At 35.2% G+C, this 72,089-nt stretch overlaps 1 pseudogene; it reads left to right on the forward strand.

The window, feature by feature from the left end:
* Positions 1-5,657: 5,657 nt before the first annotated feature.
* Positions 5,658-44,582, forward strand: LOC132488722 (DNA-directed RNA polymerase III subunit RPC4-like; annotated as a pseudogene).
* Positions 44,583-72,089: the final 27,507 nt, after the last annotated feature.

Here is a 72,089-nt window from a genome sequence, read left to right on the forward strand (position 1 = left end):
AAAAAATGTCTTGCTGAATTTGCTATGTAACAAAATATTGCCACAGTATTCCCATGAGCTATAGAGAGAGACTTTCTCTGTCAAATTCACATCTGAAAGTATGAAAGAGAAAGAGAGAATGAACATATATTAATTATTAATTAAGAAGAGCATGTGATTTTGGGGTGGATAGACAATAGTCAGTTAATGGTTGCATATTGACAAAATTTTTGACTGGCGGTCTCTAAAGTAGGAACTATTTAACCCCATCGGCTGAAGAAGAAGATTCTAGAGGTTCTGCTTGCATTTACATATTTAGTGTTATAGCTATTTACTGTAGAATTTAAAATAATTAATAAACTTTATCTACATTTATCATCTGATTATTTTAAAATGAGCTTATAGTAAATCAAGTTTAGAACAGAATAAAAATACATGTTAAGTATGCAAACATGTACAGTGTGAAGATATTCTATTAGTTTTATCTTATGTAGCCCTTACAAAAATAAAACAACTGGTAATATATTACAAGATGATTCTTAGGTTCTATTTTTCTTGATTTATGATAAAGGAGTAATATACCATTTAGCTGGAACAAAGTCAAAGGGAATAATAGAAATGAAATAATTTCTTAAGACTCAAACTATGTGTTTGCATCACTCTCAGTTATATACTACCATGATGTATATAGAATTTAAATCAGCTTAGGGAAAAAAAGAATGACTTAAATTGTGATTTGAGGGGTGGAATAAAAAAGAAAATAAGAATTCTTAAAACAATGAATTCTTTGCTACACATGAACTACAGCAAACTAGTGAAACTGTCATCAACAATATGCTCTAGAGATAACCTTTAATCATTTCTCAGGGTCTCATGAACTTTGAAAATGTCAAGGAACAAGTACTATAGCCTTTTCAGAATGGAATTTGGGTGCCTGTAGTCATCCCAGGAAGAGTTTTTAGGAAATCATTGCTGTGTTTCTCAACAAATGCAGTTAGAATATGAAATTGCTTTTCTTTTTCTTTTGGATAGCTATGCAATTGAAAGACTTTTGTAGCCAGTCTATTAAACTTTCTATCTGTCCTATGAAATGTTAGAAAGTATAGTATTATAGTATTGTGCATAATATAACCAGGAATTTTAATTATCTTGAAAAAACGATGCTACAGTGAAAAGTAATTTTAAATTAATTCTCAGTTGTAACCTGGTTGATTCAAGGAGAAAAAGAGATCCCACTCTTCTGAACATATCTTTATATAAAAAATGGCTATTTCCATACTACATTTTCATCTTCTTTTTCAAATATTTATAACCAAACACAAATAAAACTTGGAATGAATTTTTGATAATATCTCTTTTGCTTGATTTAACTCTTGCCTTAAATTCCAAGTAAATGAAAGATTAGTAGGAGGAGGAAGAGGAGGAGGAGGAAGAGGAGGAGGAGCAGGAGGAATGGAAACTGCTTTGTGTCTTTGAGTGATGACACCAAGAAAAAAAAATACAGTGTATTATTACTTCATCAATTGTCTTAGTAGAGTTATGTCTTAGAGTAGTTACCATATATGTCTTAGAGTAGTTGAGAGTATTGTGTGCTCTCAAATTATTTATAACAATAGCCTAATCATTAGGGTCTACCATACCCCACATATATAGTTTTTAAGATACAATCCAATTGTAAATGTATTATAATGCATATAGCTGCATGATGATTATAAAACAACATTTGACATATTTACAATGGGTTTGAACTAATGATTTCAGAAATATAAAATGACACGTAATTCTATAATGATGTTTATCATTCCTGGTATCTTCACACAAAGGTTGCTATGGTTTGAATATTTTGGGCCCCCCAAATTCTTATGTTGAAATCCTAATGCCCAATGTGATATTATTAGGAGGTGGACCTTCTGGGAGGTGCTTAGGTTATGAGGGTGAAGCCCTCATAAATGGGGTTATTTCTCCTTTAAAAGAGACTCCACAGAATTCACTTGCCCCTTTCATAAAGTGAGGAGAAAGTGAGAAGTCTACACCCCAAAAAAGTATCTTCACCGGAACCTAACCATATTGGTACCCTGACATTGGACTTCCTGCTTCCACAATTGTGAGCAATAAATTTCTGTTGTTTATAATTTTTCCTATCTATAGAATTCTGTTATAGAAGCTGGAACAGACTAAGACAAGTGTGTTCCTATGTTGTAAGCTCATCTAAGATAGAATCTAGTGACTACATCCAATTTAAGCACCTGGCATTCTCAAGGTAGACAAGTTTATTTTCCATAGGTTCTTATTTATTTATTCAACCAGTATTTACTAAGCATGTTTAGAAACAAAAGATGCATGTTATGTTGCATACAAAATAATCTTTCATATGTGTATAGATAATAGTGGGACACAAATAATTGAATAATACAGTGATAATGTAACTGTTAATAGAAATAATAGAAGCTGGTATTTAGGGAAGGGGTTTACTATGACCTCAATCTAACTTTCTGGTAAGAATCTTTTAGATCAGTGATTTCCAATGTCAAATTTTTGAGTGACAATTTTTGTTTCCAAATTACTTGATTGCAGAGGAATTAGGAAGAGGTTCTGGTATGCTAAGAGGCCAGTGTCTATCTCAGAGAGAGAAGACTGCCAATTGTTAAGTGACTACCAGCGCCCAAGATCTTTTTCAATTTTGTGAAATTTTGCTGGTCACATTCCCTCATCAATATCTAAGGAAGGGACTTCCCTGGTGGTGCTGTGGTTAAGAATCCACCTGCCAATGCAGGGGACACAGGTTCCAACCCTGGTCCGGGAAGATCCCACATGCTGCAGAACAACTAAGTCCGAGCGCCACAACTACTGAGCCTGCGCTCTAGAGCCCACAAGCCACAACTACTGAAGCCCACATGCCACAGCTACTGAAGCCCATGTGCTTAGAAACCATGCTCCACAACAAGAGAAGCCACTGCAATGAGAAACCTGCACACCACAGAAAAGAGTAGCTCCACTCTCACCGCAACTAGATAAAGCCCGTGCACAACAATGAAGACCCAACACAGACAAAAAACATATTAAAAAAAATATATATCTAAGGGAGATGGAGATAGAAGTTGACCTTATTTCTAAAGAAAAACACCCTACAAGTTGTATCAGGACTGGCACTTTGGAGATTCTGCTTGAGGCAAAAAGCTTTGGAAAGGAATATCTCTGTTAACTCTATTTTCCTGAGTTTTGTTATACATAACACAGACAAGTGACACAACAGAAAGCACGAACTAACAGATCATACTTGTGGAATGGAAGGGTGCTTTATGAAATAATTTATACAATCAAAATGTATTAAAAAGAACTTTTTTAAAAACCTGATGTAGCCAACAGCCAACATTAGAATTCACAAATTACAAATATATTTGAAGTCTTATATGTCCCTTTCCTGAACAAATTCTCCTGTCTACCAAGAACTAACCATTACCCTTATTCCAATGCATTTTCATGCATATCTTTGTATTTTACTACATTTAAATTCATCCCTAATGAATGTAATATATTCTTGATTAGTATGTACTGTTTGCATTTTTATAATCTAAATTCATGGTATCTTTATTTTAAACTTGCTTTCTTCACTCTTAACTTGTTATATTTACTTATGTTGATATGACAGCTATACTTTGTTTTTATTTTGACTTCAGTCTACTATTTTGCTGCATAAATATTCTACAGTATATTTACCTGTTCTACTGGTGTGAGCTTAGTCCCCCTTCCCTCACTTTTTCACTCTTGTAACTTTTTATTACAAGCCTTCATATTTCTCTGGGATTACAGAACTACATAACCTATAACTGGGTTATAGGATATGCATATCTTTACCTTTACTGAATATTTTAGTAATATACTCTGTTAACATTCCAGTGAGTACTACAGGGAGGAGTCTTACAGTTGATGGGTGTTCTATTAAATATTTAAGGCATAGATTAGGGCATTATTTTTGGAAATAGACATATAAATCTATAAATAAACTGGATGTAAATAAACTTCTTAAAATATGCTGCCTTTAATTGCATTTATCTTTCAAAGTAATTGTTCACCAGCATCCAGAGAATATGTTTGATTCAAATCAGGTAGCCTTTATTTCCATCACCAATGTACTTGCTGATCCACTAATATTGTTAACTTGGTCAAATCTAAATCATATTAGCAACAACTACATTTGCATTTATTAGTTTCATTTTATGCATTTTTGAATATTTAATTATCTAAATTTTGGGAAGAATTTTAATCAGGTCTGAACAGAAACCTTAAATTTTTAAAATTACTAGTGGCAGAGGAAACATTTTCAATACAAATTTTCACTATTTCCTACACATTTGTGATTGCATTTACATTTAAAAATATTTCCACTACCCTAACCCCATTGGACATAATTAATCAAATGCATCCAGTTTTGGAAAATTATTGTGTCTTTAAAAAAGATTGAGAATATACTTCTAGGCATTTAACTTGTAAATTTGTACCTCTTGAAAAATGTTATTAAAATTATATGGAGGGCTTCCCTGGTGGTACAGTGGTTGAGAGTCCACCTGCCGATGCAGGGGGCACGGGTTTGTGCCCCGGTCTGGGACGATCCCACATGCTGTGGAGCGGCTGGTCCCGTGAGCCATGGCCACTGAGCCTGAGCGGCCGGAGCCTGTGCTCTGCAACAGGAGAGGCCATAACAGTGAGAGGCCCATGTACCGCAAAAAAAAAAAAAAAAAAAAATATATATATATATATATATATATATATATATATATATATATATGTATATGGAAAATGTAGCACTAAGCACTTTTTTTCTGTACATGTCATGACAAATATTAGTATTGTGTACTTTCATCATAAAAGGAGTTGACAAATTGTCAGAAGCCATAAATGCATAGAGTTAAAGAAGTTTCTTGAAATTTAGTCCCATCCTTTCTTGTAAAGGTTTTTCTTCTTGAATTACTAACAAATGCAGGTAGAATTGAGGTGTTAACAGTAAAGATTAACAAAAAGAATGTTGATCAGATATTTCTATTTTTTTTTTTGTTTTCAAGACCATCACTAATTTGATTGTCTTCATGGTTTCATCATTTAGTCAAATATCTTAGGGTAATTATACACTAACAAATCAAAGAATTACAAATAAAATGAGGTCAGACTTTCATTTAAGTCAATATGTCTGCAGTAATATCAATTATTGTACAAAGAAAGGAACAATCATATTTCCCTAATTTCCATGCAATTAAACTCTCCTGAGGAATTCAAAATCTGACTTCTTGAAAAAAATGTGCCTCACTGTGAATTTAAAATGTATTTTCATTGTATCTCAACACTGGAGAGTGTATTTTAAGTTCTTAAAATACAAAAGGTAAATTTCAAACAGTCTTTCAGCATGTGAATATTATCCAATAGTATATAGAATAATAGTCTCCAAAGATGTCCAAAAATTTGTCCCCAAAAATTGTCCCCAAATTGTCTTGGAACATGTGAATATGTGAGGTTATGTGACAAAGGGAAGTAACTTAAGGTTGTGTATGGAATTAATGTCACTAATCATCTGACCTTAAAACTGGAAGATTATTCTGTATTATTAGAGTAGAACCAGTGTAACCCCAAATGATACTTAAAAGTAGAAGAGGTACGAAGAAGAGGAAAACCAGAGAGATTGCCGCATGAGCAGACTTGACCCAACATTGCTGGCGTTGAAAATAGAGGAAGAAGTTGGGCCATTAGCCAAGGAATGTGGGCAGCCTCAAGAAAACTGAAAAGACAAGGAAATGGATTTTATCCTAAGCCCCAGAAGGGACATAGATCCACACCTTGATTTTATAATAATCTAGAGATACTTTATGAACCTCTGACCTCTAGAATTTAAGATAATAAATTTGTATTGTGTAAGCCACTAACTTTATGGCAATTTTTTACATCAGCAATAGGAAACTAACAGTGCCCCAGAGGATATTTATGTTTTTTGTGTGTGTGGCATTTATGATATTTCAAGAATATAATGTCAATCTACAAATATTTCATATGCTGGAATGTATATGTGAGTCAGGAAATTTACCCCACGTTCAGACAAAATTCAGACATAATATTTTACTCAGAAGCTTGGATTACCAAACAACTACAGAAATTAGAGACAGGCAGCACATTAATTCTGGGTAAATTTGTTTTCTGTTCTTAACTCTTCATTGTTAATGCTTCTTTTAGGTGGATAGAGCTCACTTGTTGCTCTGATATTCTCCATTTCTTTTTCTTTGTGTGCCACTTTGATATAACTTTCCTTAAATTATCCCTACCACTTAGCTTTAAAAATTTCTATACACTTATTATTTCTATACACTTATTTCAGATTGTCAAGCTTGTGTTTCATTTACTCAAGGATCACTTTTTTGGTACTAATCATCTAATACAAGATAAGGCAATAAAAAAGCAAATCCTTTGCTTCATGAGTAGATAAGAACACTGTTTCTTAACTCTATTGACTGACTTCAGTGCTAGGAAATTCGCATAAGTTATTCAAATTCAGCCATTACTAGTTCCTGTATGAACAGCTCATTCCTGAAGAGATATCCTGGCACCAGCCAGTGGCAGTGTTTCAGTACACTTCCCAAAATAATGTACCAAGTGGTGTTGGATGTATCTCCAAGACTGGGAAATGCAAGCTAAGGAATATTTTTAGGGAAAATAAGCAGTAAAACATCCTCTAGCAAAAAATATGTAATCATAGTAAAATGAACGTTTAAACCAAACAAATGAAATTCTAGATTACAATTAAATGGATTATTTCTTTAAACAAAGACAATAGAGTGTTCGTGAGTTCCATGACTTCAAAGGAATTGTTTAGTCTCTTAAACAGAAACTTCGCATTAAATCTGTTGGAAAAAAGCACACTAATCAAAGATGGTGGGCAGGAAAGACTCAACTCAGCAGACCTGGGTTGCTAAAACCCAACACATTCCAAAGAAAGACCTGTCTTCAGAACTAGCCCTTGGCTGGCTCTGAAAATAACCTCTGATCTCTTAGGATACTCTGCTTGATAAGATTTTTTTTTTTTTTTTTATGCCTGAGGCCTTGGGCCATGCTCTACCAATTTGACCATATAAGTTTATCATAATGATGTGATTTGTGGTGAATGTCTGTTTTTGCTTTGAGATGAAGTGTGACTGGAGTCTGAGAAGCTGAAATCAGTCACATGGCAGTACTTCACACATTATCATGCACTGTTGCTGGGAGAATTAAGCATATGCCTATATGACTCCACTGGCTGGGCACAACTGAAAGCTTGCATCTGGTTTCTCTGGCCTTCACCCCATGAGCCTTTTTACTTTACTGACTTTGAACTGTGTCCTATGTTATGTGATAAACTGTTACTGTGGTAATAACAGATGTATTATGACTAGTAGGGCCTTCTAGCAAATTATAGAACCTGAGGTTGGTCTTGGGACCCCAACATAGATGAGAAAAAGAATATTATAGTATAATAATGTTTATTTTCTTTTACTTACAAATAAACTGCATCTTGTTTAACCAAAGTCCTAAACCCCAGTTACTGTTTCTATGAAAGCTTTAACACCATTCAGTCAAAATAAAATTAAAACAAACAAAAAATTTAGGGCAGTGAATTTTCCTAGTTCTGTATGTTATATAAATAGCAAAGATAATCATATTTACTCAAAAATAAAAGCCCCCTTATAGTATAAAATTTAAAAGGATTTTTTCTGTTCCTCACAGGAACTCATCTTTAATCATATGATGTAAGTAAATGAAACCAGGGTCTCATATGCCTAATTTCAATTTATAGTAAACTTTACAGAAGGATGGTTAGAGAAATGACAGATATGTAATTTGTATGGATGCCTGAGATCCATTTGAATTTCCTTTTAGCATGCATTCATATGTGCTAGGAGATGCTAGGAGAGCTAAAAATCTAAAACTGTTTCTCAGATGCCTTTGCAGCTAATTTTCTGAATGCACTATGTTTATTCACATGACATAAACTCAGATTTGAATTAAAGGGACAGGGAGGTGGGAGCTGAGGTGTCCCTTGTGCTGACCCAGATCAGGAAAGAAACAATTCAGTTAGGTCATCTCTGCTTTCTGATTCTAAGTTTTTTGACTGTTTGTTTTTTCTACAATGGAGCCTATGATAATGGTACAGGCAGTTTTATTTGGAAGGTGAAATCATTTCTGGAAGTGTGGCCAGAACATTTGCTTTAATATACTTCCAATAATTTTGTATCCACCTAATACTGGGTAATAAATCCCTTTTGATTTAAATTTGCCAGAAAATTTTCAATTGCCTGAAAGCAAAATCAAGGATTCAATATTTGGAGGAAGAGAGTCACCTTTAATTTATGCTGCTTCACAGCTTTACTTGAAATTTTCCAAAAAAAGGAAAAAAAATAAATATTTCACAGAATTTTCATGTTTTCTTCAATAGAACACAACCAGTTGCAGTACAAATTTACCTAATGAATTCCCAACCTACCAAAGTGAGCTCTACTCACATAAAAGGCACAGTCAAAACCTATGCACAGCTTTGTTCCAAAAAAGCTCTTTATACTTTAGTTCAACAATGCAGGAAACTCAAGATAAAAATTATATTATTTAAAAAATTGATATTATTAACTGGATATAGAGAGTTCTCTGTTAAAACCATAAAACGGTTATGCCAACATGAGAGTCACTTTAATGTACTCACCTCAAACCATTTACTTCTTCACCTTTGTCAGAATCTCTGCAGAGCATCAACATCGGTACATAACAGATGCATCCTATTTTCTGTAGCTGACAACAAAGAAACAGCCGGGAACCCATCCTAAACCACAGGCCAAAAAAACTCGTGTTTTTCACTAAAACTCTTCCATTCCTTAGGCGCCTCCTAACCTAGAATTCCGAGTGAAGGACAACCATAGCTCACAATTTTGCCTCAGGTATCTCAAAGAATTTAAGAGTTCGTAGACATCTAAGTAAAGTTAGATTGAATCCCAGTCTCCGGAAATTCTTCTGTTTGCAAAGTTATTTACATTTCTGTGCCTGTGACCTGTAAATAAAGCTGAAGAGTGCTAGAATGAAAACATGTCTTTGGGAAACTGTTTTACAAAATAGGCATAAGAGAGGCCTGAAGGGTCCTTACCACCTAATCTTTTAATCTGTTTTCTAATCTTTGCTTCAAAGGAAGAACATGTTTCTTTGTATTCTGTCCTTTACTTATACAAGAATTATTGTTAAAATTCCATTCTGCAAATAATAAACACAAGGCTTTAACCATTTATATATATTTAATTTCATTGAAAAATGAGAAAACACAAATATTTAGGAAGCAAAGGCAGTTTTAGTTACCAAATAGTGAAAAATGGGAATTGTACCAAAAACTATAATCAAAAGCAGTGGTAGCAAATATAACTGTAATCTTCTAAAACAACCCAGGTAATATATGTGTGCAAGTTGAAAAAAATAGTGGTGACAAAATATTTTGAAATACTGTTTGAACATTTAAGTTTGTGTCTCTAAATAATAGGAAATGTAAGAAAAACAATATTTGCACATCTTCCCTTCTCTAAGAATAAAGTGTATATGTGGTCATTCTTAGTGCTCACTTACCATATCACACTTTAAAAACCTCTCACCCTCATTTAAGTCCCATTTTAAGTGAAGAGAAAAATCATTCAGGTACCTTTAATTTGTATCTCCCTGCAGAACATAAGGAATGATATAGAGTTGACTATTGAGCCATGCGGAGGTTAGGGGCGCTGACGCCCCAAGCAGTAGAAAGTCCATATATAACTTAGAGTGGACTCTGTGTATAGGATTCCTCCATATCCTTGATTTAATATCCAAGAATTTGATTAACTTTGGATTATTTAGTCCTACAGTAGTTATTGAAAAAAATCCACATATAACTGCAACCACAATGTTCAGATCCTTGTTTCTCAAGAGTCAGCTGTATTTAAGAGAAGAAATAAAGGACTGATTACAGATAAAGAAATACAAGTCAAAGAAGAGATCATAAAATCTAAAATTATGATAACATTAAGCTTATGTTTATAAAACAAAGGCAGTTTGTCTTTATCTTACAGTATAGGCTTGACAAATAGGTTGATAAAGCATTTTGTTGGTTGTAGCATGGAGGGACATTGGATTTGTTGGAGGCAGTTTTAGTTACCATATTCAATACATATTGAATATGGAGAGACATTGGAGGGTGGAATCTTTTCCTTTTCTGACAGTTGGCACACTTAATTCAGGTACCATCAGGTCTTACCCGAGTTACTTTAGTAACATCGCATCTAGGACAATTGCCTCTGATTTATGCACACATCCCATGGAAAAAAACAAAAACAAGCAAACAAACAAAAAAAAACCATTTATCTGTCTCTATTAGTGTTCTCCTTTTTAAAGTAAACAGCAATCATAAATGATTACACCAACTGAAGTTGATTAAAATCTATGTATGGTACCCAAAATTGTGGAGAATATAGTGCCATCACTTTATTACATGAGACATTATCTTTTAATCCCATCTCTTTCTGGAATATCTCCCCATAGGTAAAGTTAAACCCTAAAGTTCCTACAGCAGATAATGCTTCCTTGAATTATAGAATATAAGGAATGTGTGCCATATTTTATATGTCTGCCATCTTATGATCAGTGTCTCTTTTTATTTGCACCCCCTGAGCTTAGTATAAAGAAACATTGTTAAAAAGTAATAGATGGATAAATTAAAATCACCCTCTCTTATATAGATTTCTCCTCTACCACATTTTGTGTTCTCCTATCACATAACAGACATATCCCAATATTCCTATCTAGAACAACAATAATCACTAACAAAGACTCTCCACTTGACCAAACTTTAGTCAGGCTCCTCTGAGCATTTTTCAGACTAGACATCATCTTTGGGCTTCCATGTCCATCCTTGAAGAGTCTACTTTTGGCAAGAATCCTACTAAAGCAATTTGTAGAGAATCTCCTACCTCTGTTTTCTGATCATCCTCAATATCTGATCAAATTCCTCTCTCCCACATCATTTCCCAGGTGATATCTGATCACCCTGGCCTACCTTCAAGCAAGAATTCTGTCACGTTAGTTTAGAAAGAATCCCCCTACCCTTTATGCCTCTTCTCAGTAATTTTCCATCTAGTCACCCCCTTCCCCCAACTGCTCCTTGACTATCAATCCCCATTTTCCTCTTTTGTATATATTTAGAGTTGAGCCTGATCTCTCTCCCCTGCTGTGATACTCTTGACACCTGTGATGATAGTTCTTACTTTTTAACAAGCATCAAAATAACTTATTCTTTAACACCACCATCAAAATGAAAAAAACTAAAAAAAAAAAGGCCATTGTTAACCCTTTTCCCCAATAACTGCAGCACTATTTCTTTGTTTCTTACTTCAGCAAAGTTCCTCACAGAATTGTTTATATTTGACCTCAAATTCTTCTCTACCAATTCTCTTTTAAACCCACTTTAATCAGGATTTCACAGCTACTATTCCACCAAAACCGTCCTTGTCAAGATCACCGAGATGGAGATATTTGATCCAAGTCTTGAAGGAGGCAACGGAGAACATTATTCAAAACTACTTCCTTAGAGAAAACAAGGGAGACAGTAAGACTCCATGTAGTAGAAGACATGTTCAGAATGGAAAAGGTGTCAGATGGAGGAAGCATTTTATGTTATGAAGATATTGTCAACTCTACCCTGCCCTTAGAGAATTTGGAACAGAGCAGTGATATGGTAAGGAGATTAACTTGGCTATGGTACTGGTACTGACAACAGACAGAAGCGGAGATGGCTGGAGGCAAGGAAACCAGTTGGGAGGCCATGGAATAACAAGGAACTAGATAACATTTCCTTTGGTCCCAGTGGTTTGGGGTGGATGCAGGTAGTAAATCGTTGAGGGAAATTGGATGTATTTTCAAGGTTGAGGCAAAAGGATTTGCTGAAGAAATTGGCATAAAGTGTGAGAAAATGAATCAAGGACAATTCAAAGATTTCCTTGTTATCAATGGTGAATATGGTATTTCCATTTCAGTCCTACAGGGGATTGGATTTATGGGGAGACTTCAGTGTGGGAAATGTGAAGACAAGTACAATATGAAGTGGGAGGTAACTTTTCCTTAGGAGAAATTGAAGCATTTTTCATGCTGAGGATAGGATCCAGTTAAAAAGGAAAAAAAAAAAATGGATCAGAAGAGAGGCAGGAAAATTGCCTGATAAATATCCCTGTGGAGGAAAGTACAGATGGGATATAATGTATAAGTGTGGATTTTGGACTTGAAGAAGCACATGGAAACTCAGCACGGAGATGTGTTTTCACCTTAATTGCTCTTTCAGGAGCACCTTTCTTGAAACATCCTTATTGAAATATCTTCCTAATGCTTTTCATTGTTGAGGTATATGTTACATACTTTGAAACGAACAGATATTAAATATAAGTACTACAGGTTTTGACTAATGCATACATCCATGTAAAGTGTGCTTTTATTAAAATATAGACATAACTCCCTTTGTCTCAGTTTCCAATCAACAACATCCCCATTCTCACCAAATCCCTGGGAGCAACTTCTCTTCTGCTTTCTTTCACCAGAAAACAGCTTTGTCAGTTTTAAACTTGATAAATGAAATGATAAAATATGAACAGTTCTGCTTGTGGTGTCTTTTGTGAAACTTAATGCCTTGGGATTTATACAAGTTAAATGAATCAGTAATTTGTCCTTTTTATTCCAGAGTTGTAGTACATTGTATGAACATACACATTTTATTTATCTACACCTGATGAGAGATATTTGGGTTGACTTCTGTTTTTTGGTGAATATGAATGAATTTGCTGGAAACATTACTGTAAAATTCTTTATATTGACATATAATTTCATTTCTCTGGATTAAATGCTTAGTCGTAGAAAGGTTGAATTATAGGAAAGGTATATTTTTAGCTGTATAATAAATTACCATATTGTTTGCTAAAATGATTGTTTTGCACTCTCCCTAGCAATGTAGAGTTCTGGTTGTTACATTCCTCACCATCCCTCAGTTGGATGTGTTGCTCTATCTTGTTATAGATTTAATTGCATTTCACTGAAGACGTTGAATACTTTTTCATATGCTTGTTTAACTGTTTGCCATTTTCCTCTGTGAAGTGTTTCTTCAGGTCATTTTAATTGTTGTTGTTCATTTCCTGCTTTGTCTCTAACACTGGAGGTTTTTTTTTATATGCATAATACATATTTCGGGATTCAGACATATGTATTATAAACATTTCTTCCAGTCTATTGCTTCCCTATTCATTTTTTAAATGTGTTTTTCAAAATGCAGATTTTTGAATTTTGATAAAGTCTGATTTTGCTCCTCTAAGATGATAATGTAATCTTCTATGACTATGGCTGAGAGAGGAGGAAGGAATGTCACTGGGGCTGTTTTGCATGGGAGGTTCAGGAACTGTGACCACCTCCTGCTATCATATCATGGTCAGAGCAATCTGGCAGAGGGATGAACTTGAGGTGTTGGCAACATTTCGGGAAAGCTTCAACAAGGTGTTTTCCTGTGGAAGAAGGCTCCAGTTGCAGTTCTAAAAAACCAAAGGTCCAATGCCCCTCCCCCATCCCCAGCTCCCACAGACTAAGGTGCCTGCCCCTAGGTGCCTGGCTGTTCTCTTCCTCAACCTCAGAGATTCAGTTCCTTGTGCCTGGACCGTTCTTTTGTTCAATCTCCTTTTCAGTGACCCCAAACTTAACCTCAAACATCATTTACTCCAGAAAACTTTGCCTTGACCTGCCCCCACTCCCCAAGACCTCCCCCCAACTTCCACCACCATCCCTTAATCCTCTTTAACACTTGACACTTCTCATTATCTTTTTTAAAAAAATAATATCTCGGGGCTTCCCTGGTGGTGCAGTGGTTGAGAGTCCACCTGCCGATGCAGGGGACACAGGTTCGTGCCCCGGTCCGGGAAGATCCCACATGCCATGGAGAGGCTGGGCCCGTGAGCCATGGCCACTGAGCCTGTGCCTCCGGAGCCTGTGCTCCGCAATGGGAGAGGCCACAACAGTGAGAGGCCCACGTACTGCAAAAAAAAAAAAAAAAAAAAAAATCTCTACTCTCTCTATTCTGTTTCAGAATCATGTCAATTTGTTTTTCACTGTACTCCCAAACTGAAGCAGCATTCCAAGTTCATTCTTTTCTAACTTTCATTCTCGTTAAAAAATCAACTCTTTTCAAAGTCCATTTGCATAAATGTGTTTTAGAGATACTTCCTTTTAACTGAAAATATGGTATAGGAAACTACGTGACTTCAACAAATAAAGAGTCCTGAACCACGAAAAGCCACAACAGAACAGGTAAATAACTTATTTCTACCTTTTAGCAATTTAAATGGAAATGAGGGAAAATTCAGTTATTATTTTATTAGACGTATTTATGAATTTTTAGTCATATGTCAAAATACACAAACATATTAGTAGCTTTGTAAAATGTCTTATCATAGATTTCATTTTTCTTAAGTTAACTTTATAATTATGTTATTTAAAAAGAAGTACAAACAAACACTCATACCCGTACACACACACACACACACACACACACATTTTGCACAATATTTTCTCCAAACAGACACTTTTCTGATTCCAAAAAGCAGCGTTCATTGAATTAATTCAAATTAAATCTGAGGTAAATCAAATAGCATCATTAGATTTAGTAACTAAAACAATGAGAAACATGTTCAATTATCCCAAAGTTCCATTCACTCTAAAATGTAGAAGATGCAATGTGACACAAAATTATCATTGTAAATGAAGAATCTGTACAGAATGGTAATATGTTACTTCTACCTACAAAGCTACCAAACTCCAGTCTGTCATGTACAGAGCCTGGAAGTTATCACCCATCCTCACAACAACAACAACAAAATGCTGAACAAACTGAAAATCAACAACTCTCCTTGGACTCATCAGAGAACTGAGGCTCCAGGGCAAACTTATGCCATAAAAACTGGAGAGATAAACAGGCACATACAGAGAATCAAAGCTTATGGGAGGAGTAACCCAGATGCAGGAGCCCAAAGCTGGAGCCAATATCAGTAGGAACATTTTAAACTCTAAGTAATAAATTGCTGGAGGCTTAGTACAGACTAGCTTGTGACTTAAAGACTTTGAAGGAGCCCAGTCTTAGGGATGCCCCCACAACTTTGTAAGGAGGGCTACCAGATTCTCACTTTCAACACTTGAAATAAATCTCCTCCTGGTTCCAGCAGAGAGAAGGGGAAAGCAGTCACCATTTTGAAGTAGTATTATGCTCTCTGTTTTTCTTAACAAGGTCTGCCCTTTAAGGAAAGTATTTTACAAGAGCTTGATCAACTGAGATTTTACCACAGTCTACCCAACCTGTGGGAATAGAAAAATCCAACTCCAGCCTTTGATATGGAAGAAGGAAAATACCCAACTCAGGTTCAATGAAAGACACATGCCTAATCATAGAACTGTAGAGCACTTCCCCTGTCCTAACACTTTACCACCATATCAGTAAGGATCCTATATAACAACAGGGGATTACAGATTAAAAAATAAAAAATTAATAAAAGGCCTGCAAATCTCAGACCCTATTTGAGGAGTCTCTAGGAAAATCCAAAGAAAATAAGAGAGATAAAAACAAAGATATTAGAGGAAATTTTAGCCTCTGACACCTATAGGTAAACCAAACAGTAAACACATCCAAATTTCTAGCCAGTTAAGCATAAACATCTCACATAAAAGACCTATCTACTTCAATTCTTTTACTGGAAACATCACCTCTGGCTTTCAACAAAAAATAATAAGGCATACTAAAACAAAAAAATACTGTCTGAAGAAACAAAGCAAGCATCAGAACAAAACTCAAATATGGCAAGAGTTCTTGGAATTATCAGAATAGGAAGACTATGATTAATAAAAAGACTATGATTAATATGCTAAGGGCTGTACTGAAAAAGTGGACACCATGTAAGATCAAATGAGTAATGTTAGCAGGGAGATTAAAATATTAAAAATCAAATTGATATGCTAGAAATAAAAAACATCCTAACAGACAAAAAAGAATACCTTTGATAGGCTAATCAGTAGACTGGATAAGGCCAAAGAAATAAGCAGTGAGCTTGAAGATATACCCATAGAGATTTCCAAAGCTAAAAATGCAAAGACAAAACTAAAGAGGAAAATATGGAACTGAATATCCAAGAACCTTGGGACAACTACAAAAGATGTAACGTATCTGATAAAAGGCTTGTATCCAAAATATATGAAGAACTCTTAAAACTCAACAGTAAGAAAGCAAACAACCCATATTAAACATAGGCAAAATACATGAACAGACACATTATTCAAGAAGATAAACAGATGGAAAATAAGCAAAGAAAAAGACGTTCAAAGTCATATGTGATTAGGGAACTGCCAATTAAAACAATATGATACCACTACACAAGTATTAACCTGGCCAAAAAACAAACAAACAAACAAACAAAAACCTGAAAATACCAATTGCTGGTGAATTTGCAGAGCAGTAGGAATACTTATTCGTTGCTGGTGAGAATGCAAATTGGTACAGCCTATTTGGAATACAATTTAACAGTCTCTTATAAAGCTAAACATAAGCTAAACATACAATTTAGCAATCACCGTCATAGGTGTTTACAAATAAGTTGAAAATTTATGTCCTCACCAAAACCTACCTATGAATGTTTCCAAAATCTTTATTGATAATTGCCAAAAATTGGAAGCAACCAAGATATCCTTCAATAGATGAATGGATAAACAAACTGTGGTACATTCATACAATGAAATATTATTCAGTAACTAAGAGAAATGAGCTATTAAGCCACTCATACAGATATGTACACAAATGTTGGAAACTTAAATGCTTATTGCTAAGAGAAAGAAACCACCCTGAAAAGACGACATACTGAATGATTTCAACCACATGACATTCTGGAAAAGGCAAAACTGCAAAAGACGAGTGATTGCCAAGGACTGTTGGGGGGCGGTGGAGGGAGAGAAGGGTTAAGAGGCATAGCATAGGGAATTTTTAGGGCTGTCAAAGTTTTCTGTGTGATACTATGATGGTGGACTCATGACATTATGCATATGACAAAACTCATAGAATTGGTCAATACAAAAAGTAAATTCCAATGTAAATTATGGACTTTAATTAATAAAGTATTAGTGTTGGTTTATCAATTATAACAAGCATACCATACCAATGCAATATGTAAATAGTAGGGGATACTATGGGTAGGGGTATTGGGAGTATATGAGAAATATTTGTCCATACTGTTAACTTTTCTGTAAACCTTAAACTTCTCTGGGAAATAAAGTCTATTAAGTTTTTAAAAAATGAAAAAAAAGTGACTTAAGAGAAGCTGTAGAATATTCTGTTTTTACTTCAAGAGGATAATGAAATCAAGAGAAACTCATTTGACATTACTAAGACACAGGAATTGATTTTATTATCATGACTCTCTTTCCCCCAAAATTGATAAAATTACATGGGTAAACATAAGGTTTTCTTTTCCAATGAGAAAATACTCTTTACCCAAATTTTTAACAAAACTTTAATCAAAACATATCTATTTCTAATTTTAATTTCTGTTGTTAAATAAGTAAGAATAAAACAAACATCTTAATTAGGGTGTATTAAATTTTTCATGTGCTAACTTTCCCATTCAGTATTCCTGAGCATTATTACATGATAAAAATACAGGAGGAAATGAGTTAGTGATAGATATTTAATTTTCAGTTATTTTTAATATAGATATATATTTATGTATTTTAAGTTGATTTTAATGTTATTTCAATATATAAAGTATATTTAATAAATATTTTAATATATATTAATTAAATATATATGTATTAATGTTAAGGTGAAATTTATTTGCATTTTAATTAAAAATGGTCTCTGGGCTATCTTAATTTTTTGATGTTTGTAAGGATTAAATTTAGAAATAGTATTTATTCAACTTCTGTCAATTTTTAAGCTGTTTTTTGTTACAAGGTGGCTAGACATACATCCGTATATTCAGGGTTATTAATTGTGCTGAAAGATATTTTAAATGCCTAACTTTTTGTTTATTTTTGGTGTGAGATAGAGTTAGCAAATGGATATATAAATGATCCATTACAAATTATTAAAAAGAGAATTATTTCTCCACTTTCCTGCAGTATAACCTTTTCATCATTCAAGGGCTCTATACTTATGGGTGATTTTCTGGGTTGTTTATTTTACTTCAGTGTTTTTTGTTTGTTTGTTTGTTTGTTTTTCTTTCTCTTCCAGCTCTAACATCACTCCATCTTAATTTTTATAACTTTAAAAGAAGTCTTGGTGTCTGATAGAGAAATCACTCATCCCCATTTTCTTCACTTCAAGACTCTTTTCTATCCTTGACTATTGATTTCAATATAACAAATTTGTTAATTTCACACAAAAAATTTTAGACTATATTGAAACTCAAATTCAATTTAGTGGGTTTTTTAATGAAAAAATGAGTGTGCATATCTTCCTTTTCAGGTCTTATACCTATTATTTCCCTTTTCATGACCTATTGCACTAGTTAAGACCTCCAACCCAATGTTGAATAGAAATGTTGCTGGCAGATGTCCATGTCTTGTTCACATCTCAAAATGAAAGTTCAAATATTTTTATTAACAAGTATGATATTTTCTCTAGCTATGTTGTAGATCCACTTAGTAGTTGCGATTGCTAGGCATTCACAAAATTATATCCTCTCTTCTTCTAACTGGGCACAGATCTGCTGTACATTTACTGGTTTCAATTAACCTTAGGAGAGACTGGCTTAGGTATAAATAGTTATAGGAATAAGTGATGTGCTCCACTCTGGCTTAGTACATAAAAGCTACACAATCAATTTTTTTCTACCTATTATAGTTGAAAGTAAAGTCTATAGAGCATATTTGAGAAATGTAATAAAAGAGAACTTGGGTCCCATATCTCTACTTTGAGAAGAGCTTCCCAGATTGATCCTTTAGTAAGGAGCCTATATACTGAACGATTGTATAGTCAAGAAAAATTATATCCTGTGATCACTTAAATTTGGGGATCATATGCTAAAGCAGTTAACTTACCTTAATTAATACATCTCTATCAATGCAAAATAAGCCCCCTTCTGCTACCGGTTTGCTGATAGGTTTTATTAAGAATGGATATTGAATTTCATCACTAACTTATTCTGCATCTATTGAGATTATCATATAAAATTTCTCTTTTAATGGTTAACATGATGGACTACCTACATTGATTTTTTAAAGCTAAAATAATATTAAATATTTGCTCTAAACCTAACTTGATCTTCATAATATGTATATGATATACATAGTATATTTTTCTTGGACTTACTTTCTTGGTTTGTTTAATTTTCATTTCTTATGCTGTTCCAGTAATAAGATGTTCTAAGTTATAAATGATTTGGGGGAAATGTATACACAATTTAAATTGGGAAGACATTGTATATGTTTGGAGCTATTAATTAAAAGTTTGTGTATACTCACCAGAAAAATCTATCTGTGCCAATTTTATATTTGAGAAATCATTTGGTTATTGATAATAATTCTTTGGTATTCATGTTCATGTTTCCTATTTTTCTTGTGTAATCTTTGGCAAGCTTCACTGTCCTGTGAAATTTTATCTTTCATATATATTTCAAATTATATGTATATCATATATATTTCATATTATTTGGAATATAATTATTTATAGTATCCACTTTTTCATTGTATATGTGGTACTTAATGCACATATTTAAACATTATGTATAAAAACTTGCACCATGACATAGAACAAAATATGTATTTTACTTTAGTATTGCAGCAAGCTCTTTCATGGCCCTTACTAGGTAAAAATCTTTGGATATCTAGAAATATAGATTTATTTTTCACAGTTTTGAACTTCATACAATGAACTCATACATGTGCCTTTTGGGTTTGTCTTCTTTTACTCAATATTATGTCTGTAAGATTATTCATATTCTTGAGTATAGCAGTCATTCATACTTTTTTATTGTTGCATAATTTTCCATGGAATAAAATTATCATAATATATGTTAGTTTAAAGACCTTATCTGAAACCTCTGTTAACTGGATTGCTGTGGGTCTGTTTCTATTGCCTTTTATTTCACTTGACTTTTGCACACATTTTCTAGTTTCCTGCCCTTGCATGGTTATATTTGAGAGAGAGTATTTGTATGAAGTTTCTTCTCAGTTTGATGTTTAACTAAGTAACTATAAATTCCTTATTTTCTTCCTCTTTCACTTCCTTTCTTATTTTCTTTCCTTCCTACCTTTTTGTTTTGTTTTTTTCAGATTTCAAAATGCTATTTGAGATACCTGACAAAATATGTACAATAGGAAAGGCTCATAAAGCCATATAGACATCAAGGGAAATAAAAGTTACAATTAAGGACTAAAATAAACCCAAAGATTATGTTTATAATTATGGTAAAACATGGTTTTATTTGATGGGACTGTCTCAAGGGTCCAGGAATAACTGAATTTTACCTAAGATCAGAGTAACACTATCTAAAAAATTAACAAGAAGAAAAATAAGAATATACAGAGTATTATTGCTGTAATCTAATCTTACATATTAGCATTTTTCTCTGGACAGCTAATCTAATGCACAATCCTACTAATCAATACAAGTGAAAGTGAAATTAGATACATTGACTGAAACAAAATGTTTTAAGGATCAATAACATGACCCAGTAACTCTGGAAGTTTGAAGGTTGGCCTACATTTATTACTTTACTATTGAAATGTATCTGGTTTTATATAGTACTAGATGTGACATAATTTTGCTTATATTTGGTGTGTTGATTTGAATCTTCAGAACATGAAAAATGCATTATTATCATCCAACTCAATAGCAAAAAACAAGCAATCCTATTAAAAAATGGGTAGAGGATCTGAATAGATATTTTTCCAAAGAAAACATATGGATGGGAAAGGGGTACATGAAATGGTGCTTGACATCACTAATCAGTGGAGAAATGCAAATCAAAACCACAGTGGGATATTACCCCACACAGTCAGATGGCTATAAGCAAAAAGACAAGAGAGGATGTAGACAAAAGGAAACACTTGTGCACTCTTTCTTGGAAATCTAATTGTTGCAGCCACTGTGGAAAACAGTATGGCAGTTCCTCACAACATGAAAACCAGAACTGCCATATGACTCAGAAATCCCACTTTTGGGTATTTATCTGAGGAAAAGAAAAACACTAATTTGAGAAAGATATCTACACCCTCATGTTCATTGGAGCATTATTTACAATAGACAAGACATGGAAGAAACCTAAATGTTCATCAAAGGATGAATGGATACAAAAATGTGGTATACATATATACAATGGCGTATTTTTCTACCATTAAAGAAGAAGGAAGTCTTGACATTTGTAACAATAATGGATGTACCTTGAGGGCATTACACTGAGTGAACTAAGTCAGACGGAGAAAAGGAAGTACTGTATGATCTCACATATATGTGGAATCTAAAAACAAACAAACGAACTCATAAATACAGAGAACAGATTAGTGGTTGCCAAGGGTGGGAGGTAAACACAATGGGTGAAGGTGGTAGATAAAAACATTCATTATAACCAAACCTCTTGGCTTTGCTCATATTATCTAATATGTTGCTCTTGCAAAATTATATTTGACAATAACCTAAACATTAGTATGAAACTTGTTCCCAGTTTGAAATTGAATTAAGTAATCTTAAATCTCCCTGTAAAAGAAAAGGCCAATATACTATAAAGACACTGTAATATATAAATTATATAATAGATAAAATGGTGTTTTAATGGTGTTTTTTCCCATTAGCAGCATGCATGTGAAAAGCATTTTCTACTGCAAGGAGTTTAAAGTTGTATTTACAAGCTGGTAATCATCATTCTCCTCCAATATAAAAACTCTTACATAAAATTTTGATATTTATACACAGTCATGATATTTTCATAGGAAAATTTGGTATTATCATAGGAAAAATATGGTTCTTCATGTTACTGATGCTCAGAACTCAGGTAAAACTCACGTCTTTTTTTCTTTCTTTTTTTATTGAAGTAGAGTTGATTTACAATATTGTGTTAGTTTCTGATATACAGCAAAGTGATTCAGTTATACATACATATTTTTTTCATATTCTTTTCCATTATGTTTTGTCACAGGATATTGAATATAGTTCCCTGTGCTATACAGTAGGACCTCGCTGTTTATCCATCCTGTATATTATAGTTTGCATCTGCTAATCCCAAACTCCCAATCCAACCCTCCCTTGCCCTCCTCCCCCTTGGCAACCATAACTCTGTTCTCTATGTCTGTGAGTCTGTTTCTGTTTAGTAGATACGTTCATTTGTGTACTATTTTAGATTCCACATATAAGTGATGTCATATGGTATTTGTCTTTCTCTTCTGACTTACTTCATTTAGTATGATAATCTCTAGGTCCATGAAGACGAAAATGACATTCATTCTTTCTTATGACTGAGTAATATTCTATCGTAGGTAGTGGGTGGGCCAGAAGGTTTGTTTGTTTGTTTTTTCCATAAGATGGTTTTAGTAGCACTTAGTTGTCTTTAACTTCATTGGAAAAAAAATTTTAGATTGTATATGACAGTTGTAATATCAGTGTGCATTTAAAAAAAGATATCAAAATTGGTGAATTTTTGCATAGCCATTTAAATATTGAAGATGGAAGAAAAAAAAATTTTCAGCATATTATGCTTTATTATTTCAAGAAAGGTAAAAATGTAACTGAAACGCACAAAAAGATTTGTGCATTGTATGGATAAGGTGCTGTGGCTAACTGAATGTATCAAAAGTGGTCTGTGAAGTTTCGCGCTGGAGATTTCTCACTGGACGATGCTCCACGGTCGGGTAGACCAGTTGAATTTGATAGCAATCAAATCGAAACAATATTTGAGATCAATAAACATATACCACGTGGGAGAGAGCCGACATACTCAAGATATCCTAATCAAGTGTTGAAAATCATTTGCACCAGCTTGGTTATGTGAATCGCTTTGATGTTTGGGTTCCACATAAGTTAAGTGAAAAAAACCTTCTTAACAGTATTTCCACATGTAATTCTCTACTTAAACATAAAAAAATGTTCCATTTTTAAAACAAATTGTGACAGGTGATGAAAAGTGGATACTGTACAATAATGTGGAAGAGAAGAGATCATGGGGCAAGCAAAATGAACAACCACCAACCACAACAAAGGCTGGTCTTCATCCAAAGAAGGTGATGTTGTGTATATGGTGAGATTGGAAGGGAGTCCTCTATTATGAGCTCCTTCCAAAAAACCGAAGGATTCATTCTAACAAGTATTGCTCCCAATGAGACTAACTGAAAGTGGCAGTCGACGAAAGGCATTCAGAATCAGTCAACAGAAAATGCTTAATCTTCCATCAGAATAATGCAAGACTGCATGTTTCTTTGATGACCAGGCAAAACGTGTTACAGCTTTGCTGGGAAGTTCTAATTCAACCACCATATTCACCAGACATTGCACTTTGAGATTTCCATTTGTTTCTGTCTTTACAAAATTCTCTTAATGGAAAAAATTTCAATTCCCTGGAAGACTGTAAAAGGCACCTGGAACAGTTCTTTGCTCAAAAAGATAAAAAAAGTTTTGAGGGGCTTCCCTGGTGGCGCAGTGGTTGAGAATCTGCCTGCTAATGCAAGGGACGCAGGTTCGAGCCCTGGTCTGGGAAGATCCCACGTGCCATGGAGCAACTAGGCCCATGAGCCACAACTACTGAGCCTGCACGTCTGGAGCCTGTGCTCCGCAACAAGAGAGGCCGTGATAGTGAGAGGCCTGCGCACCGCGATGAAGAGTGGCCCCCGCTTGCCACAACTAGAGAAAGCCCTCGCACAGAAACGAAGACCCTACACAGCCCAAAATAAATTAATTAATTTAAAAAAAGGGAAGCTATAGAAAATACCTAACCCACACAAAACAGGTATAATTAAAAAAAAAAAAAAGTTTTGAGAAGCTGGAATTATGAAGTTGCCTGAAAAAGGGTAGAAGGTAATGGGACAAAAGGGTTAATATGTTGTTCAATAACGTTCTTGATGAAAATAAAAAATGTGTCCTTTATATTTTTTTTTTTTTTTTTTTTTTTTTTTGTGGTATGCGGGCCTCTCACTGTTGTGGCCTCTCCCATTGCAGAGCACAGGCTCCGGACGTGCAGGCTCAGTGGCCATGGCTCACGGGCCCAGCCGCTCCACGGCATGTGGGATCCTCCCAGACCGGGGCACGAACCCGTGTCCCCTGCATCGGCAGGCGGACTCTCAACCACTGCGCCACCAGGGAAGCCCTGTCCTTTATTTTTACTTAAAAACCAAAGGAACTTTTTGGCAAACCCAATACAAAGCTCTACTTTTTAATTTATTAATTGTATGACTTTGGCCAATGGTCCTTCTGACTCAGACTCCAAATATGGAAAATGGTGATAAAACTCTCTATGTCATATAACTGTGGGGAGAATTAAAAAAGATAATATATATGAAAAGCTTTGTCCAGTGCCTGGTGTGTAGAAGGCCTTAGTCACTGGTCTTTATTAACGTTCATAAAAATCACCTGTATAGTATCACTTTTGTCTAATTATTTCATTCATTTAAGATCTTCCATCATCTGGGGAGAGTTTTGAACCCTGTGCTTTAGGGCAAGACTATAAATATTATTATGCTAAGGAGCATTTTCATTACTGAAAGTGGTAAATTTCGTAGAAACAGTACAATCTTCAATTTTCAGGAAACAAAGTTGCTAAGTGCAGTGAAAATTTAAGCATTTGGAAATGCAGGCTACAAGTAACAAGCTTTGCCCCAGCAAGATATCTCAACTTTGTTAATTTGGTTTACACTGACCTACTGCCTTTGTTTTTCCTTTTCATTCTCTGTCATCAAACTGACAAACTCATTCAGACTCAATATATTTTTCTGAAATTTATATATAATTATTTTAAAAATACTTGGTGAAATATATTAGAATACATATATTAGAATAAATATATTAGAATACATAACAAAAAGGCATAACTCCTGACAAAACTGTAGAAAACTAATGACAAACTCTTGGGGAAAATATATCAGATAAAGTCATTAGTCTTCTCAGCACTTCCCAAAATATTCTTATGTAGAATGATGCTGGCATTAAGAACAAGTATCATGAGACTAGAAGATTTTGTAATGATATCTAAATTATTTGCTTAATTGTATAACTATACATTAACCTACTTCAACCACAAAATGATTATATCTTAATTCTTTCATATTTAGATTGTTTGGATTCTATAGAGCTAATATGTTCTCTTTAGAATCTTCAATAACAAGCACTTAATATTCAAAGATATTACTTATAAAACATTGTCTTTGGTAAAGGTTTTTCTCTAACATGCATTTAATTTATCCATGTGACTGCAATTATTGCCTTTGTGAAATCAGGCAACTTTTATGAGGGGTCCAAAGTAATCAATGCTTACACACCTTGAGTATTTTGATCTTTTGTTGGCCTTGGTTTTAAAGTATGAAATGTGGCTACCCAGCATCACTCATCAAGTGTGTACTTCATTTTTAATAACGTATTTCAATAACACTTATATGGCAGAGACTTATATTTCTTTCCTAATTATAACTGTTTTTTTTTTTGCATTTAGTAGAATATGTTGAGATTATTAAAAATGATGATGCTTTTTCAGCCTGCATCTTCGATCATGTGTGAAGACTGTCACAGGGGAATGAATAAATTATTTAATTAAAGTTGTTTTATGTAAACCACTTTTATGAATGACTTTTAATTCCTGAAAATAATACACGTTGTATGTATTTGCAAAAATTTTGCATACTAAATTAACTTATAATGGTCTTGTCAGATCCTAGAGCATTGGAAATATTTTACAAAGGTTTAATGGGCATGAGCTCATGAAAGGTCACTAAATGGAGTCTACTTAATGCATATCTTAGGAAGTTTTTTTTTTTTACATTTCATATAGATCAACTCTGAAAGAGATAATTTTCCCTATGATTAGTCATGTAGAGTGAGTATAACTAAATTAAATGGTTAAAAACAGGTTATATTTACTCTCACATAATATTATCTCTACATAAATAGACAATCAATGTGTCCCAGAGTACTGTACTTTTACTTTGTGAGGAAAAGATAATCAAAAGGCCTTCTCCATTCTCAACCTCCTCTCCTCTCCCCATAGTTTAGAAGTTGGTTATTTTTAGAGGGAGAAGCATGTGAATTGAGCAATTAAATGTCAACAGGAAACCATAATTTTAAAGTATAGTACTAGATATGCAACTCTGCAGAGTACATGGAATTATTTATTAAACATCAATCTCTTACTTGGCAAGTTTCAATATATAAACCATATGGTAAATAACGTACAGTCAAATAATAAGTTGCCATGTGGAGGAATATTATTGCTTCATTTGTTAATCATTAACTCAGTATTTATATACTAGACTCAAGTTTGAAATAGCATACGTATGATTCATATGCCATAAATTTTCTACTTTTACTTTAAAAAGATAGCACTTCTATCATGCTATTCTGTTACATTGAGTCAAGGTAAGTTTCACAGTCTTCTCAAAACAATGCTTCCAGAAAATTTTGCCAATGCATTGGGATTGGAATATAAAATACAATTTATCTAGGACAGTTTAAAATAAAGCAACTACTGAGTTTATCTATTTCAAAGGGGAAATCAAATGCTTTTACTAATTATTTTACAGAATTAACTACCATAATTTTTTTTTGAATTGGAAATTGTGCACTAGTAAATATCATTACTATGTATCCCATAAGATGTAGTTTGTTAATTATTAGGAGGTAGTGTAGAGAGGGAAGAATTTTAAATTGTTGATTAATTAATTAATATCATCTCACCCCACCATGGAAAACTGTGTCACCTCTAAAATTACACATTGTATGTGCAATTTTAATTTGTTTCATGCAATGTAGATCTCATTAAGTTTTTTAAGGTAGAATTGGAAAACAATATTTGAGTACTAAATAAGATTAAATTTATTAGATAAAAATTCAGTTGTGGTTTCATACAAAATGGATATTTATTTACTGTGTGATAAATACTTAATTATGCCCTATATGATTGTTTAATATGTCTGTGAATTCTTAATTCAGGAGTGATTATGAAAATAACAAATTGAATTATTATTATGCCCTTGGAAAACATTTCAGGATAGAATCTTTGCTATTTAGTTATTTAGAGTAAACACATTTCCAACAGTGAGATTGCCTCTTTTTATACATTCCATACTTGGCCACTTATCTAATTTAAAATTATATGTATTGTAGACATACATGTACTGAATGTTTATTCTATAAGGTAGGAATAAAAACAGGCTTCATACTACAAAATTATAAAATGATACATGTTCTCTTTCTGTACTCACATTTCTGGTTGGAATTAAAGTTCAGAATATCAGTTTTTACTGTGAATATCAGTAATTTTAAAAATGTTTTTACTTTTAAAAATATAATTATATTAGAGGTACAATGTTAGTATTATATGATTTTTAAGATATTTGAACTTGAAGGCACCTATAGGATCATCTAGAAGTCCAACCAAAGGTCAAGACAAAATTGAGCTGTTTTTCTTTGCAAATCATATAAACTTCCTTTGAGAAAATATTTCTTTTCAAACTTTGTCTCTTTCAACTTGAAATTTTATTGCTCTGAACTTTTAAGATTCATCTTCTTGTAACAAAGTGGTAGGAGCTTTAAAAAAATCAATAGCTGAAAAGAAACTCTAGAAAACCTCTTAAATACTCTTTAAAGTGAAATGGCAGCAAGTGTTCTGAATCTGAAGTCAAAAGCAATAGAGCAAATAAAGCTTTGACTAATATAAACACGATTTCTTTAAGAAAAAAAGTCCTTGTTTAGCTTTAAAAGCTAAGACAATGCCTGCAAAACCCTGTTCTTAAATCTTTGCACATAAATTAGATTAATTCATTATCATAATCTAAATATACCTATAGTCATCATCAGAAATACATATACTTATGTATCAGAATAATAGAAGGATATTTAGAAATGGAAGAGAAATAGCTGACTTTTTTTCAAAGTTTGGAGTCCAAAAGCTCAGTTTACATTTTATTTTCTCTGACATCTAAGATTCCTTCATTTCATTCACCCTTTGTTATGGCATAGAGAGAAAAGTTGGAAATAAACAGTGCTTTGATCTTATATGAGAAAACTCAGGAATCCAGGCCACCTGTAATTTAAGCTCCTTTTATTACCTTTCTTTTTTCTCTTTTTTAAAATGGAATCTCTATCCTTGATCAACTATGTGAGGTATGAAAAAGATGAGAAACGTTTTCCGAACTTCAGGCTCTGTGTTAGCTTCTCATTTAAGGTAGCTTTTTCATCTGCTTAAGAGAGCAGGTAGTAAACTGTTTTTGACATGAGTTTCACATTATTAAGACGTTCCCCCCATCCATCCCCATAAGCATAGCTACACTGAGTGGAAAGAAATCAGTTTTATAAGGAAATTTGTTCCTTTCTAACGACAAATTTTGGTACACGGTAGTTTTTTTTTCTTCTATCACTTGTATTAGCTTTATTCAAGTAACTCAAGTTACTTCTGTGAATGTGAAAAGTAAAAAAAAATGTCATGGGATCTTGAATTCAGTGAAATATAAAATTCAGCTCAAAAATCACATATTTGTGCCAAAAATATGAGAGGCTTGAACTAAATGAAAAGACCCTGTGGTTTGTGTCACTACTAATGAAATTTACTGATGTTGCAATTCCTTCAGAAAGTTAGACCATGTTACTCAGAAGCTTATACAAAGCAAAAGATATAATCCTTTCAAGAACTCTGAACATATTAATTGTAAATAATATTCTGTACTCCTTCTAACATCTAGTTTATTTATAGCATCTACAAATCTGTGCTCACACTACAAGTGCTCAGCCTAGGCCTGGCAACCACTTTAACTAATGCATTCAACAAATAACTTTAGCATTCTGTTCTCATTTCCCTGGTTATAAAATGAGAATATTAAACTTTGCCTTGAGTGTTGTAAAAATTAATTATTTAATGTTTATAAAGTTCCTTCCAGCTCCAAAGTAGAAAAGTCACAGACGTATTTCTTCTATTCACAATGGATGTTCTCATAAATGCAAATCAGGAAGGAAATGTTATTTTTAACTGTAATAAACATATAAAAGTCAGAATGAGAAATGGAGTCAAAGAAAAGATGAGGTAATGCATAATGTATATTTTAATTGTTAGAGTGAGTTCCCATGTTTTGTAATTTTTACCTCCAGCTATGAGAAATAACACAAACGTAAAGAATATGTAAAGATGGTCTAACATGCAGATGAGTATGGTCGGCCCTCCTTATCCACGGGTTTCAAATCTGCCAGGTTTCCAAGGTTCAGATTCAACCAACCTAGAATGAAAAATACTACATGACCTGGGGTTGGTTGAATCTGTGGATCTGGAACCTGTAGATAGGATAGGAAGGGCCGACTGGAACGTTCAAGGACTTTGGTATCCTCTGGCTTCCTGGAATCTAGCACCACAGGAAAGGATAGAGAGAGATGACTGTGCTTACTTCTGTGAAACTAGAACCACTCAATGAAAACTGAATTAAATCAAGTCAGTAATACAACTTTACAATGTACACCTGTGCAATTTAGAATCTGTAAAAGGAGGGCAACAGGGGGCATGCTTATCTGGATCAGGCTTTGAATGCATTCGGTAAGTCGTGATTGGAGGGTAAATGTATGTTGTTTTTTTTTTGTTTGTTTTGTTTTTTGGCGGTACGTGGGCCTCTCACTGTTGTGGCCTCTCCCGTTGTGGAGCGCAGACTCTGGATGCGCAGCCTCAGCGGCCATGGTTCATGGGCCCAGCCACTCCGTGGCATGTGGGATCTTCCCGGACGGGGGCACTAACCCGTGTACCCTGCATCGGCAGGCAGAGTCTCAACCACTGGGCCACCAGGGAAACCCAAATGTATGGTTCTTGATGGTTCATTTGCTGGTCTAAAAGCTGTACTGATCAATGGCAATATATTTGTTCCTTTGTTCCTTTGTTTTGTTTATTTAAGTATGCTGAGAAAGAATAAGGACAATGAGGTGAATTTTAAATAAAACAATTTATTTAAAAAATTGTAGTCTCACTTGTTTGGTTTAGCAGTCCTCTATTCCTTTTTTCCCCAGTTTTATTGAGATATAATTGACATGTAACATTGTGTACTTTTTTTTGTTTTTTTTTTTTTTTCTGTACGCGGGCCTCTCACTGCTGTGGCCTCTCCCGTTGCGGAGCACAGGCTCCGGACACACAGGCTCCGCGGCCATGGCTCGCGGGCCCAGCCGCTCCGCGGCATGTGGGATCTTCCGGGATCAGGGCACGAACCCGTGTCCCCTGCATCGGCAGGCGGACTCTCAACCACTGCGCCACCATGGAAGCCCCAACATTGTGTACATTTAAGGTGTACAACCTGATGATTTGATACATTGCAAAATGATTACCACAATAAGGCTAATTAAATCTACCACCTCACATATTTACCTTTTTATTTTTGTGTGAGTTATGAGAGCATTTAAGATCTACTCTCTCACAGTACTGTTAATTGTAGTCACCATGCTGTAAATTAGATTCCCAGAACTTGTTCATCTTATAAATGCAAGTTTGTACACTTTGACAAACATCTCTCTATTGCTTTTATCAAGCAGTTGTACTAATGAACACAAATATTTTGTTAGTATGTCCTTCCCCAAAATTTAGAAGGTAAGATGGTAACTTATGTTGGTCTTTTTGACTTTTTCCAAAAATGTTTTTTTTTGTTATTCAAATGTTTGAAGAATTATCTTGAATTTGCATATATGTGTAAAAGGATTGTGTTTCATAATTCTTTTATTACAGGTGGACAACACATTACTGATGTGGTTACAGAACATTAAATTTTTATTAATAATAATGAAAATACCTGGAATGTTTGTTCTCCAGATTTTGCATTGTATGTGTAAGTGTATGTAGTAGACAGAAAAGATATCATGCTACTAATTCAAATATTTTGGGTTAACATGGCTTAGAGGTTTAAAATTTAAATTTGTGATTAATTTTGAATATCTTATACCAATTGAAGTAAAGTAGTATTATGATACTCTTTCTTACTACTACATTATAGAGAGGAAAGTACATAAAATTGAACTAAAGAAAAAACTAAATACAATTTAAATTTTAATAGTTTTCCAATTCCAAAATATATTAGAAATCCTGAAAAACAATATATTGAATTAACATATGTACTTTGGCTATGCCAAAATTTGTTTGATGAGTTGATAAAAGTGTTAACCTTTCTTCTTCAACATTTTGATTGGTGAAATAGGGTTATGTTATCACATTGAACTTTTGGAGTCATAACTTTAAGAATAATCAATAATGTGAAGCCTGTAGTGTTAATCTCCTTGTTCTTTCAGAATGATTGATAGAAAGGGTTGGCTTTATAAAACACTAAGCTGTTCAGTTTTGGTACATGACAAATAGCATCAACATGATTATATCTGGAATAAGAAAATAAAATCCCTCCCGAAATCTTAAGATCTGTGCTAAATAAAACACTGGGAACCATTCAGCATTTTGTGTTCCTAAATAACTAAAATTTATTTAAGCAAAATTGATGAAAAAAGGGAATAATGGCAATTTAAAAAATCAGATTTAATTTTAAAGGCTATTGATCAACTATCCAGCTGTGAGCAACAAATACTCCCCACTTAGTAATTTTGCTAAATATCTTGCTTTATGTTTGGCCACTACCACATAAAAGTGCTTATGTTGGCAATAAAATTAAGGGAGATTTAATTAAGCTGTATAAACAAATGTAAACATGGTATTGTAGTGTTGTAAAAAAATCAAGTTTTGTTTTGTTTTATTTTTCCCATCTAACAACGGTCTCCAAAAATGCCTAATAGAAGTACAGATATTTATATGAATTAAAAATTTAGTAAGCTCTTATTAACTGAGCCAGCTCTTTTTTTTTAAACCAAGTTATCTATTTGAAAACCAATTTACTTGTCTCATCTTTCTTTTATAAAGTCCAATAGGAAATAAGTAAAATTATATTTAAAATTTTAGACTTAAATGACAGAAACATAAATTAAAACCACCTGAAGTCCCCAGAATATAGTGTACTGCTTCTTTGATTAAACTCTAACCAATACATTAGAGATTTTCCTTTGGTAAGGTTTCTGTGTAAATATTAAATTAAATATTACATATTTGGCCATTTTTATTGAGTTGGTTTTTGAGATTGAGTATTAAAAAGTTTTTTATATATTTCAGATAAAATTTATTTATCCAATATATGCTTTGCAAAAATTTTCACGCAGTCAGTGGTTGACCTTTTCACTCTTTTAATAGTGCTTTTAAAGAGCAGACATTCTTATTTTCTCTCTCTCTGTCTTTCTCTCTCTCTTTTTGTTGTTGTTGTTGTTGTTGTTGTTGAAAAATGGATTGTGCTTTTGGTGTCTTGGCTAAGAAATATTTCCATAATCTAAAATTACAAAGATTTTCTTCTGTGTTTTTTCCTACAAGTTTTATAGCTTTAGGTTTTACATCTAGGTCTATGATCCACTGAGTTAATTTTGTAATAGTGTGAAATTTGGATTAAAGTTCGTATTTTTACAAATGATTATCCAAATGTTTGAGCATTGTTTGTGGAAAAGACTAGTCTTGCTCAATGTGTTACCATTTTGCCTTTAATAAAAATCAGTTGTCAAAGGTTTAAATACAAAGTTTGAAATAAGGTTGTGTGGGTCTATTTCTGGGTACTCTGTTCCATTGATCTTTTTATCTTGACATCACTATTACACTTTGATTACTGTAGCTTTATAATATGTGTCAAAATTAGGTTGTGTTAAACTTCCAACTCTGTTTTATTTCAATGTCATTTTGGTTATTTTAGAGATTTTAATTTCTGTATTTTGGCTGATTCTGAACTTTAGAGTTGGTTTTTCAATTTCTATAAAAATGCTTGTTGGGATTTTGATTGGGAATTCTATGTACAGATAAATCTGAGGAGAATTGACATTTTAAGAATACTTAGTCTTCCAACCCATGAAAAATCTGTTTCCATTTATTTTAATTTTTCTCAGCAATAATTTGTAGTTTTCGGTATATAGGTCATACACATTCAAAAACATATTTTACCAGATTTATCCCTAAATGAACTATTTCATAGTTTTGGTGCTTTTGTAAATGGTATTTTTAAATTCAATGTAAGATTTTTATTATTATAAGAAATAGAAAAATAGTTCTGATTTTTATGTATTTCCTTGAAGATAATACCAGAAGACAGTGGTTATATAGGATATTAGAACAAGGGGAGTAATAATTTTACACATAGTGCAGGGAAGGACAAATATTTTTCCCTCTAATATCTGACTTCTTAGCCAAGAGCCCTCTAATGAAAAACAGATTAACAAGAGAAAAAGAAACAGACATTTATTAACATGTATACCTCATGTATGCATAGGAAATACCCAGGGAAAAATGAGTAACTCAAAGAGGTGGCTTAGAATTCAGGCTTAATTACCATCTTATTCTGGGAAGAGGAGGGGGGATGTAGGTCTCTTGAGCGAGAGGAAATGGTTTTTAGGAAAGTTGAATGAGCCCTTAGAAGAATAGATGAGAGATATGATAGTTTGTGACAAAGTTTGTATGGGTGTGGTATCAACTTCTAGCTGATGAGAAATCAATCTTTCTTGGTTGATGAAACTCCCAGGAGAGGATTTAAGACAACTTGAATTATTTCTGGAGGATTTGTCTTTAGGCAGATAAGGAGAGTTCAGAGAAAGACTCTCGCTGCATTTGCTGGTTTTTAACTGCCTACAGCTCAAAATAATCAATATACCAAAGTGGCATATTTTGCTACCCTTCAACATCAGTGGGCCACAACTTACCCTGAACTGGAGAGCAGTAGAGCATGTCATTAGTCACTTACATGGGGGAAAAATTCTGCTGCTCTAAGGCTGGCCAGGCAGTTATGAGTTCTCCCAATGAGCAGAGCCATACTTGTCAGTAGTAGCCTTAATACTGAAAGATCAGTATGCCAGGAATAGGAATTGGAAACCAGGGGAAAAATGACTCTGGTCAAATATAACATGCAAACCAAAGTATTAAGTAGAAGTGACAATGAAAACCATGCATATGAGCAGAGACTGAAAGGAAATGTGCAGAAAAATGAGTTATTTCACTCAGAATATGGACATATATGATGAGATTATTTTTCTAATTGTTAAGTATATTGCAATATTATTATAATAGTTTTATAAGAATGACAATAACAATGATAATATTGTTATGGTGATCTTGCTAAATAGTTTTACATGTTATGAGTGTTCACTTATGAGGAAAGATTCTGAGTGTGACAGGAACTAATAAATGTAGTCATTTATGAAACATTAGTTCTTCTGAAAAGTGGATTATTTTACATAACTCTGCTTTAATTGAATACATACCATATATTCAGAATCAAAAAAGAAGGTAGATGAAGAGTGAGGGGAAAAAAAATCTATGAACAATTAGTATCAAAATGATATTCTCAAGTGCATGGAACATCCTTGAACTCTTTTTCCTAAGAAACGAAATTTTCACCTCAAATTTATTTAGATCAAAGGATACTTGGGTAAAGTAACTTTAGATTCTATCCCTGACTTTGATTTTCACTTTTAACTTTGTATATTCATGGTAATATTTGAAGGTACAGATTTTTTTAAATCCAAATAGATTAAAAACCTTGAAGTCACATCTCTGGAATAAATATCCTACAATTTTAAACACTCTGGGATTGCAATTTGAGTGCATTAAAATAATTCTGCTGTAAAATTAATGTTTTTACATATTTTATAGAGAGAACAAAATTTTATTAGATAATTTTACCTAAGATTAAAAGTAACATGCAATTAACAATGACAATGGAAATATCAAATGATAACTATCTCAAACTTATATGAATTTTAATGTCATTGTCTACACATTTTTCTTATTTATCTTGACATATTTCATTAATAGTATGAAATAAATTAGTGAAAAAGATAAAGCATTTTCATATAAAAGTAAAAGTATAAAATATACTTGAAACATATACTGTTGTGCAGAATTTTTCAATATTTATTTTACCAAGGCTGACAGCAAAATGAAAAATAAGAGATTTTGTGAAAATAGTCAGAATTTTTATATTCAGCCAAGAGAAACATGAAAGTTGATTTTTTGTGTCTATTGTATTTTCAAGAGTGCTACAAATAGGATAGTAAAAAAGAAAAAAAGAAGAATTTTAAGAAGTCCAGTGAAATACAGAACTTTTTTTTTTCCTTATTGCTAGAATGCTTGGAAGTTATAACCAAAAGAGCTCTTGACCTCATGAGCACCTCTGTCTTTTATGAGAGCAAAAATATCTCAAGTGGCACAGTGCTTCTTTTTCTACCCCTGGTTTCATTAATTTAGATATACAGTAAATGTTCTTTTTCAGTGTTCTTGTTTGGTCATGTCAAAAGAGACTGTAATGTCTGTGAGATCACAGGGAAAATGATGAAGGATTGGTGAAAGTGAAGTAAATCGGTTTCAGTATTGGCCTGTCAGTAGAGATGAATCAGGATACAGCAGTCTTCTCTTTTAAATATTTTTTCCAAAAAAAAAAAAAAAAGAGAATTTTATCCTTGAAGCAACTACTTTCTCCACCTTATCATTGATCTTATTCATTGTTACTGTAGAGTTACTGCTCAGGAAATTCTAGAAACTAAGTGTACATTTCAAATGTTTTTTTAGTTAAATGTACTTGGCATATGTTTCAGTGGGAAAATCAGAGTGCTTGCACCCTTCCTCTTCCCTAAATTGATAAAAGTTTGGAAATGCATTATTTAATAAGCAAATTATACCCTCGATACAAAAAAAACAAAAAACAAAAAACTAGATAGATAACCTAACCATGATTAACTTGTTAGTTTTAGGTAAAAGAAAATAGCAAGAAAAATCAACCTCTAAATTTTACTCTTAGCTTTAATTGGCTAAATAATAGAAAATATGTTTTTATTTCCTTCAACTAGCTCTACAATTCTGTTGTCATTCTCTTTGTTTTCTGTTGTTAGCGCTAACCCAAGAAGAAGATATAAAATAAACAAATCTAGGTTCCTAACCTCTTACCAAAGTTTATTAAATCTCTCAAAATTAACAACCAGGTTGTGATCAAATTAATAAGCTAAAAAGAATATGTGGACTTTCGTTTTTCAAAAGGAAGAATTTTGAGAAAATATACATTACAAAATAGTTGCTGAGTGATTTGTTTCTTAAAGAAATATGTTTTTTGTACTTTGTCACTGATTTACATCTTTGCATACTTCAATTTTTTTCTAGATTTATTGAGGTATAATTGACAGTTAAACATTGTATATGGTTAAGTGTACAACTTGATTTGATATGCATATATATTGTAAAATATTCACCACTATTTTGCTAATTAACATACTCATAACTCACATAGTTACTATTTTCTTACTTTTTGTGTGTGGTGATCTAAAGATCTACCCTCTTAGCAGATTTCAAGGGTACAGTACTATATTGTTAATATAGTCACATCATTGTCCATTAGATCTTCAGGACTAATCTTCTTTCATAACTGAAACTTTGTAGATTTGCTTACTTTTTAATCTGTCAAAAAATTTTTTTAAGAATTTTTAAATTTTTCTTAGGCCAGGGGAGTAAGATAGCTATATGAAATGGGAACTTTAAAACTTAATCAGGCTTCATTGACCTTCTATGTGCTAAAGATTTTACATACAATGGTCTTTACTAAAAGGCTAACTACATGACAAGATGGAAGAGATTCATAGTTATAATCACACCGATAAAAATTCTATTTTTGGCTTTATTTTACATAAGAAGTGCAATTCTTAAGATTTAATTAAATTGTCCCATGTTTTACTTTAATGTTTGAAATTTTCCAAGTGTGTAATGATAGTGATCATTTGACATAAAGAAGAAAGAGTCTTTTTCCTGGGAGCTGTTCTAAAAAAATGCAAACCAATTTCTCAGAAGAGTAAAGAATCTGACTAGTAGTGAAAAGTCTGCCCTGCTGAAGAAACCATGCTAATTAGTAATTACTTCACCCATCTAATGCTATCTTAACTCCAAAACACTGAAGCGGATTGACTCTAAAAAAAGAAAAAAAAAAGTGAATTAAATAAGAATGTACTCACCACTCATTTTAATTCTATTGGATTTGGAGAACTGATTTATGGCAATTTTGAGCAATTGCCCAATTTAAGGGGAATTATTTCATATAGTGTTCACTGTAATTTTAAAGTTTCTGTCTTTTTTAGAGGTTACTACATCACTGATAGCTGAAATTTTTCTCAGAGCTGTTCCATTGCAAATAAACAATTTGAGCTTTACTTTATTATTTATAACTCAGTGATGTCAGGAACAATGAAAGAGATATTCATCTACTTGGCAGATTTCATAGAAACATGCATTTATGAAATACTGATGTTATATCTGTACTGTATAATGGCAATATGTACTCAAGAATAACCTATTTGGAAGACTATTGTATTATAATCTCAGTCCTCTGGGGAGTTATTTAATCAAAATAGCTCTGCTTAAGTGCACTACAAGAGGAGACATGAAAAAAATGTCAGAGGATCAAGGAGAGACAAAGGACTAGAAATTGTAATACTAAAAGTAATTTAGTGCCTTGAGGAATGGTAATTTTTTTTTTCTTGAAGTGGAAAAAGCACTGATAAGTCAGGAATGTCAGAGCTCCAACTGAGATCTTGGTGAATGGCAAAATAAATTCTCATACCCATGAACAACTAAACACCTAGATAAAAAGTGTTAAGTGAAAATGGAAATGTAAGTCACACTGTGCTTCTTAATAATCAGTGTTAGTGAAACACTAATTGGTATCATATAATTATAAGCAACCATATTGAATCTTATTCCTCTACTTTCTTAACTCTTTTTTTCTACAGCACAACTTCAAATAGGCTTTCCAGTAATTCTATGAGCTAAATTCTAGCAATCCTCATGAGTTATAATAAAGAGTTAAAGAACATAGTGTCCCTGAATAATAAATCATGTATTAAGATATACAGTCTTATCTTACTGTAGAAATCTATGGTAATTACTCTACTAATGAGTATTATGTGTTTAACTAGTATGACTAATTATCTTAAACTTTGATTATTGAGAATAAAACAATATAGGAGGCACAGAATGTTATAGAGAATTTTACTTCTATTTATTTTTTTGTGTGTGTGTGAATTAATTGTCACCTTTCTCCACTGTAAATGCACCATGTCAAAGTTGACTCCAAACTATCTTTACAGGGTTTTCCTCCTGTAATCCAATACCAGTGATTTTTTCCTCCTCTTTGGTAGTCAGTGCTGTGGCATTATACAATTATTGATATTACCATATTAATCTTTTTCAAAGCATTCCAGCTTATAGTACATGACCATGCATGACCATCTTCTTAAAATTTGTCATCTGCTTCAAATTAATCAAGGATAATACCTTGTTGACCTTCTCTGTCTCTAGCATTAACCATTATTACTGAGCAATATATTTCTACTAATAACTCAGGATACTATTGGTAGTTGGTGGGTTATAAAACATAAATTATGAATACAAATTTGATCCTGCATTTCTGTCAGGGCTTAGTTGCTTGGTGTTTGAGAAACCACTTGCTTCAGTATGTTTCATATATTCTCCCATCTTTGCTCTGTGTTCAAGAGCATTACCCACCTTACATGTCGATTAGTGCGTAGCCAGTGTTTCAACCAAACATGATTCAAAACTTACCTCTTATGAGATCGTCTCACAAGCATGGATGGTCCTCTTTATGACAAAAGCCACCTAGCACTAATGTACTCCTTTTAGATATACTTTCATATTTAATTGTTTTCAGGAAGACTTATCATTTAATTCAAAGTGATTTTAAATGTCAGTGATAATGATTAGTAATGGATAGCATTTTTGAGCATTAGCTAATTTCCAGACACTGTGTTAAGTGTTTTATATGAAATATCTCATTTAATGCAGTAACACTAAGAGGTAAGTATAGCAGGATAGCTTTATTAATTTTTGACAGATAACATAGAACTGGGATCTAAATCATGTTTTAGAATACCATAGTTGTTGGCCTCTAGGAAGGAATTTGAGCTCAGTTCAAATATTATTCTCTCTAAGAGGCCTTCCCTAACGACTCTATACAAATACCATCTCTGCCATTATCACAGCCTGTCTTTTTTGGCACATGGTAGCTACAACCTACCTACCTATGGTCAGTGAAATGTGGTTGAATTTTCTATTTATCACTTCTCAGTGGGAGAGTCTAAAACCAGTGTGAGGTTGGCTTAATCCCTGTTTCCTTGTCATATTGGCAGGCAATGTGTCTGATGGTGGAGGGTCCATCAGGTCCTAGAGTGAGGAAATGTGGATCAGAGCCCCTAGTCAATGTGATAAGTAAAACTTTATTAGAAGTCACCACGGTGTTGGGGATTCTTTTTAGAAACAAGAGGCTGATTGTACACTATTAATTCATGTATTCATTCAATCAACAAACATTTTTGTGTACCTGTTATGAATTAGGAACTGTTCCAAGCACTAAGAAAATTATAGTAATCAAAACAAAAACCCATGCTTCTTTGAAGCTTGTTTTCAGGGAAAAGACAGATAATAAGGAAAAACAAACCAACAACAACAAAAAAAGAAAACTTTTTTTTTAACTGTCTGTTAATGGTGATATAGTGCTGTGGGAAAAAATGTGAACTTGTAATAGGGAGTGATGCAGGTTAAACTGTGTGTTCAAGGAGTTAGTTGCTGATAGAGTGATATTTGACCAAAGGGCTGAAAGATTAAAGGAAGCCTGGCGTATAGTTATATTGAAGCACTTTTCCAGGAAAAAGGGACAAACTTCTGTCACTAAAGAACAGTAAGGAGGCTTAACATTTGTGACAAAGGGGAAGTACAATGAAGGCAAGACCATAGAGGCAGAAGAGGGTGTTGTGGGCTCTTCAGTTTTCATCTGTCATAACTCTCTCACTGTGAACAGTGCATGGTTGTTGAATAAATGAAAGAACAATCTCCATAATGATAAGATTTAAGTATTCCACTTCATTCTATCACAAACCAAAAGAAAAACTCAGTTGAACTCACCAGGTCTACATCAAACAAATGCAGGTACTATTAACAAGTATTTGCAAAGGTAGGTATATTCTAATAACACCTCTCATTGGTTCAAAACCTTATTGAAAGAAAATTGAAAAAAATAGTGATATCTATAAAAATGTGTTTCATTAGTTTTAACTTAGTCACCTATGATAAAGAACCACTGGCTAATGTTTTAGTTACAGGAATAGATTTTTTCCCCCAAATAGCTTCCAAAAAGTACCTTTACAAAAATTGTCCTAGAAGAAGAATGAGATTATTGATAAACATTTTGTACCAAACAACCCATGATTATTCTTAAAAGTAGCCAGCTATGCTTTGAGATATTTTCTTTCATGATTCTTAACATCTTTGTTGCAGTTATCTAATGTTGTGTAACAAAACATACCCAAACTTTGTTTATTATTTACTCACAACGTGTGAGTCAGCAATTTGAGCTGAATTCAAGTGAGAGTTCCTTCTACTTGTTTTTGAGTCCTCAGATGGAATGGCTCCTGATTTTCCAGATGCCCTTTCATCCTCTAGATGCTAGACTGGTCCTTTTTAAATGATTGTAGAAACATTCAGAAGTTGCTGTTTAGAGACAATTCTCCACGAATCCCTCACATTTCTACATGGCTAGGCATTTATGGACAATTTAGGAATGTTTGTATAAGGGGTTATAGCAAGCTAGTACTGTGTTATCAGGGAAAACTTTCTTATATTCCAAAGTAATAAATACAATGTCTCCTTTGGAGCAAAGTTTAGGCAAGATTTTTAGCATCACCTTATGGGATCGGGGGGTTCAAAGCTGGACACAGATTAGCTGTGTGTTCAGAATTCACCTAGGCCCATGTTGAATCACCCCTGTGGGACTTGGAAGGTAAAAGAGCTCAGTGAGAGCATGAAGTTCAAGCTGCCTGCTACACTAGAAGTTATAAACTGTGCAAAACCATTTGGTCTGGTTGTCTCCTTACTGACTAAGTCTGTGGAAGTGTGACAAGTTGACCTAGCAGCACCTTGCAGTTTAGGGACTACTTGATTGCAAGCTTTTCCAAATAGTAGAATTGAAAATAAAAGCAGTGTCACTTTTGCCACATTATATTGGTCAAAGCATGTCCCAGGGCCATACCAGATTCAAGCCTTGAGGGATTAGACTCCGTGCTTTGATGGGAGGAGTGACAAAGACACATTAGAAAGGAATATGTATAATTGTAGAATTCTCACTTTCCTCTGTGTATCTTGTAACCTCTTGTTCATAATTTTTATCTCTTTGAATCTGTAAACTCATAACTCCTTCAATTTATATTTATTCTCCTAATCTCTTCAGCTCTGTCTAATCTGCTATAAACAAGTTCACTGAGATTTCCAGCTTTTTACAGAAGTATAACAAATACATAAAATGTGCATAAATCACAAGTATAAACAGCTTGACACATTTTCACAAATTACCAACAGCCTCGTAACTAGAACCTAGATCAAGAAAGAAAATATCACCAGCATTCTCAAAACCTCCCTTATGCTCCTACCTAGTCACTACATACTCCCCAAGGATAAGCAATAGTTTTGCTTGTTTTTGAACTTTATGTATGAATGGAATCATATGTATGTATTCTTTTGTGTCTGTCTAACTTAGTTCTACATCACGTTTGTTAGAATCATCTATGTTATGATTCAGTTCACATTCTCTGAACACAGTGCTAATATGTTAGAAAATAATATCTAAAAGTTAAGATTTTTAAAAATGTATTTTTAAAATTTAGAACACACTAATAAATAATTTATATCAAATAAGAAAGAACCCATATTTGAAATTAGAAAATATTTATACTTAAATATGTAAATATTATTACTTCTCAAAACTTATGAGATGAAGATAAATTGTTATTATATGAGAATTTAAATATGATAATATATAAGAAAAGAAAAATAGCAGCCAATTAAGTAGCTAAGCATCAAACTTGACAATTAGTATACGATTAATAGAATATCCCCCAAACAACTATAGAAAGGAAAAGAAAAAGGGTAGAAATAATATAGACATACAGACATAAAATTGTTAAGATTGTCAGAGACAAGTTTACTTTTTCTCTTCAAAGATTAATACATTTTAAAATATCTACCAAAATTAATGAAAACAATTTTGATTAGTTACAAAAATGTCCCAGATCCTATATGCTTCCCTGTAACTACTCCTTTGATAACATAACACTGTAACTTCAAAAGAGTTGTACCTTATTTCCTGAATCTTTTACTTTTTAAAATTACTTTTTGTGTGTGTGTGTGGTACGCTGGCCTCTCGCTGTTGTGGCCTCTCCCGTTGTGGAGCACAGGCTCCAGATGCACAGGCTCAGCGGCCATGGCTCACGGGTCCAGCCGCTCTGCGTCATGTGGGATCCTCCCGGACCGGGGCATGAACCCGTGTCCCCTGCATCGGCAGGCGGACTCTCAACCACTGTGCCACCAGGGAAGCCCCTCCTGAATCTTTTAATGTGGGCTGGCTTTGTGACTTGCTATGGTCAATAGAGTGTGAAAGAAGTGCCAGTATTCCATTTCCAAACAAGACGTCAAGAGTCCTTTAGTGCCTATGTTCTCTTTTTCCTCTGACTCCACTTTGAGAACAAGTAAATGCCAGCTAACTTGCTAAAGAATAAGAAACCAACTGGGGAAGAGCTTAGTCCTCCTTATTGAGTCCAGCCAGTACAAACAGAACCACCTAGTTGTCTGCTGCTAATCACAGACGTGCACATGGGTATCTCTAGGTCCTTGGAGACCAGATGCTCCACTAGCCAACACACAGACATATGAACTTAAAAGAGCTTATTGTTTTAAGCATATAGGTTTTGTGGTTGTTGGTTACACAACATTATGGTAGCAGTAGATAACCACACAGAACCCATTATAATAACATATTATGTATTTCCAAAGAATATATTTTATAAGTTAAAAAACCTCTTCTTAATTTTAATAACATTGGTAAGTAATCAGCAAGCAATACGAATTATAGAAATAAAATAATTTATTTTTTTATTATTATTATTTTTTAATAAGATGAAAAGATACTCAACTTAACACAGGTTAAGTTTAAAAAAGTGTTGTGGACTTCCACCCTGGCACCAAGGCCCGGCTGCAGGTCGCCTAGGAGGTGAAGTCGCGGTGCCCGTGGTGCAGAGCTCCAGCCCCAGTGCACTGGGGCAACATGAAGAAAATGCCTCAGGCGAGCCCAGCACCCCGGGAGGGCCCCGACCTTTCCTCTCTGGGGCACGGGGGTCTTTTCCTGTTGAGGCCTGTGCCTCCCCTCACCCCAGGCCACCTTCCCTCCATCCTCTCCAGGGACCTCACCCTCAGGGAGTCAAGAAGAAAACCTTCATCCCAAATATCAGTCGTAAGATCAAGGAAGAGCCCAAGGAAGAAGTAACCATCAGGAAAGGAAAAGCGTGAAAGGGATACAGACCGACAGCGAGAGGGCCATGGACAGGGCGGGGGGCGCCCAGAAGTGTTCCGGTCCAACTCCATCTTTGAGCCGGGCCCAGCTGAAATGATGAAGAAAAAGGGGAACTGGGCTAAGACTGTGGATGTGTCGCACATGGGGCCCTCTCACAATATCAACATCAAAAGGGACAAGAGGGAGACAGATGAAGAAACAGAACAGATCCTGTGCACGCTGGAGAAGGATGATTTCATTGATGACCCTGGGCTGAGGAATGAGGCTCGAAATATGCCTGTGCAGCTGCTTCTGGCTCACTCGGGTTGGCTTTTTAAGGAAGAGAATGAAGAACCAGATGTTAAAACTTGGCTCAAGGAAGAGGGCATGGAGGTGGGAGGGGCCTGCTGTGAAAGTGAAAGATGAGCCACGAGATGAGGAGGAGGAGGTCAAGATGAAGGCTCCCCCCAGAGCAGCCAGGAAGACCCCCGGCCTCCCAAAGGATAAGTCTGTGGCAGAGCTTTCAGGAAGCTGAGCCTCATGCAGGAGGAAGAGCTGCTGTTCCTGCAGCTGCAAGACCGGGTCCCCGGCCAGCTGCCTACTCCGGACGTCGAGCCTACCAAATCAGTCGTGCAGAGAGAGGACGGACAGATGGTGGTTATAAAGCAGGAGAAAGACAGGGAAACCAGGCTGGTAGAGAATGCTTGTACCCTGACCAAGGGTCAGGTTGGCAAGCTACTCATCCGCAAGTCGGGGAAAGTGCAGCGCCTCCTGGGCAAGGTGAGTCTGGACGTGATGATGGGGACCGCCTGCTCTTTGCTGCTGTCCTGTCTGTAGGACTTGGAGACAGTAGGGTGGGTGACACGACAGTCCTGGGACATGTAAAGCACAAACTTGTATGCTCTCCCAATTTTGAATCCCTGTTGGATCACAAATACCGGTAAAATAAGCAGACGGAGGATGGTGGTGGCCGTGCTAACAGCGGCTGCTGCCTGCTCCAGACGTTGTGATCTAAAATCTGTTCGACCCAAAAGGGGCCTGTTTAGCCCACCTACTCCAGCCACTGTCTCCGTTTTGTCCACAGGGCCCACGTGGCTCCCTCCCACAGCAGCTGTGAACAGCGTGAAGACCTTCCCACAGCACCGAAACGGCTTGCTGCTGGGTGTCTTGTCCCTGCTACATCTTTTTTTCCTTTTTTTTTTTTTTTGCGGTACGCGGGTCTCTCACTGTTGTGGCCTCTCCTGTTGCGGAGCACAGGCTCTGGACGCGCAGGCTCAGCGGCCATGGCTCACGGGCCCAGCCGCTCCGCGGCATGTGGGATCTTCCTGGACCGAGGCACGAACCCATGTCCCCTGCATCGGCAGGCAGACTCTCAACCACTGCGCCATCAGGGAAGCCTTCCTGCTACTTATTTTTATAGTTATGTTTTGGCTCTTCAACTGACTGCATCCTCCCCAGGTGGAGAGGGGACGGTCTGTGGGAAAGGACAGGCTCCTTCTCTTGGTAACGTCTTGGTTCTCAGGGAAGAAAATGGAAGGATGGCTGCTGCTGCTTTTGCTCCCTCCTTCCGAGAGGCGGCGCCGGAGAGAGAGCAGGGACTTGAATCTGAGACTCAGTCGCAGCTCTGTCTCTTACCAACTGTGTGACTGGACAAACTACCTAACCTTTCTGAGCCTCATATTCCTCTTCTGACAAAAATGAGGGTGATACTTACCGTCCAGGGTTGGTGTGATGATGAAATGGAATATTGTCAATGAAAAATCCTTGCACAAGGCCAGACATACAAAGTTGCCACTCAATTAATGTTAGATTAGTTTCCAGAAAAAAAAAAAAAAAGGTTTTGTGATATCTGTAGGTAACACTTAAAAATATTTGTAGAAATTTTCTTCTATTGTAGTTTACTTAAAATCAACATACTGAGCAGTAGGAATGACTTTTGGAAATTCATTGCTGGGATACATAATTGCTATATATTTGAAATATTTCATATCTCAAGGGGTTAAAAGAAATTTAAAAAATCGTGTGTTTTTGGTCAAAGGTAGTCAAAAAGTACCAAAAAATGAAAAACTTTGACAGAGTGAAGTAAGTCAGAAAGAGAAAGATAAATACTGTATGCTAACACATATATATGGAATTTAAGAAGAAAAAAAATGTCACGAAGAACCTAGGGGTAAGACAGGAATAAAGACACAGACCTACTAGAGAATGGACTTGAGGATATGGGGAGGGAGAAGGGTAAACTGTGACAAAGCGAAAGAGAGGCATGGACATATATACACTACCAAACGTAAGGTAGATAGCTAGTGGGAAGCAGCCGCATAGCACAGGGAGATCATTTCGGTGCTTTGTGACTGCCTGGAGGGGTGGGATAGGGAGGGTGGGAGGGAGACGCAAGAGGGAAGGGATATGGGAACATATGTATATGTATAACTGATTCACTTTGTTGTAAAGCAGAAACTAACACACCATTGTTAAGCAATTATACTCCAATAAAGATGTAAAAAAAAAAAAAAAACTGTGTCTTTGTAGTACTGTCTAGGCATGTAGTTTGCAACCCAAATAACCAAGGTCTCAAACAACTAAATTTTAGGTGCCAAAAGAATATGCAGTTAGAAGTATGACTGTGCTTACCATCAAAATCAAAATTTAACATATGGCTTGATAATAAAATAGACAGTGTTTATGAGTAGAATTTAAAAGTAAGTCACAAAGGTGACCAACCCATCAAGCAGAGTGTTTATTGGTACTAAAATATAAACAAAAGAAATAAGATATTTCTAATGATTTTTCTGTTAATCTATGCATTTCATAGATTAACATAGATTATCTTATGCTCCTGCATAAAATAGGGATATTCTCACTGACAAAACTAAGGCAGGTTGTAGAACAAAGCTCCCCTTCTCCACTGGCATTGATAAATGCTCGTTGGAACTTTGCTTGAAAATCTCCATTTTTTCTCTGCTAAATACAGGCTTTTGATGCTTTTCAGGTGAGCAGGAACAAAGTGAAAATAATAAAGTTTTTGTTGTTGATTGTTTTGTCATATTCCAGGCAGTATCTTCTTCAAAGTATATTATTCCTGAGATTAAAAGTGAAGGTTGAATACATTTCTGACATAGATCAAGTGTATGTGTCTGTGCCTCACTACACCTGCTTTCCTTCAGTTGTAAATTAGTGTATCTGGTAGTACCATATAAGTCTGTTATGAACATTAATGGGAAAATGCATGTGAAAAGCTTGGCACAATATCTAACAAATAGCAAATGCTGACTAAAGTTAACTATTTATTAGAGATCATTCCTGAAGGAGAAGCATTTCTGTGGATAGTATATCCCATTCACTATATACTTATTTTTACAATCTTTGTTTTAAAAGATGACTTTTTCTTATCTTCATTCCCATCACTCAATAGTAGGGATCTTATCTGAGCCTTTGTCCCTATGGAAAAATTACAACTTCTACTCCATCAAAAGAGAACTAAATCAAACTGTACTAGTAGATTCATATAATCAGAAAATATTTATTGTGCATTTAATAAACCATAGCACTCTATCAGAGATTCCTCAGGTCATGGGGACCAAAATAATATAAAATTTTCTGACGCTGTAACTTATTATTCACCTCACTATGCTCTAAATGAGCAGCACGACCATAATCTTATTCAAGACTGGTCTAAAACGCTATTTTTCCATGCCTCCCTTGCACACCCCTGACCCAAGTTATGCCCCACTCCTCTGAACTCTCAGAGAAGTTTATCCATGCCACCATCATGACACATCTCATTTGCAAGGCGTGTATTGGTCTCTAAAAAATGATTTGGTCTGGTTTTCAAAATATAGGATGAAAGATCACAGAGAATATATGGCCTTAGCACTTTACTAGCACAATTTTATGAAAGGGAAAATTAAGGGCAAGATAAATCATTTTGTTCACTTCAAGTAAGAAACTAATGGTGTGTTAAATACACTAATTCAAAATGCATGGATACAAGGAAGTAATAATGGTCTCATCACCAAGGTAAAGATATCTGCTTGGAAGGCAAAATGGAAGTAAACAAAACACCACTAGGTGTCACTGGGGAAGGAAAAGAAACAAGAGAAGAAGGTTAAGGAGGAGTTAAGTTGAAGCCTTACCCAAAATGCATTATTTATGAAAAGATAAATAGCAGCTTTTGCAGAAAAGATAGCATGACATCAACAGTTCCCAAGAAGTGCAGAAGTAGAGGAGGAAAGAGTGTGGCTTCAATAATTCTGAAAGCAGCTGCTGAGATCAAACCAGAAGAACTCCAGCTGCTTGTTCTGTGAGCATTGCCAAAGGTTTCACATGCTAAATATGTATCAGAACTCCCGGAGAACACCAACACTTAAAATAGGTATTAACAGACAGAAAATGATATTCCAGTCCTTTGAGAAAATTTGATATTTAGTTCTAAATTTTGTTATGATTGTCTAACTTGGGGTAAATCACTTAAAACTCCCTGCTTCCTTCAGTGTCATCTTTTACACAATAAGAAGAGGAATACAGGACTTCTGATTTACAGGTTGTATGTGGGGATAATATAAGAACAGGTATTCTATAAATTACTCTTCTAGAATTAATATCATTATCAATTTTACTCATTAATTTATTTTTCTTACATATTTAAAAGAAAGGAATTAACTGTTTTAAATTGTTATTTTATTAAAGAAGAATTTATTTTTGGAAAACAATTTATGCTTTGAATCATAAAAAAATCATGATCTAAAACAGTTGAAACTATTTGGAATTCTCCCACTGTTAGTTCATCTATTGCTTTTTGGAGGCCTTAATTTCTTTAGCTATTATTAAAAGAATTGTGAGTTGGGATGGGCTAAATTTGCCAGTTGGACAAAAGAGGATTTTTATGCAATATATCAGTAAATTGCTGGAATAAGGAGGCCTATGGTCCAGACTACGAATTCTGTTTTCAAAGATTTTAGATAATGATATTTTCCTTAGGAAAATTCTTTTCTAGGACTTATCCAAAGTGCTAAAGTCATCTTGTCCCTGATCCCAACTTGGACATAAGTCAAGTATAACCATTCTAAAGTTGGTTTTGTGTTTTTTATCATAAATGCCCCCTGCTTGATCTCCCTGTGCTTCCCAGGCTCCAGCCATGGGTGCTCTGCTATGCAAATCTTGCTCATTGTATAACTCTCAACACAGTAAGACCCATGCTCACAGGCTCTAATTCATGCTACACACTTGCTGAGCAGGATTACCTGATGATCTCATCCCCTCATTTTACAGAGGAGGAAATAGAGAGTTCTCATGATTTACTCAACAGCAGAAGTATTATAGAAGCATACATTTATGTATAACTTATCATTTATCTCCAAGAGAGGCTACTTCCAAAGGCTCCTTCAAAACTACTCCCAGAGTTATGTTTCTAAAAAATCAAGCAGGGAATTCCCTGGCAGTCAAGTGGTTGGGACTCGGTGATTTCACTGCCGGGCCAGGTTCAGTCCCTGGTCGGGGAAACTAAAATCCACAAGCTGTGGGGCATGACCAAAAACAAGAAAAAGCAAGCAAAAAAGTGCAATCTTGTCACTCTCCTTTATAAACAACGAACCTTCAAAAGAACCTCAAAGAACCCCAATGCATCCATCAAGCCATATCTTCGTCACTCATTGATTAATTTAATATATATTGATTGAAAAACGAGATATTGATTTAAAAACAAGACACATTGAGGTAGATGCTGGGAGTACAGTAAACGATACAGAAATGTTCCCTGCCATCAGGGCACTTAAAGTTTAGTACATGAGAAAGGTCGTACAGATGATTACAACTACATTATTTACACAAAAGACTAACTGAGCTTCTGGCTTTCTCTCACCCACACTGTCTTACCATCAGTTACACCACTCTTCCCATACAATTCCCAGCTTTTCCTAATCAAGTTCCATTATTTCACGTGGCCTTGAATTTACACATGTTGTGTTTTTCCTGTCTAGAATATTCCAGTTTCTTTCTTTCTCTGGCAAACTACAACTCATTCATTTTACTCGGTTATGACCTCTCTGAAAGCCTTCTCTACCAGAGCTGACTGTTTTCTGAGGCACCAGGGCACTGTTCATATATCTTGTGTATTCTGTTATTAAACCATCTTTTAATTAGTGCATTTTGCTCACTGGTTAAGAGCAAAGTTCTAACATGCATGGGTTTGAGTCTTGTCTCTGCTAATTTCTCACTGTGCTCTTGGACAAATAATTTAACTTCTCTGATAATCAGTTTCTTTACTTTAAGTGTGCTTGTAATAGCATTTAGCTCTACGTGTTGTTGCAAAAAGGGAATGAGTTAGTACCTGTAAAACATTTCAACAGAGCTTAGCAAATATTAAGTGGTTTGTTAATACAGGTTTTTGATATTATTATCAAGCCAAATATCCCGAATCACAATAATTCTCAGTAAATGTATATTGAAAATGTGAAAGTGTGAATTTACAACTAGTGTAAGTCTTTGTAGTGAACTTTAAATAGATTCAAAAAAAAAAACACTAGAAACTAAAACTAAGCCTAAGACTGCCTACACAAATATAAAACAGCACCCAATAAGGGATTGGTTAAGAATCTGCCTGCCAATTCAGGGGACACAGGTTCAAGCCCTGGTCTGGGAAGATCCCACATACCACAGAGCAACTAAGCCCATGCATCACAACTACTGAGCCTGTGCTCTAGAGACCATGAGCCACAACTACTGAAGCCCCTACACCTAGAGCCCATGCTCCACAACAAGAGAAGCCACAGCAATGAGAAGCCCTCACACCACAACTAAGAATAGCCCCCACTTGATGCAACTAGAGAAAGCCCGTGCTCAGCAACAAAGACCCAATGCAGCCATAAATAAATAAATAAATAAATAGATAGATAGATAGATAAATAGATAAATTTATAAAGTACCCAATGAGAATCAACATATTTTAATAAACAGACTTTACAATTCTAACCATATTCAATGATGAAAAATGTTACAGATTTTTTTTTTATTGCATTCATCTTAAGTTGACTTGGATAGTTTTAATAAGGTGACCTCTTACTGTTAGTTTCAAATTGTTTTTCCTTCATTATTTGGTTACGTAGGAGTCTAATGAAGCAACACAACAGTGTTTCCCTTTTTGCTATTCCTCAAGGGACAACTCATCTAATCATCTGAACACTTGGAACTCCATTGTGATACAAATAAATGATTATGTGGTAGAGCTTTAAAAACAATCACTGAAAATTTCACCAAAAAGAAAACATGCAAAACGAATTTAAGAAAAGCGTGTATATTTTACTGTAAAATTATATCCTTTGACTTACTCAAATATTACTACATGTGTACCAAAAATAAATACATAAATAATAAAAGGAAAGAAAATAAATTGTTGCCTTTCCAAAAATGCATATTTCTACTCCATGGTCAAACAACAACAAACTATGACCACAGCCTTACAACCACATGAGTGCCACAGGTCTCTAATCCTTGAGATCAATTGGTACCCTAGAAAAGAAATGATTGCAATGTCACTAATCATATACAATGCTCCTGGCCCCATGAGGAACTACAGGTTATACATAATGAGACATAACTTTTCCCATCTCTAGCTGGAAATTATCACATCATCTTTTCATATTCTCCAACAAGGTCTGTTTTCAGGTTCAAAGTCACATATTTGTGGATTACATTCTTCAGATTCTACATTACTATGGTATGGATCTCAAAGAGATAGAATACTGCCAACCCTTAAATATTGATCTTTGCATCATTATATTTATTTATTTATTCATTTTAAAAAATTTATTTTATATCGGAGTATAGTTGATTTAAAATGTTGTGGTAGTTTCAGGTGTACAGCAAAGTGATTCAGTTATGCATATACATATATTTATTCTTTCTCAGATTCTTTTCTCACATAGGTTATTACAGAGTATGGAGTAGAGTTCCCCGTGTTTTACACTAAGTCCTTATTGATCATCTATTTTATATATAGTGTGTATATGTTAATGCCTCATTATATTTAAAAAAACAATTAGAAAACACCCAAATCTGAACAATTTAAGCAGTTTTGGTGAAAGCCATATAAATAACGTTTGAATGAATCCAACAATTTATAAAGATGAAAAAACAAAATTTAAGTAAGTGGATGGAGTAACAGATTGTGATAGCTTCATCAGCATCCTGAAAGAAGAGATTGATTACTTAAGGACTAGAATAAAACATTAATTAACAATGAGGTTTAAAAAAACCCCAAACCTTAAAGATTATATTTCTAGGAAATGATGAATAATCATACAGGGAATGCCAGCCAGTATTAAGAATCCATTGATATTGTTTCAAGAAAATGACAAGCAGCTTAACATATATGATGGTTACCTGTCACCATTTTTTAAAAAAAGAATTAACAATCACAAGCAGCAGTGTGTACACACACACAAAAATTCAAGATGAAGTGGCGCTAACAATGACATCTCATTCTCTGACATCTAAGGCTGATGGCCCACTGCCTGTTAGACTGACATCAGACACTGAGGACCTAACTCCTGCCTCCCACATGAAGTCACAGGAAAAATAATACCAATTATTGCAATGTGTACAACATCCATCTTCATCTGTTCAATGTTCATTTGGTGGATGTAATTCTAGTCAACATTATCATCATGCATTATCCCTGCATCAGCACTGGCTTAGTCAGCTTAGCAATATTACCATGTCCTTATTCTAGCAAGAGTATACTGGGTGAAATCTGTCTTAGCTCGGGCTGTCATAACAAAATACTGAAGACCCAGGGTGGCTTAAACAACAGAAATTTATTTTCTCACAGTTCTCGAGGCTGGAAGTCCAAGATCAGGGTGTCAGCATGGTCAGGTTCTGGTGAGACCTCTCTCTGGCTTGCAGAGGGCCATCTTTTTTTGATGTGTCCTCACATATTAGAGAGAGAAAGAGAGCCCTCTTTCTGGTGTCTCTTCTTATAAGGACACTAATTCCATCATGAGGGTCCCATTCTCATGACCTCCTATAAACCTAATTATCTCCCACAGGCCCCACCTCCAAATACAATCACAATGGGGATTAGGGCTTCAATATATAAATTTGAGGATTTCATGAACATTCAGTCCATAATATAATCATAAATGCTCAGGTTTGCAGTTTTCCTTTTTCACTCTTTAGTGTTTCTTTCTATAAAACATAACCATTACATTTTTATATATGAAAATGATTGAACAGAAACTGTGTAAATTAACACTAAAGATCAAATTATTAGAGAATTAAGAAATCAAGGACCTTAACCAGTTTACTTTACTAACAATAGCAAAGATACAATTAATTTTGAGCACTGACAAAGCAGAGAGAGGCATAAGGACCACAAATACAGCTCCCCAGGTTTTTTTTCTTGCCACATTAGGGCATTCTCTGGCCCATATCAACATAAAAGGTCTCTAAGCTCCATATTTCATCACATCAGTTGTGCAGAAATAAGTTGTTTTGGTCATGAAATATCTCCATTTTATATTCTGATAGGTATATTGCTTAAGTGACATTTTCCACATTAAGCCATAGGTGAATTTAATAAGTAAAACTTGAAACCCTTGATCAACATGTGTAGCTAAGTTGAAAAATATAGCATAATCATGCATTTTTAAGTGTTTTGTGCCTCCTAATGTAGCAGAACAGTTTTACTTCCTAATGTTGATGTTTCCAGCAAATTTTTCCCCATAAATCCATAGATTTGTTGTTTGGTTTCAATAATTCAGGGGTTAGAAATTTTATTTTTTTCTGTCAAGGGCCAGACAGTCAATATTTTAGACTTTGTGGGCCACATATAGTCTTTGTTAATCTTTGTATTCTATTTTTACAACACTTAAGAAATGTCAAAACATTCTTAACTCATGGGTCATGGTTTGCTGACCCCTGCATAGGCAATAGTAGATAGATCAGATAGATTCTGCTAAAAGCATGCCTTAGATGAGGACTCTCTTGCTAGAGAATATTATTTGTTTATTTGCCAGGTGTATTGTTATATATATATATATTTATTTTCTGTATATTATGATGTTTTAAAACCTTTCTTTTCTTTAGCAAATAAGTTTAATAGTAGTAAAATATTTATATGTACAGATATTCATTATAGTGTTACTTCAAAAAATCAAAAACAAAAACCCCACAAAAAACAAATGAAAAAACAACAGTAAACAACATAAGTGCCCCAATAAAGGGAATGTTTAAATAAATTATCATTTACTTGTAGGATGAAATATTATACAGCCATTAAAATCAATGTTTATAATGCTTCATAACATGGGAAATGACTATAGTATAGTGTTAGATAAAAATTAACATAAAACCATGTATATATAGTATGATCTCAATTTTATGCATTCATGTGGGCAGAGAACACAGATTGAAAATAAATACACCCAATATATGTCAGTGGTGGACTTGTGTTTTTTCCTGGTTTATATTTCTGTTTTTCCAAATTTTCCATCAGTAGTAGATATTATTATTATTATTATTATTATTATTTATTTATTTATTTTGGCTGTGTTGGGTCTTTGTTTCTGTACGAGGGCTTCCTCTAGTTGAGGCAAGCAGGGACCACTCTTCATCGTGGTGCGCGGGCCTCTCACTATCATGGCCTCTCTTGTTGCGGAGCACAGGATCCAGACGCGCAGGCTCAGTAGTTGTGGCTCACAGCCTAGTTGCTCTGCGGCATGTGGGATCTTCCCAGACCAGGGCTTGAACCCGTGTCCCCTATATTGGCAGGCAGATTCTCAACCACTGCACCCCAGATATTATTTTTATAATCTTATTTTAAATTTTTGATTAAGAACTCTAAGTGAAAATTAAATTAAGATTCCTGAGTTGCCCTCAGTTTTCCTTGGGTTGCTCTGACTGCTGATTCCTCTGTTCATTTCAGTTATAGACTCTGTGAGGTCACCCCAACATTTGTTCCTAGAACAACTGGTCAAACATGAGTGATTGTATAAAAGGCCTCAGGGTGTTGAATAAGATCTGAGCTGGTAGAAAACTTCCCAAATCAGGTGGGCTAACTGAATCTCTTGATTACTTTGCCTTTTTTCCCATGACAGAATAACATCCCACAAATGGCTTACTTTTGAGAAGAATCTTTCATGCACTGCAGAGCAGAGATATTGTTCAGTCAGTTCTGGGTCAAAGAGGAAAAGCTGAAGAGATTTAAACAGGAAATGACTCGACTACAAAGAAATTAGAAGTATAAGTGAATAAAATGAGCCAGGCACAAATGATGAATTCTAGGTGTCCTAGAAACAATAGGGCCCATTGCCAGCTCAAAGGGGTGGAATCCCAGGTTGATGAAATGCTCCAGAGCTACAAGGAGATCACTCCTGGATCCATCACACCTGTGTCACATGTTTTGCCATCTTAAAAACACTTTCTGGCTGAGGAGACTCTCCCTTCCAGGCTAGCCAATTCTTAGAGATGGCAAGGGACTTGGCCTGCAAACATTTGATAGGCAAATTAACCAATCCAGATCCATCCCTCCTCTAGCTGGCTCATATACCCCAGCAAGCAGTAACCTTCTGTCTTAATTATCCCAAGGCCAGGACCCAGGCAACTAGAGACCACCGGTATAGCCCAAAGCCAGCCAACTTTATTCAAACCATCCAATCCTAAGCTCTTTACCCTGTCTTGCTTTGCCTTTCTTGTAGAAACCCCAGTAAAGACATGGGTTTTTCATCACTTCTGCTTCTGCTTCCTGACCAAAACCTGGTGTTTCTCCTGTGGATCTGTGTGGTGAGCCATGTCTCTTGTTTCTATGAGAAATGGAAGTAACATTAAACTTTTCTTTCAATGGCATTGACTTCACAGTGTGATCACTCAGTCATCTTTATAAATTAAGAGCTGAGCGCAAAACACCAGAAGGTCTAACGTTAGTATATTTACAAGGAGACTCTCAGTGGGGTTATCTGCCTTCTTTATTCCCAGGAATGTCACTCGGTAAAGGGAGGGAATGCTTTGAGGGTCTGTAGCCAAACATTTCCTTTCCAGGGTATTATTCCCCACTTCATATATTTTCGCATGTATAGTACTAATAGTGACTTAAAAAAACAAATTATAAATACTATACTTGTATTGCTTTATTAGTGATTTTAGTTTCTTTTCTTCTTTTAAGTCTAATGTTGTGTTTGCTTAATGCTTATTATTATTCTGCAAATTCTCTCTGTTGAGAGCTTATGGGTCAAGCGGAGATTCTAACTACACAAATGTACAAAATGTTATTCACAGTGGTGTGCATCTAGCCCCTTGGTGGTTTCTATACCATAGCAAATCTGAGTGACTTACAAATTGCATGGTTCACCAATGTAGAGTATAGTATATAGTCTAAGAACACGGGCTCTGGAAAGAGATATACCTTGTTTTTTATCCCATCTTTACTATTAACATATATGGGATTTTGATATAACACTTCATTGCTTAAAGTCTTATTTCTTTCATATATTAAATAGAAATACAATTCCCTATAGAGTTATGATTAAATAAAATGATTCATAAAATGCACTTAACTTAACCAGTTTCTGAATCATAGGAAGCAATCAATTAAGATTGTGTGATTCCAGCCCTAGAAGTTGTCTACTGTTACCTCCCGGGAGCTTGGGAGTCTCTCATCTAAAACTAGGAATCTTAAAATGGGACTAGGACCTTTTCACTATTCTTATTCAATATCTTTCATTGGCAGTGTTTCTAGCAAAACTCATAGGTTAGAGAGCAAAACTCTTCTGCTACACTGGGAGGTACAAAACACTTAAAAATGCATGATAGTGTTCCATTTTTCAACTTGACTCTATGGCACACTGATCAGGGGTTTCAACTTTTACCTACTCAATTCACCTTTGCCTCCAACCCCAGTTGAAGTTAACATCATCCTTTTACTGCATTGGCCACTGATGAAACAAAGTCCTTTCTGCAATTCTTTCTGGGCATATCTGCTGCAGTTCAATATAGAAACTACACTCCTTAAAGCCACTACACTCTTAAAAAGGGTTATTTCACTTTGCCTGGATCTCTTGCCTAGAAACTCCCTTGAACCACCTTCTTACTGGACCAAAGCACAGTCCAGTTTAAAGGAGACTTCTCTCCTTTCATAGCTATCTTCTTCAGTTTCCTTTTTTTCTACAAAAATGTTTCTTTTAAGTAGCTGTTTGCAGGTTTCAAGACATTGTGGCAGGGCTTCCCTTGTGGTGCAGTGGTTGAGAGTCTGCCTGCCAATGTAGGGGACACGGGTTCGTGCCCCGGTCTGGGAAGATCCCACATGCTGCGGAGTGGCTGGGCCCATGAGCCATGGCCACTGAGCCTGTGCGTCTGGAGCCTGTGCTCCACAACGGGAGAGGCCACAACAGTGAGAGGCCCGCATGCCACAAGAAAAAAAAAAAGACATGTGGCAGACTTAAAGAGAGAAGCTACACTTTCAAACACTTTTTATTTTTGGTGACCTTTGAATACCCTTTCATTAACACATTCATATTCCAGAAGTTAGCCAGATTGTTATGACACCTACAAACTTAGTCAATTTTAGCATCATGTTTATATAAGTTTATATTTTTTAACGTATTTATTGGAGTATAATTGTTTTACAATGTTGTGTTAGTTTCTGGTGTATAACAAAGTGAATCAGCTATACATATACATATATCCCTATATCCCCTCCCGCTTGCACCTTCCTCCCACACTCCCTATCCCACCCCTCTAGGTGGTAACAAAGCACTGAGCTGATCTCACTGTGCTATGCGGCTGCTTCCCACTGGCTATCTATTTTACATATGGTAGTGTATATATGTCAATGCTACTCTCCTCCCTTTGTCCCAGCTTACCCTTCCCCCTTCCCATGGCCTCAAGTCCATTCTCTATGTCTGTGTTTTTATTCCTGTCCTGCCCCTAGATTCATCAGAACCATTTTTTTTTGTTTTTTTAGATTCCATATATATGTGTCAGCATATGGTATCTGTTTTTCTTTTTCTGACTTACTTCACTCTGTATGACAGACTCCAGGTCCATCCACCTCACTACAAATAACTCAATTTAGTATCTTTTTATGGCTGAGTAATATTCCATTGCATATATGTGCCACATCTTCTTTATACATTCGTCTGTCGTGGACACTTAGGTTGCTTCCATGTCCTGGCTGTTGTAAATAATGCTTCAATGAATGTTGTGGTACATGTCTCTTTTTGCATTATGGTTTTCTCAGGGTATATGCCCAGTAGTGGGATTGCTGGGTCATATGGTAGTTCTATTTTTAGATTTTTCAGGAACCTCCATACTGTTCTCCATAGTGGCTGTATCAATTTACATTCCCACCAATAGTGTAGGAGGGCTCCCTTTTCTCCACACCCTCTCCAGCATTTATTGTTTGTAGGTTTTTTGATGATGGCCATTCTGACCAGTGTGAGATGATATCTCATTGTAGTTTTGATTTGCATTTCCCTAGTGATTAGTGATGCTGAGCATCCTTTCATGTGTTTGTGGGCAATCTGTATATCTTCTTTGGAGAAATGTCTATTTATGTCTTCTGCCCATTTTTGGATTGGGTTGTTTGATTTTGATATTGAGCTGCATGAGCTGCTGGTATATGTTGGAGATTAATCCTTTGTCAGTTGCTTCATTTGCAAATATTTTCTCCCATTCTGAGGGTTGCCTTTTCATCTTGTTTATGGTTTCCTTTGCTATGCAAAAGGTTTTAAGTTTCATTGGGTCCCATTTGTTTATTTTTGTTTTTATATCCATTTCTCAAAGAGGTGGGTCAAAAAGGATCTTGTCATAGAGTGTTCTGCCTGTTTTCCTCTAAGAGTTTTATAGTGTCTGGCCTTACATTTAGGTTTTTAATCCACTTTGAGTTTATTTTTGTGCATGGTGTTAGGAAGTATTCTAATTTGATTCTTTTACAGGTAGCTGACCAGTTTTCCCAGCACCACTTATTGAAAAGGCTGTTTTTTTCTCCATGGTGTATTCTTGCTTCCTTTATCAAAGATAAGTTGACCATATGTGCATGGGTTTATCTCTGGGCTTTCTATCCTGTTCCGTTGATCTATATGTCTGTTTTTGTGACAGTATCATACTGCCTTGATTACTGTAGCTTCATAGTATAGTCTGAAGTCAGTGAGCCTGATTCCTCCAGCTCCATTTTTCTTTCTCAAGATTGCTTTGGCTATCCGGGGTCTTTTATGTTTCCATGCAAATTGTGAAATTTTTTGGTCTTTCTCTGTGAAAAATGCCTTTGGTAGTTTGATAGGAATTGCACTGAATCTGTAGATTGCTTTGGTTGATAGAGTCATTTCCACAAAGTTGATTCTTCCAGTCCAAGAACATGGTGTATCTCTCCATCTGCTTGTATCATCTTTAATTTCTTTCATGAGTGTCATAGTTTTCTGCATACAGGTCGTTTGTCTCCTTAGGTAGGTTTATTCCTAGGTGTTTTATTATTTTTGTTGCAATGGTAAACGGGATTGTTTCCTTAATTTTCTTTCAGATTTTTCATCATTAGTGTATAGAAATGCAAGTGATTTCTGAGCAATAATTTTGTATCCTGCTACTTTACCAAATTCATTGTTTAGCTCTAGTAGTTTTCTGGGAGCATCTTTGGATTCTTTATGTATAGGATCATGTTATCTGCAATCAGTGCCAGTTTTACTTCTTCCTTTGCTATTTGAATTCCATTTATTTCTTTTTCTTTTCCGATTGCCATGGCTAAAACATGCAAAACTATGTTGAATAATAGTGGTGAGAGTGGGCAACATTGTCTTGTTCCTGATCTTAGAGGAAATGCTTTTAGTTTTTCACCATTGAGAACGATGTTGGCTGTGGGTTTGTCATATATGGCCTTTATTATGTTGAGGTCGGTTTCCTCTCTGCCTACTTTCTGGAGAGTTTTTATCATAAATGGGTGTTGAATTTTGTTGAAAGCTTTTTCTACATCTACTGAGATTATCATAGGGATTTTATCCTTCAATTTATTAATATGTTGTATCACACTGACTTATTTACATATATTGAAGAATCCTTGCATTCCTGGGATAAACCCTAATTGATCATGGTGTATGATCCTTTTAATGTGCTAGTTTTAATGTGCTGTTGGCTAGTATTTTGTTGAGGAATTTTGCATCTATGTTCATCAGTGGTATTGGCCTGCAGTTTTGTTTTCTGGTGACATCTTTGTCTGGTTTTGGTATCAGAGTAATGGTGGCCTCGTAGAATGAGTTTGGGAGTGCTCCTCCCTCTGCTATATTTTGGAAGAGTTTGAGAAGGATAGTTGTTAGCTCTTCTCTAAATGTTTGATAGAATTCGCCTGTGAAGCCATCTGGTCCTGGGCTTTTGTTTGTTGGAAGATTTTGAATCACAGTTTCTATTTCAGTGCTTGTCATTATTCTGTTTATATTTTCTATTTCTTCCTGGTTGAGCCTTGGAAGCTTGTGCTTTTCTAAGAATTTGTCCATTTCTTCCTGGTTGTACAATTTATTGGCATATAGTTGCTTGTAGTAATCTCTCATGATCCTTTGTATTTCTACAGTGTTGGTTGTTACTTCTCCTTTTTCATTTCTAATTCTGTTGATTTGAGTCTTCTCCCTTTTTTCTTTGATAAGTCTGGCTAATGGCTTATCAATTTTATTTATCTTCTCGAAGAACCAGCTTTTAGTTTTCCTGATCTTTGCTATTGTTTCCTTCATTTCTTTTTCATTTATTCCTGATGTGATCTTTATGATTTCTTTCCTTCTGCTAACTCTGAAGGTTTTTTTGTTGTTGTTGTTTTTGTTGTTGTTCTTCTTCTTTCTCTAATTGCTTTAGGTGTAAGGTTGGGAAATTTATTTGAGATTTTTCTTGTTTCTTGAGGTAGGGTTGTATTGCTATAAACTTCCCTCTAGAACTGCTTTTGCTGCATCCCATAGGTTTTGGGTGATCGTGTTTTCATTGTTATTTGTTTCTAGTTATTTTTTTGATTTCCTCTTTGATTTCTTCAGTGATATCTTGGTTATTTAGTAATGTGTTGGACATGGCTAATCTCCATGTGTTTCTATTTCTTACAGATTTTTTCCTGTAATTGATATCTAGTCTCTTAGCATTGTGGTCGGAAAAAGATACTTGATACTATTTCAATTTTCTTAAATTTACCAAGGCTTTGTTTGTGACCTAAGATATGATCTATCCTGGAGAATGTTCCATGAGCACTTGAGAAGAAAGTGTATTCTGTTGTTTCTGGATGGAATGTCCTAAAAATATCAATTAAGTCCATCTTGTTTAATGTATCATTTAAAGCTTGTGTTTCCTTATTTATTTTCATTTTGGATGACCTGTCCATTGGTGGAAGTGGGGTGTTAGAGTGCCTTACTATGAATATGTTACTGTCGATTTCCCCTTTAATGGCTGGCTGTTAGTATCTGCCTTATGTATTGAGGTACTCCTATGTTGGGTGCATAAATATTTACAATTGTTATATCTTCTTGGATTGATCCCTTGACCATTATGTAGTGTCCTTCTTTGTCTCTTGTATTAGCCTTTGTTTTGAAGTCTATTTTGTCTGATATGAGAATTGCTACTCCAGCTTTCTGTTGATTTCCATTTGCATGGAATATCTTTTTCCATCCCCTCACTTTCAGTCTGTATGTGTCCCTAGGTCTGAAGTGGGTTTCTTATAGACAGCATATATACTGGTCTTGTTTTTGTATCCATTCAGCCAGTCTATGTCTTTTGGTTGGAGCAATTAATCAATTTACTTTAACGTAATTATTGACACATATGTTCCTATTACCATTTTCTTAATTGTTTAGGTTTGTTTTTGTAGGTCTTTTCCTTCTCTTGTGTTTCCTGCCCAGAGAAGTTCCTTTAGCATTTGTTGTAGAGCTGGTTTGTTGGTGATGAATTCTCTTAGCTTTTGCTTGTCTATAAAGGTTTTAATTTCTCTGTTGAATCTGAATGAGATCCTTGCTGGGTAGACTAATCTTGGTTGCAGGTTTTTCCTTTTCATCATTTTAAATATGTCCTGCTACTCCCTTCTGGCTTGCAGAGTTTCTGCTGAAAGATTAGCTGTAAACCTTATGGGGATTCTCTTGTATGTTATTTGTTGCTCTTCCCTTGCGGCTTTTAATATTTTTTCTTTGTATTTAATTTTTGGTAGTTTGGTTAATATGTGTCTTGGTGTGTTTCTCATTAGATTTATCCTATATGGGACTCTTCTCACTTCCTGGACTTGATTGATTATTTCCTTTCCCATATTAGGGGACTGTTCAACTATAATCGCTTCAAATATTTTCTCAGACCCTTTCTTTTTCTCTTCTTCTTCTTCTTGGACACCTATACTTCAAATGTCATTGTATTTAATGTTGTCCCAGAGGTTTCTGAGACTGTCCTCAATTATTTTCATTCTTTTGTCTTTGTTCTGTTCTATGGCTTTCATTTCCACTATTTTATTTTCCAGATTACTTATCCATTCTTCTACTTCAGTTATTCTGCTATTGATTCCTTCTAGAGAATTTTTAAGTTCATTTATTTTGTTGTTCATCATTGTTTGTTTGCTCTTTAGTTCTTCTAGTTCCTTGTTAAACATTTCTTGTATTTTCTCTATTTTATTTCCAACATTTTGGATTATCTTTACTATCATTATTCTGAATTCTTTTTCAGGTAGCTTCCCTATTTCCTCTTCATTTTTTCTGTGGTAGGTTTTTACCTTGCTCCTTCATCTGTTGCATGTTTCTCTTTCTTCTCCTTCTGTTTAACTTCCTCTGTTTGTGGTCTCCTTTTCACAGGCTGCATGTTCATAGTTCCCATTGTTTTTGGTGTCTGTCCTCAGTGGGTGAGGTTGGTTCACTAGCTTGAGTAGTGTTCCTGGTGGAGGGGACTGGTGCCTGTGTTCTGGTGGGTGGTGCTGGATCTTGTCCTTCTGGTGGGCAGTGCCACATTCGCTGGTGTGTTTTGGGGTGTCTGTGAACTTAGTATGACTTTATGCAGCCTCTCTTCTAAAAGGTGGGGTTGTATTCCTGTCTTGCTTGTTGTTTGGCATGGGGCATCTATCACTGGAGCTTGCAGGCCATTCGGTGAAGCTGGGTCTTAGTGTTGAGATGGAGATCTCTGGGAGAGCTTTTGCCAATTGATATTACATGGGCTGTGAGGTCTCTCATGGTCCAATGTCCTGAACTCATCTCTGCCACCTCTGAGGCTCAGACCTGACACCCAGCCAGAGCATGAAGACCCTGCCAGCCACTTGGCTCAGAAGAAAAGGACGAAAATATAGGAAAAAAAATAAAATAATAAAATTCAAAAATAATAAAATTTAAAAAATAAATTAATATAATTTTAAAGAAAGAACAACCAAACCAATAAACAAATCCACCAATGATAACAATCACTAAAAGTAAACTAAGATAGACATAAAAATCAGAAACAAATCAGTCACAGAAAGCAAACCCCAAGTCTGCAGTTGCTTCAAAAATCCACCACCTCAATTTTGGAAAAATTCTTTGTCTATTCATGTATTCCACAGATGCAGGATTCATCAGGTTGATTGTTGAGATTTAATCTGCTGCTCCTGATGTTGCACAGAGAAATTTTCCTTTTTCTTCTTTGTTTGCCCAGCTTTTGGGGTTCAGCTTTGGTTTTGTCCCCACCTCTATGTGTAGGTCACCCTCAGGTGTCTGTTCCCTGCCCAGACAGGAGGGGGTTAAAGCAGTAGCTGATTTGGATGCTCTTGCTCACTCAGGCTGGGAGGAGTGAGGGGTACAGTAGTCATAGTTGGAATGAGGCCCGAGCCTGTGGCAGCATAGGCTGACATGAAGTTACAACAGCCTGAGGCACACTGTGTGTTTTCCTGGGGAAATTGTCCCTGGATCTCGGTACCCTGGCAGTAGCATGCTGCACAGGTTCCCAGGATGGGTGTGGGTATTGACCTGTGCTTGCACACAGGATTCTTGGTGGCAGCGGCAGCAGCATTAGTGTTTCATGCCTGTCTCTGGGATCCAAGTTGGTAGCCGTGGCCCATCTCTGAAGCTCACTTAGGTGGTGCTCTGACTTCTGTGAACGCACAAGGAAGGAATCTCCTCTCTTCACACACCCCGAAACAATGGTCTCTTGCCTCTTAGGTAGGTCCAGACTTTTTCCCTGACCCCCTCCCAGCTAGTTGTGGCACATTAGCCCCATTCAGTCTGTCTTCACACAGCCACTCATCTGTGAAGGGTTTCCCTGGGATCTGACCTCCGAAGTCTGAACCTCAGCTCCCAGCCCCCAGCCACCTTGGTGGGTGAGCAGACAAGTGTCTCATGTTGGTAAGTGCAGTCAGCACCAATCCTCAGTGTGGGAATCTCTTCACTTTGCCCTCTGCACCTCTGTTGTTGTGCTCTTCTCTGTGGCTCCAAGGCTTTCCCCCCAGCCCACACTCTTACCTCGCCAGTGAAGGGGCTCCCTAGTGTGTGGAAAGTTTTCCTCCTCCACAGCTCCCTCTCAGATGTACAGGTCCTGTCCCTATTCTTTTGTCTATGTTTTTTCTTTTTTCTTTTGCCCTACCCAGGTACATGGGGATTCTCTTGCCTTTTGGGAAGTCTGAGGTCTTCTGCCAGCATTCAGTAGGTGTTCTGTAGGAGTTGTTCCACATGTAGATGTATTTTTGATGTATTTGTGGGGAGGGAGGTGATCTCCACATCTTACTCCTCCACCATCCTGAAGGTCTCCCATAAGTTTATGTTAACATAATTTTATCCCATCGTTTCAAGGGGTCAAAATACCTCCAAGAACTTTTGTAACAAGATAAATATAGATTATAACTTGTCATTGGGGTGTAGGGATAATGCAAATATAAATATAATTACCCAACTTTCTTTCTTTCCTATTAGCATTAATTTGAGTCTCCTCTTAGTCATTGGAATATAAAGCAATTCCCCTCTCCATTACCTCCTTTGCCTCTAAATATACCATGGACTGTTTATAGGAAGACAAGATCAAAAGAGATACAATGTACAAAGCACATAAAATTAACCACCCCATTTCACCTGGTGTCCTTGATTCCAGAAAATCTTAGAGGCCCCAATGTTACCAAGGACAGAACATTTCTGATGCAGATCTCTTGTATCACCCTTGGCTAGTGGCTAATTTATGCCAGCTCATCCTCAGTTCTAATAACATAATACCATGAACCCTCTCCCCTTTGATATATCATGGTGTACAAATTTAATCTCTTGTCTCCTGAAAGTTGCAAAGTATCCTCTGTGTGCCATGTCATTGTAATGCACCAGTATTTCAATTGTTCCTCAGTTATGGTCTTCAACTGACTATTTTTCTTTTCCAATTAAGATATTAGAAACAACTATCCCTGAAGTTTCTGAATTTGGAGAAAGAACATTATTATATTCTTCAAATGAAGTCATAATGTGATTTAGCATTGTCTTAAGTTCCTTCCTGAAACTAAGGAGTAAGAAAATGTGTGGGGTTTCAATGTATTTTCTCTATTCTCTCTCTTTCTCAAACTTTAGGAGATAATAGCAAGAAGAATTATAAACCTTCTGTCTTTGTCAGCCATTTTATCCCTTTCTCATTGATCTTATACATATTAGTGTGTCTATAGTAAAAGGTATGATATCAGTCACAATATATTTTCTCCTGTCTTTCTTTCTAAAGTAGTCATTTACTCCAAAGGTTAGTTTCACAAGGTCCTAGGGTAGTTTTAACTTTTAATTTGGATATTTGGTCCCAAAAACTATACAGTGAAGTATTACAGTTGAAATAGTATTTGAAACACTCTGACATTGGCTACACTAATGAGCGCTGTTTTGTTTCAGAATTATTGTACTCATATTCACATTGGTGAGTATTAGAAAAAATACCAGGTGTTCTATAAATTATATAAAATAAATGATGCCACCCTATTCATTTAACCCTGAAATAGAGTTGTTCAGTATCTGTGTATTTTGGTTTGGTGTACCTTGTACATATAGCAAGAAAAACATGGAATAAATGAGCCAGACAGACAATAAGATGCCAGCTTTAGCATACAGTAAATCGAAGAGGAAAGCACAAACTAATAAGGCTGTAGTGGATAATTTTTTTTAAAAGCCCGCTAAATATGTTAAGTGTAAAATAGATAATCAGTTGCAGATGAGTCATCACAATCCTCATACCAATGAGTATGATCATCTTCATCCATTTAAATATTTATTGAGCACCATTTATTGTGCCAGGCACTGTGGAAAGAACTAGGGATAAAGTAGCAAGTGACAAATCTCTGACTTAAGATAACTTCATCTTACCATTTAAATTTCAGCAAATTATATTTCAAACAAATATCTTCTTAATGTTTCCTCCTTTAAAATAAGAGATGATAAAGATAAGACATGGCTATTTAAATCTGTAATTTGAATTTGGCCCTTGGATGACTGAAGTGCACTACTACTGGGATTTCTCTTATGTATCATGAATGTAATGGAGTAGAAATATTTCAAGGATGTATACTACTGTGCAACTATTTAAAATCAAAGCAGTTTGTGTTGGGATATTTATATTTATGATCAAATCTCTAAGTTTGATCCTGCTAAGTCTAATTTTATTTAGAATCCCTAAGACTCCTTAGAATAGTTTGTGTCATTCAGCCATGAGTTCCTACTACATTATAAGTCATTTATAATTTTAGATTCAGATTCTAATAGGACACTTTCAGCATAAAAGCCACAGCACTCAAATTATTGCTGTGAAAACCAAATTATTCATATTACCATTTTCATATCAATAAATTATCTAACTTTTCTACCCAAATCATTTTCACTTAATCTCTCATCAGGACAATCAGAATAGTTTCGTCATTCTAGAATTAGAGGATCTGCCAATGTATTCTCCATTTCTACTACATTTTCATCATCTTTACATTTAATCTTTTTTTTTTTTTTGAAATGTTATGTCTACAGCAGAACATATCTGGGAACAGTTGAGGAAATCAAGCAGTGTTGATATGAAATTGTCTGTCTAGTTCCAGGAAAGAATTCCTGATGAACCACATGCTCATTTATCATTGTCTAATAAATGTTTTGCACCAATCCTGCTTATGTCTTACAAGCAATTAAATAATTTCACACTTTGCTTTCTTTAAAGCAGAGTTTCCCAAGCACAGCACTACTACATTTTAGACCAGATAAATTTGGGCATAGAGGACAATTCTATGCATTATAGAATGTTTAGCAGCATTCTTGGTCTCCACTAAATGACAGTAGCTCCTGCCCAGTTATAACATTCAAAACTGTCTCCAGTCATTGCCAAATATCCACTAGGAGACAAAATCACCCTGGTTGTATTATAAAGAAATATAATACAAAGAAAATGAAAAAAGAAAGGATTATTCAGCCATACAGCATATTTTGATTGAATATCCACTGTATGATAACTATGGAGGAGGATATTAAGATGCATAAGATTTGGATTGTAGATAATTTTTTATCTTCGTGTTAGATGAGATTATGTCCAAAATTCAATATACTAATAATCATTTTAAAGCTACTTACAGATATATTTTATTGAAATTTTCCATTACTTCATGAATTTTTACTAATTTCCTTTCCTAACATATTTGTTATTTTATTTTTAGAATGTCTTACCTAATAAAGAAACCCATAAATTCCTTGATATTATGGTAAGTGAAGTTTATGTAATTATCTCTATTTTGATTTTAATTTTTCTCATCCATGAAGATAATGCTAAATGTAGGCTTAAATCTCCTATGGTAGCTGTCTTTCAGACATGGAGTTCCTATTCCCTCTGGAAGAGAGCATTAAGCTTAAACTCTACTTAGAGCTTTGGAACTTAGATTGAAGTCCATGGAGAGTTTAGTTCCTGACTCTTGGTTTCATGGACTCTTTGAATATATTTACCATGTGATCCAGAGTCCTTCTAAAATCACACATACATTCTATTATTGCCCAGTATTAGAATTAGGGAGGAGTGCTCAAAGACACCAAAGTTTTTAGTAGTATCATTCATGTCTTCCACTTCCAAAAATTCTTTGAGGATTAATAAGAAAAGTCTAAATAAATCTGAATGTTGCTGGTTCAAGACTTTTTTAAGCTGTATAACATCACATCAAAATGTGTGTGTGGGGGGTTGTTGTTATTTTATGGCACCATGTCTCTTTGGTTATTTGACATCATTTTTTTACTGAATTGCCTTTATGCACCATATTAATACATTTATTTATATAAAGTTTACCATATATAAGAAAATCATACAGTTTCTTGGAGAATTTGCAAGGAAGAAAATGTTAATTTTTTGGAAACTTCCTAGAGAAAAATTATTTGTCCTCACCTTTCTTACATAATTTTTTCTCAGAAAGTTAGTTTTAATTTGTGAATATGTAGAATTACAACTGGTTATCAAGGTTATTTTACAGAAACATTTGCTTACCATGAAGAAAAATTAATAGTGATATCTAGAAAAATCAAGTAAAGTAATAAAAATAACAATGCAATAATTTACAAGCATGCTTTCTAATTTAGGTCACTGTTATGTTAGTTTTACACTCATTGACAATCATTGGAATAACATTTAAAAACCAGGTATCTTTGTGAAATTGTCTGTATTGAGAACAGGGAGTTATATACACCTAACTTGTTCTCATGAAAATTTCTTCAGGTCATAATTTGATTAGCTTATGATTCTTTTAGTTGCCATGTTCCAAATGCAAGTTAGAGTTATAAATGTATTTTGCATTCATCTGTAATTGATATGGAACTCAACTAACATATCTATATCTTGTTATTTTGGAAATCCCTTGTTCTAATACAAATTGAATACATATCCTGGAATCCAATGCATCTGAAGGATGATCTATTAATTTATTTGGTACTTGGCACTATAGTTTATTGCCACATCATCCAAATCATGAATTTTAGAGCTAGATTTTACTTTGGAGGCAGTCTACTTGATCAAAACCTCTTGTTATATTGCCTAAATTGGAGTAGGTATTGTATTAATTTTCTAATAATATATGAAAATTTGTGATTAAGAAAACACACATTTATGATCTCACATTTTCTGTAAGATAGGAGTCTGGGCATGACTTAGTTGGGTCTTTTGCTAAGGGACTCACAAAGCTACAGTAAAGGTGTTGGCTGGGGCTTCAATCTTTCTGTGGCTCAGGTCCTCTTCCAAGTTCATGTGGTTGTTGGCAGAATTCAGTTCCTTGTATTTGTAGGCCCTCAGCTCATAGAGGTTGCCCATAGTTCCCTGCCATGTGGCTTTCTCCACATCAAAGAAATATGTTTTTTCAAGTCCAGAAGGGATAGAAGGAGAGCAAGTCTATTCCAAATGGCTAAGTCAGAGTCTTATACAACATAACATAATCAGGGGAGAAACATCCTATCACCTTTGTCATATTTGACCTGTTAAGAATTGAGTCACATGTCTACCCATACTCAAATGGAGAGATTATAGGGCATTACCATTAGACATAACCTTTGTGTATGTCTTTTTCAGTCTTCCTTCTGATCCCCAAAGATTCATATCCCTCCTAATATTCACCATGTTCCAGGTTTCCTAGAGTTTCATACCATTTCAACATCTGCTCAATATGCACAATCTCATCATATAAACCAGGTACAGATGCAGATGAGGCTTTAGGACATAATCCGTTAAGTACTGCTCCTGTAGCAAAATCTCTCCATCTGTGACCTGTGAAACTAAAGAGGCAAAATAATTACCCCCAACAAACCTGACATACAATGGTGGAACAGGTCTAGGAAAAAAGGCATTCTAAATTCCAGTTCAAAAGGGGGCAAATGGGAGGTAAAAATGTTGCGAGTCATTGAAGTTCTGAACTCTAACCTGACAAAGATTGGGGGTTTCTTGATTGAGTTTTGAGGCCTCAGAGTAGTTTACAGTGGTCCTAGTCTCTTCCTTGTAGAATCTTGCTCCTACCCTCTAATTCCTTCTTTCTTTTTCATGAAAGGTAGAACAGTTTTGCTGATGAATAATTTCATCAAATTTCTTCTTGTCAGTAGAATTTTGGATACCTTTTCATTTGTACTCTTTATGTCCTTTTTAGTGCAAATTGGCAGTGTTTCTGCTGGAACAATTTTCCGAAATGGTTTTTGGATCTTCCATGGGTTTTACTAGCTTTCACTCCATTAGATAAAAGCTGCTTCCACAGATTCTTTTAATATAATCCTTTGTTTATATTGGCCTTCTATTGAGATGATTCAGGAACAGTACTCTGAAGACTTATAGAGCCCAAAAATTTGATTGATAAGTTCAAGGAGGTATACCCTTAATCTCTTAAAAGACCACTTTGTGTGACAAAATATTCTGACTTTGAACTTTTGATCTTATAAGGTTTCTGCAAAAGACTGTATAGTCATACTTTTGGCCTTTTCTCTAGAGCATGGTATCTGGACAATAAATCTCTTAATTTAACTTTTTTTTTGCCATCTGGAGATGATTTTTCAAAATCATCAAGTCCATGTCCTCTTTTGTTTATCAATTCTTTCTCATAGTTATCTCTCTGCTCTGCCATTTTACTATTGCTTCCCTGAAAGAAACCATTATTTCTTATAGATTCAGAACTAAGATGCTGAGAACCAAATCCAGAATCACATTTAGCAAATAGTTTAGTTACTACAGAAATTTAGTATCTAAACTCATAGAGTGTCTGTGCTAAGCTGAAGACATTGATTAGAAAAGAACAGGATCCTGAAAATTGGAATGGGGACATATTAGGAGATCCTGGTGAAACTGGGGAAACTAAGCCCCAAATTCTGATGAATGTTTGCTAGCAAAGACAGCTCTATTATCTCTGAATGAGGAGACTCACTCTACTTTTTCTGAATAAAGTATAATAGCTTCTTCTGAGGTCATTGCCTTACACAACATTGCTGATTCTCCTTAGGACCCACTCCCATCACTCTTTGCTGCTAGACCTATAACTGAACACGAGTCCCAGGGGCTTCCTAAAGGTAGGTACAAAGCATGTGACACATGAGAAAGTGTGCTACACTCCCAAAAAAATTAAATGATTTTTCCAATTTATACAGATGAAAATCTTGGGACTATGTGTGGAAATAAATATTAAGTAGAAGGGATATAAAGTTGAGTTAGGCTGAATTTGTTGATCTGGGTCCACTAAACAGAGATTCAGGATTTAAGGTTGCAAATTGGGTAGTTTAAAAATAGTTCGTTTAGTTGGTTGACTGAAACAAAAGTTGGCCTACACTAAATTAAGTTGAAATATCAGAAGTGTTGGGGTATATATACTAGAGTGGAAGAAATCCAAAGGCTTAGGGAGATTGGAAAGTTAGAGAGGATTAATTATTTAAGACCTGCTCACCCAGGGGCTAGAGAACACAAGTTTTACCAAGACTGTGAGGAATAAATTTTTGAGGGAGCCCCAACATCCTTGAAGAGCTCTGTGATTACTCATCTAAAAGCCAGAAATTACAGTGGGCCCTGCTGCCACTGAATTAGTAAATCTGAATGCAGCAGAGATAATTGGATCCCTGGGTGTCAGGGGTCAAGCTCCAGCACTTAGTCACCAAAGGCAAGGTGGGCATGGTTACCATAATGGATAGCAGAATCAAACCAGTAATCAGAATAGTGTGACTGGCAGAGACCTATGGTGTTGTCTAGTTGATCAAGGTGTTTCTAGAATTCTTACTTCATCTGTGTAAGTAGAGAAGTTCTAGGACAAGTGAACAAAAGTCCAACTTGAATCATGAAAACAGAGATTCATGGCCTACTTAATTAGTTCTTAGACTTGAGCCAGCTTACAGAACTCCCCTTAATAAAGGAGAAGTCAGGTCTCATTAATGAAGGATCCCACTACACTGCCAAAATTTTATACAGTTAATCTTTCTCCCAGACTTCTGTAAAGGGACCTATAGGCTATCACTAGGGTGACTGTACATTGGTAAAAGAAAATAATCAGACTCTTCAAGGATTACTGAACACTGACTCTGAACTGACACTAATCCAGGATACCTAATATGTCACCATGGTCTACCAGTCAGAGTAGGGATTTATGGAAGTTATCCTGTGAACTGAGGACAGCTGGGCTCATGATTCAAACCTATCTTGATTTTCTCACTAGTCAAGCAGAAAATCTGGAAGAATGAAAATCATGGAAGGCCATTGAACTGTATTTCTGGTTAAGAAGTGGAAGATAATGAGTGATCTGAGGAAAGACTCTTTGTTCTGGTTCACTCAAGTTGGCATACTTCCTTGCACAATGAGACCTCAGGTATGGACTTGAGTTTGGCCATCAGCTTAGTGTAAGAACAAACATCCAAGACTACATGAAGCTGAACCTCTTATTGTATGAGTTGACATTTAACACATCTATTCCACCAAAAAGTGAATACAGAACAGGTTAATTTTGGGTTCTTGTCAATAAAAGTATATAGTCCTCCTCATTTCTGGAGAACCAAATTAAGAGACTGCATTTGGAATAGAGCCTAGAAAAACTGAAG

This window comes from Mesoplodon densirostris, chromosome 1 (assembly GCF_025265405.1).
Source record: "Mesoplodon densirostris isolate mMesDen1 chromosome 1, mMesDen1 primary haplotype, whole genome shotgun sequence".
In the NCBI taxonomy this organism is placed as follows: domain Eukaryota; kingdom Metazoa; phylum Chordata; class Mammalia; order Artiodactyla; family Ziphiidae; genus Mesoplodon; species Mesoplodon densirostris.